The following is a 72089-nucleotide window of genomic DNA, read 5'->3' as shown; positions in this document are numbered from 1 at the left end:
TTAAAGCTTTTCTAAGAACCTTCATGCCTGTGATTTTAAAGAGTGTCACAACAGCCATGGAAGTAAATTGGGTAGTGACCCAACCAACAAGAAAACTGAGAAAAGAGAGGTCATGTAACCTACGCAAGGTTGCTCAGCAAAACTAAGACTGAATCCTAGAACCATTGACTAAAAAGCAGCTATTCTCTTCATCTGATGACTCTTATAAAAGCTCTATTAATAGATCCCCTTAAATAAGTAGGTTGGTCATCTGATCAGAATTCTGAACTGTTGAACATGTTGGGGTAGTTTCTCTTACTTGACCTTTTCAAAGGAGGGATTGTACCTGAAGAAATCCAATCAATATTCCCCAGGTCTATAATCAGTCCTTAGGTACATGGTTTATTTTGGTTTTTGGTTTCCCTCCACCTCTGTTTTCTCTTATAAAATATTTCAATAACCATGCTGTTGGTACATTGAACAAAAGAAAAAGAAACCTTCCCCACTTCACCAGCATCACCTAAGTTTGTTACCATGTGACACTTTTTGTAATTTCAAAACTAAAAAAAATGCAGTAAAAGTAGCAACACTAAAGTCTAATAACCACAAGATGGCAGAGTTTACCATTTCATTTTATTCTTGCTTATATCATTTATTCATTCGTTTATTCAAAAATTATTCTTTGAGTGTCTGTTATGTATCTAATGCTTTTCTAAGAGTCAAAAGGATTACAAAAGAGGTGTGTATGTGATATGGTTCCTGCCTTTGATGAGCTTGGGGTGGTGGGGTGTGGGGAGGAGTCTGTAGGGAAGAAAAGACATACCTGAGAACATTTAAATGAAAATACATGGTAATGTGTGATTATAGGCCAAATGAGTGATGTAGACATGTGTATGAATTTACAATGAGCCTTTATGGAGGAGGTAAGAACTGAGCTGGAGCTTGAGGGATGAATAAATAGATAAATTCAAAAAGAAAAAATAAATTCCAGGCAAAGGAACCACTGTGAACCATGCCACTGAGGTAGAAATGAGCAAAACATGAATCCAGGTCAGTGATGTGACTAACCTAATTATAGCAAACACATATTTGGTGAACAAGATGGAAATAAATGAGATCTCCATTGATTTTGCTAGAATGATGCCCTCCACAAAAGCTAAATTTATCTATTAAGTCTGCCACTAACTAAAGTCTGCTAAAGCCTTTGGGCAGGCAATTCGACTGGTCTAGTTTCAGTTTCCTCACCTGTAAAATGTGCTGGTTGGACAAGATGACCTCTAATAGCTCTTTTAGATCTTATGAGAGAAAGAAAGAAAGACAGAGGGATAGAAAGAAAAGTGAGAAAAGAAGGGAGTGAGGGAAGGGAAGACAAGGAAAAAGAAAATGGATTCTAAGTTGCTGAGCAATTACTGCAAGGATTTGGACATGGTTCAATTGCCAACAAGAATAGTGACAGTCTTGCATGATGGTTAGAACTTGGGCTGTACTGTAACTAGACTTAGTTCAAGTCTTGGATCAATCATTTAATAGTTATTCAACAGTAGAGAAGTTAACTTAGACTTTATAAGAGTCATCATTCATTCAACAAACATGTAACACATTACTCTATTAGTCAGGGTTCTCAGAGAAACAGACATAAGAGAGATGAGAGAGGGACAGAGAGAAAGAAATTTATTATAGAAATCAGCTCACACAATTATGAAGGCCAGGACGTATCTGCTGTCTGCAAGTGGGAGAACCAGAAAAGCCAGTGGTGTGTAATTCAGTTCACATGAGAACCAGGAGAGCAATGGTGTAAGTCCCATATGAATCTGAAATCCCAAGAACCAGGAGCACTGATGTCCAAGGACAGGAGAAGATGGATGTCCCAGTTCAAATAGAGAGAGTGAATTTACCCTTCATCCAAATTCATGCCCTCAATAGATCAGATGATGCCTACCCACATTGGTGAGGACATCTTCTTTATATAGCCCACCAATTCAGATGCTAATCTCTTCCAGAAACACCCTCGCAGACACACCCAGAAATACGTTTTACCAGCTACTGGGCATCCCTTAGCCCACTCAAGTTGACGCATAAAATGAACCATCACAGTTAATATATGCTAAGCTCTATTCTAGTCATTAGGAATAAAGAGAGATAAACAAGATAAAGATCCCTTAACTGAAGCTTTTGTAAAGGAGACAGTCTAAAAATAATCACACAAGAAACTAAATACAATTGTAATATATGCAAAAGTGCAGAGTGCTATGAGAGCAGATAACTTAAAGGCCTAAACTGGTGTAGTAGATCAGAGATTTCCCCAAGAAAAGATGAGTCAGGCAAAGAAGAGGAGAAAAGTATTTCAGATCAAGGGAACAGCATGTGAAAGGGCTCTAGAAGGATCTTGGCACATCAAGGAAATAGGAGTGCACTGTAGCTACAGCATGAAGAACTAGGGGGATAATGGCAGAGGGTAGACAAGGTTATGTCTGTCAACAGGGCCCAGATTACAGTGTCCTGGGGCCCTAAGAAGCCTGTAGACTTTATCCTAAAGCAATGAGAAGTCCCAGTTTCCTTATTTGTAAATGAGGGGAAATAGTCACACCTCCCTTGTACGGTGACTGTGAAGATTAAAGGACACCCATGTCCTCTCCTATCCTGCACCTCTTTATCAAATCCATCACCCATCTCTGAAAAATTTGTCGGTGCCATTTCTGAAAAATTTGTCACCTCTAAAATTCATCTCCAGGGGCCAGCCCATGGCTCACTCGGGAGAGTGTGGTGCTGATAACACCAAGGCCGTGGGTTCGGATCCCATATAGCGATGGCCAGTTGGCTCACTGGGTGAGCGTGGTGCTGACAACACCAAGTCAAGGGTTAAGATCCCCTTACCAGTCATCTTTTAAAAAAATAAATAAAATAAAATAAAATAAAATAATAAATAAATAAAATTCATCTCCATCTCCACTACCACCACCCTGGTCAACATCACCATTTCTAGCCTGGACTATTGCTAACTGGTCCCCTGACTTCCACTTTTGCTCCCTTCTAATCCACTATCCCTACAACAACTAGAGCAGTCATATTAAAATGTAAATCTGATCATAGCACACCTTTTGCTTAAAACCTTTCAGTGACTTCTCACTGCTCTTGGGATAGAGACCAAGTCCCTAGGACACATACTAATTCTGTTCCTCTCCCTAAAATGTGCATTTCATCTCCCAACTTCCAGCCCCTGCTCCTCTAGTTCATTCCAACACATCCTAACCTCCCTTCTTCAAAGAAGCCTTCTCTGATCCCACCCCACCATCCATTTCAGGTGCTTTTGTTACTTGCCCCACAGAGAACCATGTCCTTTCCCTTCTGATCACTTATCTCTATAACTGCATAGTCATTGGTATGATTATTTAATGTCTATTTCCTACAGTAAACTATAAGCACCAAGAAAGCAAGGAACACTTAAGTTTTTGTTTACATTTGTGTCCCCAGAACCTTGCTCAATGCTTGACACATAGGAAGCACTCCATGAATATTTGTTGATGGAGATATTAGCTACTGCTACAAACAAAAATAAGAACAAGAGTAATAATAATAATAATAAAATAATGATAATAAAATATGCTGTTTCACTGATAGATATCCCTCCAGAAACCAGCTCTAAGCAAAATGGTGGTATAGAACACATTGTTGGTCAGTAAATACTCTGTCACCTTTTTTCAGAGCCCCTATATCTATATTGAGATCAATTATCATTACCTAATTATAGCTACCACCAAGCATGGTTATGAGCACAGACTCTGAAGTCAAACTAGACCTAAATCCTGTTTCTGCTACTTTCTTTGTGACTTTGAACAAGTTAGCTTCTCTGGGACAAAGTTTGTTCTGAGACTCCTGAGAATTTAATGAGATCATGCATGAAAAGTGCTTAGTATAGTACCTGGAATATAATATGCATTCAATAATATTATTACATCTCACAAATGTTTGATTAATCTAAACAAGTGTCTGCTAAAATGTACACGAAAACCAGAATATCAAAGGGCTTGTTACAGCATGCTGTCTGGGCCTGCTGGGGAAAAGAAAAACTCCCTCATGATGTATGTTTGTGACTGAGTCTTCCTGTAATCTTGAGAAATAAAGGGAACTTTCAGGGAGGCAAGAAAGGCTACAGAAGATTGCAGTCAGGGACCTTTGAGAATTAAAACGCATTGTTTACCTTATGTGCTAGCAAGGTCATTCAGAACTCAAAAACAATGGAGAAGGTCCCAAAGGGTTGGCTTTCTCAATGGTAGCAAACCTGTGAGGGTACCAATATAAAATTTGTACTTGATCTAATCTATCCTGCTTTGGACCTTTGTGTCCCTGATTCTCCAAAACTGATTACCTTGAGGAAACAGAATTAATTATCCGTGTCCTTTATTTGGGGGACTTAGCTAAAAGCCCATTTTCCTCCACTCAAATGTTATCTAACGTGCTATCTGATGATAAGCCATTGCTGGTCCTTTGGATAGATTTATTTTAAAAAGGTATCTTCGGGTAGGAAAACCTTTCATGATCCAAGGGATTGAATCTCAAATGGTGGAATTTAAGAAATGAAGACATGCAATGCACAATATAGGTTCAGGAAGGGCACTTTGCCCTGTGTGCTTCAAATCAGGCAGTGGTTAGAAGCAGGTGTTTGGAATCAGACGGATGGGATTTCAAATCCAATTGTAAATCCTAGATCTGCAATGTACTAGCAAGGTGATCAAGGTAAGTTAATTAAGCCAGTTTCCTCAAAATGGAGATAATAAGGACTTATCTTACAAGGTTGTTATAAAGATTAAATGAGATGACATGAAGTCATTCAAGAAGAGTCTGGCATACTTTTTTGAGTGCTCACATATTTTTATTATTTAATCACATCTGGTGATTTAATCACACCTGGTGATTAAATAGAGCTGGCTGTCACCTATTCTTTTCTGAAACCATGTAGAGCTCCTCTGAGAGAGCCCTGGGGCATATGTGGTCGCCCGCCCTGTTTCTATTCCAGGCAGAGAGTGGCAGGAGCAGCAATGAGGGGAGTCCAGACCTCTGGCCACTGATCCCATTTAATTGGTAACAGCCACATACAGAACACAAAGGGGAAAACTTAAAAAGACAGATGAAACCTCAGGCCAGCCCTTGGCTCACTTGGGAGAGCGTGGTGCTGATGACACCAAGTCAAGCGTTAAGATCCCCTTACCAGTCATCTTTAAAAAAAAAACAGCAAAAAAAACCCCAGAAAGATGAAACCTGTATCTCCTCTCCTCCCAAATAAAAACTAAAAGCACGATTTAGCATAATCTTGCCTAGACTTCCACGGGGAGAAGTTTGCACACTAGATGTTTTTATGTAAAGACTGCCAGGTCAATTAAGATCCCCAGTGCTTAAAGGAGTGAGGTGGCAGGAAGTGGGGAGCCGGCAACAGTTTTCTTGTCTCCCACCTCTCCAACAACTACCCTGATGTCCCAGACACTGCCTCCCTTTCCAGCAAACTGGTGGAGTGGGCGAACTTCATAAGTGTCCTCTCTCTCCTCTTTTAGACCTCCTCAGTCTAGTCCCAGAAACCTCTGGTGGTTTCTATGTCCTACTTTAGAGCCTCCAGACTTTTCCCAGGTCCTTCCTCTATCAAAATGTACCTGTCCCATTCCCTCAAGGCCTTACTCTTTACTAAATGTTAGTGATATAATTCCAGATTAAAAAATACTAATATTTTGGTTATTTTGTTTCCCATCAGTCCCAGGTAGGAGTTTCAAAGAATACATTATGAAGAATATTAAATCAACAAAGATTTTGGAGGGCCTATGTTATACCCAACATTGTGCTAGATCCTATAATTATACAAAGGAACAGAAAAATTGCCACAGTGAGTCTGTCCAGCTTAGTTGCTAACATCAGCAACAAAGAATGTGCTCTGAAAAAAACTTAGGTGAAACATTTATACAAACTTTCTGGCAGGCGATTTAGCCAAATGTAGCAAAAGCCTTGAAAATTTATATGATCTTTGACCCTGTAATTTTGCTCCTAAGAATTTGTACGAAGGAAGTAATCAGAAATACACACAAAGATGTACGTACAATGATGTGTATTACAACATTATTTATAATACCAAAAACTTGAAAACAACCTAAGTATCCAAAATAAGGGATTAAGTAAATATTTAGTTCTGCATCCATATGACATAATACTGTATATACGTTTATGTTATATTAGTAAGTGATTATTTAAAGACAAGAAAAATGTATTTATTGCTGAGTGTGAGCATTTTTGTTTTAATTTTATGCATGGAAAAAAGACTGAAAAGATATACCCTAAATATTCAAAATAATGGTTATTGTAAAATGATAAGATTATTAATGACCTTTTTTGGGATACATGTTCTAAATTTTTCACACAAAAAAATTCCTTTTTAATTGGAAAAATAAACAATGAAACTTATCTATTTTTAAAATTTAATATCCCCTGAGAGGGACTGTTTGTCTTCCTTGGAACATCAAAGATTAACTATATTCCTAGCTTTTCCTAATGTTACTATTTATAATTTTGCATTTACAAATGTGTTTAACATTTTTAATCTTTTTGATTTATGGTTCGTAACTTCTCATACTATTATTTTTTTTGAACAACTTATAGACTCACAGAAGGTTGCAGGAAATATATAGAGAAGTCCCATGCACCCTTCCTCTGTATCTTCCAAAGTTACCATCTTATACAACTACAGTGCCATATTAAAACCAAGAAATTGACATTGTTACAATCCACAGTGTGTATTTAGATTTCACCAGTTATATGTGTAATAATTTGTATGCGGGTGTGTGGGAGGGTGACTGTTTAGCTGTATATAATTTTATCACATATACTGCCTTGTATAACCACCGCCACAATCAAGATTTCCATCACCACAAGGATCCCTCATGTTGCCCTTTCATGACCACAATTCCCTTTCTCCCTCTCCACTTCCCTAACCCCTAGCAGCCACTAATCATTATTCCATCTCTATAAATGTTTCATTTCAGGAAGGTTATGTAAATGGAATCATACAGAATATTACCTTTGGGATTGGCCTTTTTCATTCAGTTTAATTCAGTTTAATTCAGATTCAGAGAAATCTGGAGATTCCTCCAGGTTGTTGTGTGTATCAATAGTTCATCCCCTTTTCTTGCTGAGTATTATCCCAAGTTATAGATGTACCATAGTTTGTTTAACCATTCATCCACTGAAGGACATCTGGGCTGTTTTGGTTTGGGCTATTACAAAAAAATTTTCTATGGACATTCATGTACATCTTACTATTTTTTTTAAATCCTCATCCAAGTACCCAAGAAAGCTTCCTCCTATATACCAGGACTTGTTGAACAAACCCACATTTACCTTACCCATACTGGCATAGTTTTATGAGAAACAAGCTAGGTTAAGAAAAGAACAGAGAGAAAAAAAAAAAAGAAAAGAACAGAGAATTACACGACATTTTCTTGCTGAATTATGTTTTTTTATTTATCTGTTTCTGCCCATGACTGAATTGCCTCTGTACCTAGGGCAGGGCACAGGGCCTAGCATAGAGTATCTAGAAAATGTTAGGATCTCTAGGGGTAGGTGGGGCCCAGATATGGATGTCTTATAACAAGGTCCATAGATTATAATGGGCAGTCAGTGTTAAGAACTACTATTTAGCTGAATAAACAAATACATAAAGGGAAAGAGAGAAAGCTCATGTAGGAAAAGGTACACTCAGGACAGGGGGAATGTTGATGTTCTATGATTTTTCTTCACCTCAGAGACCAAGAGGGCTGTGTTCAGATAAACCTCTAGACTGCTTGATAAGCGATCAGTAATTTCCAGTGCTGTGTTTGAGAGCTATTATTAAATCCCTATAGCTGAGTGGGGCAAAGAAAAGACAGCTGTCATTTGCTCTGTGAGGCTTTACCTATTTGAAAGGCTGACCCGCATATCTTTTTTTCTTTTTTTTTTTTTAACAAGGGGATCTGAACCCTTGGCTTGGTGTTGTCAGCACCACGCTCTCCAAGTGAGCAAACCGGCCATCCCTATAAATGGATCCAAACCCACGGCCTTGGTGTTATCAGCACCGCACTCTCCCAAGTGAGGCATGGGGCTGGCCCAGACCCACGTATTTTTTAAGCCCCAGACAGCTTCTGGAGTTTGATGGAAAAAGCAATTGGTGATATGAATTACTTGGAGGTGCTCGTTTGTCTAGATGGCATAATTATATTTGGCAGAGCTTTGGAGGAGAGAAACAATGGCTCCTTATGTTACCGAATCACTGGGGAAACATAACCTGAAATTGTCCTTAGGCAAATACCAGTTCTGCCAGACCTCAATAAAATATGTTGGGCATATAAAATCGCAGCAGGGGCTGGGCACAGACCCTAGAAACACCATTGAATGACCAGGGCTCAACATTTAAAGACATTTGGGAGATTCAATAGGTACTACAGCAGCTGTTTTAAGAACTGTTCAAAGATGAAAAAACTCATCAGTGAGTTGACTCAGGGTGGTCAGAATTGGAGCACACATCAGAAATGCTGTGCAAAGAGCTGAGGAGTTGGAGACGGAGGGGAAGGCAGGCACAGAATGCCAGGCCTGGCAGTCAAGAAGAGTGTTTGGGGCATAACTATGTAACGTACTAAAACAAAGCTGTCTTTGCTGAGGGACCCCCCCCAAAAAAGTAAACAAACAACAAAAGAGTTTTCAAAACTTCTCTCACGCGCCTTTTCTCTTACTTGAACCTTTTGGAGATTGTCAAGCTTCTTGGCTCAGGGTTCTGTCCACCTCCAAGGCCTTTTAAAAATTGATGCCAGTTTTGATGACTTAGGAGCTGTACTATGTCATAAAGACACAGAGGAGAAGATAACCATTGATTTTTGCTAATTAGAATCTGTCAGCTGGTGAGATTTGGGATCTGATTCAAAAATTCAAGCTTGTAGCACAAAAGTAGACAATCATGGACAACATCCTTAGGCACTTGGTGCCCTGGAAGGCAGGGACCATAGGCCTGGGCTGATTGTTTGAGCGAAAGGCATCTCCTTTATGCTGGAAAGTTGAACTATTGGCCAGGTAAGGAGAGCGAGGAGGAAGGAGTAGAGGAAGTATAAGCTCAGTCTCTGGAATTGAGAAGGCATCTGTAAAATGCTTTCCCTAAACTTGCTTGGAGTCAAGTAAGTTCTAATCAAGAAGGCAAGCCCTGCGTCACACTTTTGTACAGACCCTCAGAATGCTTATTTCAGCCTCCTTCTGCCCTACTCAGAGGGGCAGGTTGAAATCTCATATTGAAACGTGGAAAGACTATGACCCAGAGGTCCTTTGTTCTCCTCCAAGCTAAGAAGTGAAGTAAGAACTGACAGGATCCAGGTGTGTGCCCTGGGGACAGCATCTATCTTTCTCCAGGAAAAAGTATAACCATGGCAGCCCAGGTGCTGTCCACCATCAATTAAATAGTTGAAAAAGGTAGTAGTGTTGCCAGATGCAGGACAGGTGACAGCAAGAAAGGAAGCACAGGGTTGCTTCAGTGGTAATGCAGTGCTGTGGGCCCTCAGTGGCAACTGTGAGTATGACCCTGAACAAGAGGCCAAAAAGTTCCTCAACTGGTCACATTCAGGTCTCCCCTCCATCAGGAACTCCACAATTGAACAGCCAAGATTGGCCTCAGAGGAAATAGAAGGGAGCAAAGGCATTGGCAGAATGCTGTCTCGGATTTGTAGAAAGAGGCATCTACGGCATTTGGTTTATCTTGGTGTTGTGCCAAAGTGTGTTGGGGAAGGACTTGATCCTCTGTGCACATCTCGGTCAGAAGAGGCACTATCCTCTTCTGTACTCATTTGGAGGTTGATGGAAGGAAACAATAAGTAGGTCTTCCTTTGTAATGACTCCAGGGTTTTTGCCCCAGGCAGTTTATAACATGCAGTTGTTGAGGCTTTAGACTTATTTAGACATGAATTCAAATCTTGCCTTTTACCACTTATTAGCTGTGTGAGCCTGAGCAATTTAATTCACTTCTCTGAACCTTAGTATTCCCATCTGTAAAATGAGAATGATAATACTTATATATAGTTATAGTGCAGTTTGAATCAAATAATGTTCAATGGCTGACATTTAATAAGTATTCAGTAGATTGCTATTATTACTATAATTTGGGTTGATTACTGTAAATTTTCATCTGCAACAAGACAATTTTGGATAATGAAGAAAACATAAGCTTTGAAGCTAGACAGGTTCAGGTTTGGATCCTGGCTCTACTGCTTTCTATGCTAGGTTGGGCAAGCCAGTGTCCTTATCTATACTATGGAACATTCCAAATGATCACCAATATTTACTTCATAGGCAGTGGCAGATCCAGGTTTTGTTGGGCCTGAAACTAATACCATTTGAGGTTAAAAAAAAAAAAAAAAAAAAAGTCTTTTAAGTATAAAATTAGGTACAATCCTGAGCCTTTATTTAGAATGAGAAAATAAATCATAAGAAACAACAAGTTTTTAAAACAGACAAATACCATTTCTATTCAGGAAATTACTAACGCAGGCACTGAGGACTACACACAATAGTGAGGAAAAGATGGAGGTCTCTTATTGGCTCTAGGAGTTAAATCATTGATGATCTAACATCAATGTAATTGTTGGGGAAAGTTTGAGTTTGGAGACACCAGTCCTACATTTCCGGTTCCATTAGCATCTGACCTTAACTTGCTCGGTGAACTTGGGAAAATAGTTGTACTATTTGGACCTATGTTTCTGTAGCTATAAAATAAGGAAGTTGCACTGGATTATTGATTCCCAAGTTTCTACCATTAAAGACAATCTCATAAAACCAAAAAAAAAAAAAAAAAAAAACCAAAAACAAAAAAACAGACAAATACCACAAACATCACAAAATCAAGAAAATAACATATTTTTATTATGTTAACTGACACACCTCTACACTACTTCTTTTTCTATATTTTTAGCTGCATGTCCTTTGATCAGCTCTTCATCCAATACCACTTTTGTAGTGTAATTTCTTTTTTTTTTTTTTTAAAGATGACTATGTGGTGTCAGCACCACGGTCTCCCAAGTGAGTTAACCGGCCATCCCTATATAGGGATCCAAACCCATGGCCTGTATGTTATCAGCACCACCACACTCTCCCAAGTGAGCCACGGGCCTGCCCCTTGAAGCGTAATTTCTATAGGGAGAATAGAAAAACAACGTAGTTTTAGTTTTAGAAAAGTCTCAGCATTGCAACTAATCACTGGTTAATATCACATGAATTTTCTGGATTGTCAAATTTGGGAAAACCTCTATCAAACCTCTGTCATTTCTTTTACATATGAGTTGTAAGACTTTAGGAAATGTCAAGTGTTATATATATAGTGGCTAATCTCCAATAAGCTTTGAATGGACTACTTTAGAAATGTTCTCGCAAGTCATTCCTGCACTGGTACAGCCAGCAATGACTTAACTATACACAGAGGAGACAGCAAGCCACATAAATATATCCCACTAACCCCAGATAAATGTATCTGCAACTCAATTTCTCCTCAGTTGGAGCCCCCAAATGCCTGTTCCCACTCCAGCAGCACTCAACCTGAAGAGAAGAATGATGGAGGGGAATAAAGAATGGAAAGAGATAACGGGGGCCAGTCTGTGGCTCACTTGGGAGAGTGTGGTGCTGATAACACCAAGGCCACGGGTTCGGATCCCTATATAGGGATGGCTGGTTAGCTCACTTAGGGAGAGCGTGGTGCTGACAACACCAAGTCAAGGGTTAAGATCCCCTTATTGGTCATCTTTTTAAAAAAATAAAAAATAAAAAGAGATATCGGGCTTAACTAATTCCATTTTGTCAACCTAAATAACAGAGAGAGGATATCTAACATAATGAGTTTAATTGGGAATAGTACATTGCAGTGGGAATACGTGTGCCATAGTAAACTATATGTGTATTCAGGGAGGTGAAGGAAGACAAAGGTTTTTAAAGGAAAATAGTGGAGAATTACATAATTTGTGGATAATTATCTTTGGCTACAAAGATCAATAACAAGAGTGACACCAGTTCAAGATTAGACAGGCAGTCTGGACAGATACCCTATCAGAAGTATTTTTTGTGTAAGGTTGTGATGACCTTTGTGTGAGGCTGTAGTTTTGCAGAGTCCTTTGTGATAGTTCTCATTATCAAGCATACCTGCACGAGAAACACTCCCTTTGTGGCTTTATATTGTCAGTGTTGTTTTTGTTTATTTGTTTGTTTGTTTTTTAACACAAGTGACTCCATTTTGATTCTGAAAACTCACAATTTATAACTTATTTTCACAAAATTTACAAAAATCTATGGCCATGTGAACTCATAGGGCCCTTCCCAGAGGTTTGAAAGAGTCCGTGCAAGGGAGAGGCCCTGGGGTTTAGGCTTCCTTAACTTCAAAGCAAATCCACCTTTGATCATGGGTTTGTTGATAGGATTAAATGAGATAGTTGAAATGAAAGTGCTTAGTACAGGGCCTAGCTCTTAGTAAATATTACCTTCTTCCTCCCTTCCCATGGTGAAAATAATGTCTATATTACTCTATGTGACCCAAATAAAAACCAGGCTCCCCCATGGCCAGGTCTGTGCGTGGAACTGCATATAAGAAAACGGTCCGATAACAAAGAGTAATTTAAAAGCTCTGGCTAAGTTCAACTCTCCCTGGTCTCAAATTTGGCTTCACGAAAGAGCAGCTCTGGTAAAGACAAATCTCTCATTAGAAAGCAAAGAAAAGCAGAAAGGGCAAAAGTGTTTTCCAGCTTGGATAAGTTAGACAACATTTAGTTTTAATACATCTTGTGCCTTCACATGTAGATTCAAAGTTTAAAATGTAGTCCCCTCAGATATACATTTAAAATACTGTAGTGTTGTGAACTCCACTAATCCAATTTGGAAAAAAAACATCCCAGAAGGACGACAACTCAGAGGAAACCTGGTAGAGCTAATCTAAGGCAGAAAAGCCTTCACCACCATTGAACTCTAGACCTGTTCTGTGGCAAACGATGTTCTAAAGGAGGACAGCAACAGAAATCCTAAAGGAAAAATGGACCGATATAACTGTATAAAACTTAAAATAGCTGTGTGGTTAAGGTAAACATCAAATGTCAAACAAAAAACAGGAGGAAAAAGTATTTGTTATTCATATTACAAAGGATTAATAGCCCCAATCCAGAAGTCAGTTAAAATTTTAAAAGCATGAGGAATCCAGTAGTAGAACTGTCAAAGAAAATGAACAAGTCATTCACAGAGGAAGAAATACAAAATGCAAAAATTAAAAGAATTTGGAAGGACTTAGGGAAACCAAGCCCTCTCACCATGCTGTTGGGAATGTAAATTATTTCAGTCTTTATGCAGGCCAATTTAACAACACGAAATAACACTATCATTTAAGGAGCTATTTGCCAAGCACTCTGTGAAGTGCTTTAAACTGATAGACTCATTCAATCCTAACTCAATTTTATTGACATTTAATGTGCATCATTTGTTATAATGAAACACTCAAGACCCTTTACATACCCAACAATAGGATTTTGGTTAAATGGAACATGGAACTTCTATACAATAGGATTGAAAATATCTATATTTACTACCATGGAAAGCTTTCTAAAATGTAATAAGTTTTTAAAAAAGAGCTGCAGAAGAAAAGTATAATACACCATTTCATAACATAAAAAATTTATAAATACATGTCTGTGTGTGTATACATATACAGAAAAATTTCTGGGATATACAGCAAAATGATAACAGTGGTTGTTTCTAGGTGGTGGGATTGTAGATAATCTTGATTTTCTATTTCATATTTTTCTTTCTTTTATTTGACTTTTTTCTACTTTACACTTTTCTATTATACTTTCTAAATTGTTGCCATCACTACTCCTGCTACCCAGGAAAAGCGTTGGCCTCATGGGCATACAGCCTGTGCAGTTGCAGAGTCCCATCCTTAAAAGAGCTGATGTTTGGTTTAATGCTCTACAGTCACTGATTTGAAATTCTTGCAAGAGCCCCCCACATTTTCATTTTGCACTGAGTCCTAAAAACTACATAGTTGGTCCTGTCAGAAGTATAACTCCCCTCTTCAGCTCTCACCCTGAAATGTGTTACTCTACAACCACCAACCACCACTGTGAGAATTTGACACTCTCATTTTCCTTCCTTCAAGTAGAAGCAGAAAAACCTTTCAACAAGGAGGCTTTTGACTTTTTTTTACCCTTTCCCTGGAAAGGGAGAGAAAACCTCTGAGGGCAGATTATTTTCCTTCCCCACTAGAGTTTAGCGTCACATTCTCCCAGCTCCTGAAAGGATGGATTGTGAGAGTCTGTATTAGGGTATCTGTCCATACCTACCGAGTTGCCAATTCCTGTAGCAGGAGAAAAATTTGTTCTGGGCTTCCACAATCAATTCCAGCCACTGCCTTAGCATCATTTGCATGTATGTAAATTTACATATGTAAATTGTCTTTAAGTCATTTAGTAATGAACTTTCATGCCTAGGGCCTTCCTATGCAAGGTCATCGTGATATCGCTGAGTAGTTTAGCAACAACACAGAGGAACAGCTAGAGCCGATCTTCATGCCCATGAGATTTCCTATAGTTTATTCCTGTCAACAAAGCTATTGTCAGGAACAGTTTAATGTAATCAATAACTTGAGCATTCCTTTCATTGTGCACTCCTTCCTTCAGATCTTTTGTAAAGATTTATTTTTTTAATTAGCCACACCCCAGCTTATCCCTAAGAAATCATGCTTTTGAAACATCAAAACAATTTTCTTAACCTCCTTTATCGTTATCTTTGTTTCCTATTTCTAAAACAATATCTACTCAGAGGAAAAGGGGTCACAATTTTATGGTGACTCAATTCTCTTAACAAGAGAGGTTGTGACATTTTGTCTAAAGCTTTTTATGGTTAAGTTATATTATATCCACCTAATGTTTTGTCTTCATGCTATTTATTCCTTTAAATAAACCCAGTTAACTAGATAAGCACTATAGAAATCACATTTCCTTTAACAAATTTTTTGGTTCAAATACCCTCTACTTTACTAGCTTTTCTGACATGACAGTCAGACTCCCCAGTTCTTGAGTGACCTCCATTGTCACATAAACAAAAACTTTTATTAAATTATGGATATTTTTGAACCACACAAAAGTATAGAGAATAGTACAATGAAGTTCCAGGTACCCATTACTCAGCTTCGACAACTATATCCTGTCAATCATAATCACCACATTTTAATTTTGTTTCCTGATTTAGAGGAAATTTTGATCATTAGATTCTAACTAAATTCAGCCATATTTATATTCTCACTTGAAATAAAGCTGTTACCTATGTAGTAGTTATCTAGTTAGAATCTAAAAGCATACCCATTTCCAGATTTTTCATCTGCTCTCCACTCCCTCTCCTCCTCACCCATGAACTGCTGAAGTCCTGCTTCAGCGAGGGGTGGGTACCCGGAAAAAGGGAGAGGGAGGGTCAGTGAAAATAACAAACACAGACAGAGACCTCAATGCATCAATATGCACGTTCTCTCTCTGCGGGCTGTCAGCCTGTTGCAGCTGGAGCCCAGTAGAGCATGAGACAATGCCTTTTATTTAGATTTTTCTCTGCAGGGGGGTTTTAGGTCCAGCTTAAATCAATAGTCCAAAAAGCAGGGAGGAAACTTTTTTAGAGGTCAGTATGTCTTAGGTGATCAACTTGTGCTTCTTTTTCCTGGAATCAGGTTATCAGATCGGCCATCCCTTCATTGTCTTGAAGTTACCTCGTGACTTTTTTCTGTTAGCAAGCTGTGGTTAATATCCACCCTGTTAACAGGGTGGGAGCCAAATGTAAAAAGAACAGTGGATATTTGAGCAGCATTATCATGCACATTTTTTTTTTTTTTTTTTTTTTTTAAAAGATGACCGGTAAGGGGATCTTAACCCTTGACTTGGTGTTGTGAGCACCACGCTCAGCCAGTGAGCGAACCGGCCATCCGTATATGGGATCCAAACCCGGGGCCTTGGTGTTCTCAGCACCGCACTCTCCCGAGTGAGCCACGGGCCGGCCCTATCATGCACATTTTAAGGTTATGCATTGGCGGTGGCCCTGTAATCTTGATCTAAATGTCAAAGTGTCATTGTGCACAGCACCATCCCTCACCAAACCAGTTACATTTACCTCTTGGGTCTAATTTTGCAGGTTTAATAATTTTACAGCATATATTTTTATCCCAATATCTAATTCTTAATGATTTATTTAAAACTGGATACCACCAAGTAAAGGAAATTCTACGGTTTTATTCCCATATACTTAATTTGTCCCAATAATTTCTCATTAATGCCAACCATTCTCTTGCCATTAATACAATCTCCAATAAATGATGTTTTCCAACTTACATCATATTTTGGACGTCCCCTGGGAGGATACCAAATTTTTCCCTTTATCATTTTATATCCCATGTAACCATATACCCAGATGGTGGGAAGAGGATGGGGACTTCTTTTATTTATTAATTTCTCTGGTAAAGGCAATTGCCCATGATTAATTGTGACCGATGTTTTTGAGACATCCATTGGCATAATTAATTGACTCAAAAGGGACAATTTGAAATTGTTCAATCTTCCCAGATCTTTGGTGGGACTATCTAATTTTATGACAACAACTGTTTGTGTGTCATTTTTTGCATCTTTTGGAAACTCATGAAACTGCCACGCTGACCAAAACATCAAGACAGAGTAAAAGCAGGACCACTATGCCGAGGCAGAGATCTTTACGGTTGCAGCAAGTGCTCGTAGCTGTGGCACTGCCAGCAGCTCTCCCTCCGGCGGCCTTGCCAACTCAGAGAGGGCAGCCCAAGACAATTCCTTTAGGATCCTGCCATGGCGTGGACCACGCCAATGAGCTGCAGCCAGCATTTGAACCAGCTAACTGATCTAATCCTCTCAACTATGTAAATATAAGACAGGAGTACTTTCAGAATAGATTTATTTGGCATTCTGCAGAAGAGGCAAAATTGCCTTCTGATTGATCTTTCCAGGGCAATTCCATTTCAATTCTTTACTTCCTGAAGAAGTGAACGATAAAAGCATTAGAATAAAACTCATTTTTTAGACCTTTAGTTCAAAGATCTGTTTAAAAGCATACCTCGTGTCTATGCATGTGAGAGTGGATGTTAGGTAAAAAAGGCAAGAAAAGCAAGGCTTGGAGGGAATACAGTGAAGGAGAATTAAGTTATGGATAATAGTTCTAGGCTCTCTCTGGAAGACTATATCTCTTTTAAACTTCCCAGCAACTTCAGGTATAATCTACTTCCCATTTTACATATGAGGAAACTGAGGAAACAAATCTCAGAAGTCCTGTGGCTCAAGACACCCAGCTTGTGAGAGTTGCAGGAGAGAATTGAATTTTATTTGTCTGATTCCAAAGCTTCACTCTTTCTATGTAAGTGGTAGGGTCAGGAGCACTGGGCACTGGCCTAAAAAATCGATTGGGGTCCCTAGGACAATCCCTTTTGAGGCCTGAGGCTACAAACGAATGCCACTGTATAATGAGACTTTCTTTCTCATCAGCTGGTCTCCTAAATTAGTTGAAGGCCTTCAATATAATACAGGCAGATGAATCTTGATTATAATACAGCAGTGTGGACTTTGTTGCAACTGCTATGCTTAAAAAGGTAGAATGTGGTTGACTTACAACATTTTCTTTTTAAAGAATAGGGTAGTTCTTTGTGCTTGGTCAGCTCAGCCACCGAATGCCTGGCTCCTCTCCATAACAGACAGCACTGCACCCAGCCAGGCCCTAAAAAGCAAGGGTTCCGTAGCCATTTGTCTGGGACAGCACTGGGTTACAAGACCTTCACCCAATCCATACTGCTGATGTTGCTCCTAGGAGACCCGCTGGTGGCAGTTGTTGCTGTTCCTCTCTTGAACAGACTAGGCAAGAAATATTTCCTCAGGAAGCCCCCAGCTTGCTGGAATAATGTCACCCACCACCTTCTTCGACATCAGCATTTACCCTACCTGCCTGGATCTAGAAACTGATCTCTCTAGACTAGAGATCATCCCTTTTCTTCCCCACTGAGTGGGAGGACAAGAAGCAACTTTAAAACTTGCTTATCTTTTACTCATACTTAGTATGTCTGTTTTGTCTGTATGTGAAGGCCCAGTCATCCAGAGCTAGGAAAAATTCTGCTCTTACATCTAACTTTGGAACCAAGAAATCAATTTTTATTCAAACACATTCTTCCTCCACAAAGCATAGCAGTTGGGGTGGATTAGAGGCAGCATGAGGTTGCAGGATCCAAGAGAGACAGGAAGGAAAGCACCACTGAAAGGAAATGAAGGGAAGTTTCTCTCAGGAAAGGGAGAAGATATCCTCAGAGGGTTAAGCAGGCAGCAGTGAGGACCATAAATTCATGGTTCAGGAGAAAAGGAGAAGGAGCTAAGTACCAAGTACGATGCTAAATGCTTTACATACACGAAGTGAGGAAGGACTAGAAATGGGGAGAAATTTATGTATGTTATTACAGTAGTTCAGGCGAGAAGTGATGAGCGGCTTAATAGAGCGGTGGCAGTTTAAATGGAAAAGAAAGGTTAATGCAAGATTCATTATAAAAAGGAGACTTGACCTGACTTAGCAACTGACTAGGTGTAGAGGTCAGGGAGAAGGAGAAAACCAAGAGAGCTTTGCATTTTCACAGTGACTGGGAAGATAAGGGGACATTAATGGGAAAACAATTGTCAGAATATGGATGTAGACGAGGTTGATCAATTTGATTTTGAACATATTTAATCTTTTAAAAATTTTATTACGCAAATTTTTGAACATAGAGAAAAATAGAGTAGAATATTGAAGCCTCATATACCTAGCTTAATGATTATCACCTCATGACCAATCTTGTTTCATCAATACCCTTACCAGTTCCTCCCCTCCCTGAATCAGATTATTTTGAGGTAAATCCCATACATCATCTGATATCACCCACAAACACATCAGTATGTATTTCTTTTTTTTTTTTTTTTTTTTTTTTAAAGATGACCAGTAAGGGGATCTCAACCCTTGGCTTGGTGTTGTCAGCACCACGCTCAGCCAGTGAGCAAACCGGCCATCCCTATATAGGATCCGAACCCGTGGCCTTGGTGTTATCAGCACCGCACTCTACCGAGTGAGCCACGGGCCGGCCTAGGGCCCGAGTATTTCTAAAAGATACTTTTGGGCTGGCCTGTTAGATCAGTTGGGGAGAATGCAGTGTTATAACACCAAAGTCGAGGGTTCGGATCCCTGTACCAGCCAGCCACCCCCCCAAAATAATAATTAATTAATCAAAAATAAATAAAAGATGCTCTTAATATAACCACATACAATTATCGCACCTAAAAAATTAACATTAAGCCTTTAATGTCATCGACTATCTCATAAGTATTCAAATCTCCTCAATCGTTTCCTTGTTGTTTGTATTTGATTGGTTGAAATCAGGATCCAAATAAGCAGACTCATTGAATGTTCAATTCTGTCTGAAACAGTCATACGAAAATATCAGCAGGAAATTGAAATTTGGGGTCCAAAACTCAAGGAAGAAGTAGAATCCAGAAATATAGATTTTGAAATCATTTTCCTACAGGGAGTAAGTGGAGCTATTTGAATAGATAAAACTATTGAGCAGCTATCATAGGGAGAGAATATAGCAATAAAAATGGCCCAAGGATAGAACCTTGAGGAACAATTACATTTGGGAAGAGGAGGAAGAGACACCAAGGATGAGTATGGGGGTCAGGAGAGAGGGAGTAGTTTGAGAAAGAAAAAAGTTGAAAAGTTGAAAAAGTAAACAAGATAGTGTAACTGAAACCAAGAAATGAAAGTATTGTGTGGAGAGAGGACCTGTTTTCTATCAAAAGAGCCTTGGCAGAGAGTAGAACAGCAGTTACCAGAGACTAGACAGGGGCGGGAGGAAGGGAAAACAAGAACAGGCTGGCCAACAGGTACAAAATGACAATTAGATAGGAAGAATAAGTTCTGATGTTCTATAGCCCCCCCAAAATGATAAATGCATGAGGTAATGGATATACTAACTACCCTGACCTCATCGTTATACAATATATATATGTATCAAAGAATCATATTGTACTCCATAAATATGTACAATTACGATGTCTCAATTAAAATTTTTTTAAAAAAATTAAAAGAGCCTTGGGCTAGGATTTAGTCCCTGCTCTGTTGTATGACTTTCCACTTGTGTTAGGTTGAGCTAGTTGTCTCCCTAAGCCCAAGATTCTTCAGATATAAAAAATGAACAAAATCAGTTTCTCTGGTTAAAAGGCAGCTATGTGGATCAAATGAGAATGCATGTGAAAATGGCCTTTGTTGACTGTAAAGCACTGGACAAACATGAGAGGCTGTTCATTCAGAAAACCTTCATAATTATTTTAATAAATAATGTGAAAATGTAACAACTGTTGAATGGAGGATTTAATGTTTTTAATATTGGAAAATCCTGAATTTGAAAGGCTTATATTTGTATAGATAAATATTTTTAATATGAGTATTAGAAATTCTGTGAATTTCCTAGAAATTTGTTGTCCTTACTGTCCATATAATTGGATATAATTCCAGTTATCTTAAATATAATAAACTCCCATCAGATTAAAAAAAAAAGTCTCATTAAATATGATGGCTAGCTTTTATTGAGCATTTCCTGTGTGCTGGACATTTTTCTAAACCCTCTACATACCTTAACTCACTTAATCTTCACAAAAACCTTATGAGATAGGTACTATTATTAGCCTCATTTTACAGATGAGGAAACTAAGGCTGAGAGAATAAGCTAACTTGTCCCAGGTCACACAGCTAGGAAGTGACAGAACCACATCTCAAAACCAGAGCCTGAGGCCGAGCCCGTGGCACACTCGGGAGAGTGCGGCGCTGGGAGCGCGGCTCCAGCCGCGGGTTCGGATCCTATATGGGAATGGCCGGTGCACTCACTGGCTGAGTGCCGGTCACGAAAAAGACAAAAAAAAAAAAAAAAAAAAAAAAAAACCCAGAGCCTGACCGCTTGCTACACTGAACTTCCTCTTAAAAATATGCCTTGGAAAATTAGAAGATCACTATATTGTAACCCTAATAAATTACCTATCAACATTGAGCATCAAAGGCAGCTATCATCACAAAGAGAGACAACCAGACATTATGTGGCTCCTGAGAGAAGCATACAGCATCATGCATGAATCAGTTTTGCCTTAAAAAAAAAAAAAAATTGAACCTGAATGCAACAAAGCCATTTTAAGGTTAGAGTTTCCAGATAAAATTAAGGATGCATAGATAAAACTGAATTTCAGATAAACTTTTTTTTTTTTTTTTTTAGTGTAAGCATGTCTCATGGAATATTTAGTATAACCCGTATTTGGGACATACTTATACTAAAAAGTATCTGTTGTTTATCTGAGTTTCAATTTAATTGGGAGCCCTATGTCTAGCTAGGGCTGGGTCTGGAGCTCACAGACCCCTCAAGCCTGTTCAAAGACTGGGTGGCAAATACTTCATATGCCAGGCTGGTCCCCAGACTCCTCCCACACAGGTCTATGAGCTAGGTAACTGGCAAAAAGGTCCTTGGAGCTGTAAGTTCTAGAGCATGTCTGAGCGCAGTGGATGCCCAAGGCAGTTGATGCCAGCCAAGGTGGTGGCCCCACGTATGTGCACTAACTCCACCCACACACACCTCATTTACAAAGAATGCTCTGCACCACCCCCAACCAGACCTAAGGTGAGGGGGCCTGATTAAATTATTCTATTTTCCCACCACCCTACTTTTTATTTATTTATAATAGACATGTAGTAATTGTACATAGTTATGAGGTACAGAGTTCTATTATTGTCTAGCACTACTGTAGACCACCAGAACTTATTTTTTCTATCTAGCTGTAATTTTGTATTCATTAACCAACCTCTCCCTATCCCTCCTAACCCTACCCTTCCTAACCTCTAATAACCATGATTCTATTCTCTACTTCTATGAGCTCAACATTTTTTAGCTCCTATATATGAGTGAGAACATGCAATATTTAATTTTCAGTGCCTGATTTACTTCACTTAACATAATGTTTTCAAGGCTCATCCATGTTTCTTTCTTTCTTTCTTCATTTATTTATTTATTTTTATATCACCTTTCAGGTTCGTCCATGTCACTGCAAATGACAGTATTTCATTCTTTTTTACAGCTGAATATTATGCCATTCTGTATGTATACACCACATTTTCTTTATCCATTCATCTGTTTCTGGACACCTAGGTTGATTCCATATAGTGGCTATTGTGAATAGTGCTGCAATAAACATGAGGGTGTGGATAGCTCTTTGGTATGCTAATTTCCTTTGCTTTGGATAAATACCCAGCGGTGGGATTGCTGGATCATGTGGAAGTTCTACTTTTAGTTTTTTGAGGAACTTCCATACTGTTTTCCATAATGGCTGTATTAATTTGTATTCCCACCAACAGTGTACGAGTGTACTTCAAAAAGTTCGTGGAAAAGTAGAATTAAAAGATAATATGAAGGTCAGAGGTTTGGATCCCCATACAGGCCAACCACCAAAAAAACAAATAGCCAAAAATAAAAGATAATATGAATCTTTTCATGAACTTTTTGAAGTACCCTTGTATGAGTTCCCTTTTCTCCGTATCTTCACCAGTATTTGTTTATTTTTTTGTCTTTTTGATACTAGCCATTCTAACTGGGGTGAAATGATATTTCAATGGGGTTTTGATTTGCATTTCCCTGATGATTAGTGATGTTGGGCAATTTTTCATATGCCTGTTGGCCATTTTTATGTCTTCTTCTGAGAAATGTCTATTCAGGTCATTTGCCCATTTTTTTAATTGGATTTTTTTCCCCCTGCTGTCGACTTCTTTAAGCTCCTTGTACATTCTGGATATTAATCCCGTGTCAGAAGAATACTTTGCAAATATTTTCTCCCATTTTGCATGTTGCCTCTCCGTTCTGTTGATTGTTCCTTTTGCTGTGCAGCCCTGCATTTTTTATTTGCTAAATCTGGCAACCCTACTTTAGACCCAACTACTCGTTTACGAGAAACACAAAAGACAGAATAAAATATTAAAGGAACTGTGATGAGACAATCAGCACCAGACTATGGGTAAATGTACAAGACAAATAACCACATTTCTTCAATAAAGAAATGTCAAGGGGAAAGAGAGAGAAAAATCTATAGACTACAAAGAGAATTAAGAGACACAAAACCCAATCACAATGTGAAGACTTTACTTGGAGTCTGATTTAGACTATTAAAAAATCACGACATTTGTGATAATATTGGCAATTTGAACACTGACTGGATGTTTTATTATATTAAGGAATTATTTTTTTAGTTGTGCTAGTGGTATTGCAACTTTTTAAAAAGAAGTCCTTACTCTTTTAGACACATATTGAAAGGTTTATGGGTGAAATTATATGATGTACGGGAGGTGTTTACCAATAATCTGGAAGGGAGGGAAGAAAGAGAGGTATAGATGCTTGTGATGCTTAAACTTGCTAAAAATTACATGTCATTTCATTACACTTTTCTCTCTACTTCTGGATATGTTTGAAATCCGCCATAATAAAAAAGTTTTAAATAATGCTTAGCATAGTGCCTGACAGACTGTAAACACTTAATATATATTTGTTGGAGGGCAAATGAGTTTATTATTTTTAAAAAGAAAACTCTTATATAGCCATCAAATAGAAAAACACGTCCCACATTGGAGGGAAAGAAGAAAAAAAACAGAAAAACATTTTTGAAATGAATTGCAAGTATGAATATGCCTGAATGCACAAATGAGATTCATTTAGAGACCACACTATACTCAAATGGAAACGATAATGAATTTATTCAGAAAAGGGAGTTTGTTTTTTGAATATAAACAGTTGAGAAACTCTGGGCAGAAGAGGTACATATATTATAAGTAATTTATTTAGGTAAACATACAAGACATTTTTAACTCTCCAATAAGATATTACGCAGAAAACAATTCACTTTAGATTTTTTTCAACATTTATTATTCCAGTGAACTGTTGTGGAAAGCCATGTTAATTTCCTAAAGGCCTTTGGACAGATTTGAGTGCTCACTTGCAAGTGAATTGCCAATTACTAGAAATTAATGACCTCTTGTGCTGAATAATGCACGCGCTTGGCAGAAATAACTTACCAAAATGCAGTGTTGTCAGTTTTGAATGCAATCTTGCCTCACCTGCTGTGTACACAAAGGCAAACAAATTCTTAAGTAACCCTCCCATACAAGGTACAGCTTAATGTGTTTAGGGAAGTGTGTAGTGCAGGTTAGTGAAATAAGCTCTCTGCTTATTTTATGCTTAATATTCTACTATATAGATGTACCATAATGAATTCAACCACTCTCTTATTTTATTTATTTATTTATTTATTTTTTTTAAAGATGACTGGTAAGGGGATCTTAACCCTTGACTTGGTGTTGTCAGCACCACGCTCAGCCAGTGAGCGAACCGGCCATCCGTATATGGGATCCGAACCCGTGGCCTTGGTGTTATCAGCACCGCACTCTCCCGAGTGAGCCACGGGCCGGCCCCAACCACTCTCTTATTAATGGATATTTACTATGCTTGCTATTATAAACAATAATGTATTTTTCCTTATACATTTAGGCTTACATTCAGGTGTTTTAATTTCTGTGGAAGAGATTACTAGAAGTGGGTTCGCTGGACCAAAGAATGTGAATATTCCTAATTTTAATAGATACTAATTACATATACTTTAAAATTAGGGCTACAGGGCCAGCCCGTGGCTCACTTGGGAGAGTGTGGTGCTGATAACACCAAGGCCACAGGTTCGGATCCTATATAAGGATGGCTGGTTTGCTCACTGGCTGAGTGTGATGATGACAACACCAAGTCAAGGATTGAGATCCCCTTACCGGTCATCTTTTTAAAATAAATAAATAAATAAAATAAAATTAGGGCTACAATATGGAATGTTGTCTAAAAAATGCAATCATCTAACTTAATTTCAAATGCTAAGTATATTTAAGCTCTGCTTTAGGTAGAAAACTGGGTTCTTAGACAATCTCTCATTAAGAGTTCTTTTGGTATTGAAAATCTCGTGGTTTATTCTGTTTCGGAGCATCCTGTATCATTACTTCCAGTTTGATATATCTTTCTCTTTTTTTTTTTTTTTTTGGCTGCTGCCCAGTACAGGGCTCTGAACCCTTGACCTTGCTCTAACCAGCTGAGCTAACCAGCCAGCCCTAGTTTGGTATACCTTCCTGTACTAAAATAAGAAAAGAAACATTTTATTTTTTCCCAGCTTTATTGAGGTATATTTGACAAAAAAAAAATTGTAAATATTTAAGGAGTACAGTGCAATGATTTGATATATGTATACATTGTGTAATGATTACCACAATCAAGCTAATTAACATATCCATCACCTAACATAATTACCTTCTTTTTAGAAGAAATATTTTAAATTGTGTCCTTATTACTGTCTCTGAATTCTGAGTGCCATTTCTATCTGTCCTTTCTTGGTCCCTTTTTGCTAGGATAGACCGGTACTTTGCACTCTTTAAAAGGTATTTTTATTGGTATGTGCTATGGTTTGAATATTCATCCTCTCTAGAGCTCATGTTGAAGCTTAATCCCCAATGCAGCAGTGTTAAGAAGTGGGGTCTTTAGGAGGTTACTGGATCGAAAGGGCTCTGTCCTCATGCATAAATTAATCCATTAATGGATTAATGGGTGTATTAGTCCGTTTTCCTTGCTTATAACAAAATACTTGGAACTGGGTAATTTATAAAGAAAACGAAATTTATTGCTTACAGTTTGTGAGGGTGGAAAGTCCAAAGTCTATCTGGTGATGGCGACAGTGACCCAAGGGTCTCACATTGCAAGATGGTGGAAGCAGAGAGAGCAGAGAGAGGGAAAGACAGACTTTCCTCTCTCTTCTTTTAAAGCCTTCAGAACCACACTCCTGACCACCGTTTTTAATCCATTCACTACTGCACAGTCCTATAATCCAATAACCTCTTCAAGGCTCCACCTTTCAATTACCGTAATAGGATTTCCCACCTTCTTAACATTCACAGTGGGAGCTAAATTTCTAATACATGAAACTTGGGGGACACAATTCAAGCTTCAATGAGTTTTGGGGGGATATAATTCAATCCACTACAATGGGTTAACAGATTAATGAGTTATCATGGTAGTGAAACTGATGACTTTATAAGAAGAGGAAGAGAGAACATGTGAGCACGCTCTTGCCCTGCTGCCATGAGATGCTCTGCATTGCCTCGGGACTCTGCAGAGGTCCCCCACCAGGAAGAAGGCCCTCACCAGATGGCACCCCCTTGACCAAAACTGTAAGAAATAAATTTTATTTCTTTATAAATTACCCGGTTTCAGGTATTCTGAATGATAGAAAATGTACTGATAGTATTTGTTCGTCTTTTTTTGTTTAATTTTAAAGATCCCTTTATTTGCTGTTCTTCAAATTCAAAAGTAATAAATGCTTGTATAACCAGTGAAACAATGCAATACAACGATTTATAAAGACAAAGCTAATCATCCCCCAACCTCTTGATTTAATCAATATTAACATCCTACTGAGTAGCCCTCTACAACTCAAAACAGATCAGACATATGTGCTCATATATAACATGTTTGTTTTCACCAAAACATAATCTTATTATATATATTATTCTGCAATTTGTTTCACTTAACTATACATATGTACATATACATACATACAAGAGTACTTCAAAAGGTTCAGGTAAAAATGTTATTAAAAGATAATATGATCTTTCCATGAACTTTTTGAAGATCCGTTGTATATATTTATATATAATATGTGATAATAAACAATATATATTACTTAACAAAATATAACGGAAATATCATGCAGTCTAAGCTCCTTTCCAATTCTAAAATGCATTTCTGTATTCCTTTAGAGAACATACCACCGTTATAATGAATTGTTTAATGTCTCTCTTCCCTCCTACACTGAGAGCTCCGTGAAGGCAGGGGACTTATTTTATTCACCACTATATCCCCAGAATTTAGGGTAGTGCTGTCAGGATAGTTATTGCCTTAAATCTATTTATTCATTGTTTCAGTGCTCCCTGAAACCTTCAGTCTGCCAATACTCAAATATACGTGTCTTTAGGAACTCAGGCCTAAGTCACCGCTTAATGTTATTTCAATGAAACCTAGTTAAAGTACTTGTACATTTTATTTTATTTTATTTTATTTTATTTATTTATTTATTTATTTATTTTTACATTTTAAATATTTGTAAGAATTTGTACTTTTTTGGGCCGGACTGTGGCTCACTTGCGGGAGTTTGGTGCTGATAACACCAAGGCCGTGGATTCGAATCCCTATGTAGGGATGGCCGGTTAGCTCACTTGGGAGAGCGTGGTGCTAACAACACCAAGTTAAGGGTTAAGATCCCCTTACCGGTCATCTTTTAAAAAAAAAAAAAAAAGAATTTGTACTTTTTTGCAAAAGCCCCTCTGCCACAATAATGAATTTTAAGACAGATCATAAATTTAGTAGAAAGAGAGCTCTGAACTCATAATTAGGATTATAGTCCCACCTCTACCATTAATTCACTGTGTGACCTTTCGAAAGTTCCTTATCCTTTCTGGGCCTGGTTCCTCATCTGTAGCTCTAACATTCATTAATTCCACACACATTTATTGTCTACTGCGTGCTGGCACTAGGTTAAGTGCTAGAGATACATGGGTGAGTAATAACAGCTAGTATCTAATAAATGCTTACTCTATGCTTAATCTTTTGCTAAGCGAGTCACGTGCACCATCTCATTTTTTACTTTTTATTTTTTGGGCGGCTGGCCTGCGCAGGGATCCGAACCCTTGACGTTGGTGTTAGAACACCGCAATCTAACCAAATGAGTAACTGGCCAGCCCCTATCTCATTTAATCTTCTATGAGATAGGCACTAAAGTGATACTTTTCTATACTTTACAAAAGAGGGAACTGAGGCTTAGCGAGATAAAATAACTTTCCCAGGTTATCCAAGGACGAGGTGAAGACAGGATTGAATTTCACGCTGTGGAGCTTCAGATCCCATTCCAGTAACCATAGCGAATCCTTGCCCTCATAATTCGATGCCTATTTCAGTGGCTTGCATTTTGGTCCCAGCCCAGGAGTACCGGCCAACATGAGGGTGCTAAGACGCAGGGGTACGTTAGAAAAGCCACTGAGAGATCTGACACAAGCGATGCAGGGAGCAAGGTTCTTCTTCCCTCTCAGTTTCCAAGCAGGGAAGGTAGAGAGGTGGGAGGTGTCAGCGAGTGGCCCTCCCGCCCGCTTCTCCGGGCGTCCCACCCGGTATAGGCGAGCGTGAGGCTCACACCAGCCACCTGCTCTGCTCCGAACTCGGCGGGGGCGGGGAGAAAGGGTACGCAGCGTGCGCGCGAGCCCGGCGGACGTTTGCGCGGGCGCGCGGGCGAGCGGTCAGGGCTCGTTTGCCCCGCCCCGCTCCCCTCCTTCTCGGTGTCAGCTTCCTGGCCCCTCCACCTTTAGCGAGACCAACGAGAGGACACCGCCTGAGTCTAGAGCAGCCCGGCGTAACCGAGTGGCGCGCGAATGTGACGGGAAAGCTGTACACGGCTGCACTTTCCTGACCCCCAGACGTTCTAAACGCGGGTGAGTGCCGGGGTCTGGACCCCAACCCGGTGCGCACCCCAGAGCGGCTAGACCCGTCCCCTCCCCTCCCCTGGGAAAGGCTTGGGCCCTAGCCCTCTCCCGGCATGCTCTACGTGGGATTCTGGGGCAGGTGCAGGGGGAGAACTAGTGGGAGCGGGAGACGGAGAGCCGCCCTCCTGGAGGCGCTCCCTGGGCCCTTCAGTGGAGTCTGGAAGTGACCCTATCCTCCATCTCACTTCTCTTCTCCATTTCGTTCTGCCTTTTCCATACTCCACCCCAACCACCTTCACCTTCTAAAAAGCTTCATCTCAAAAGCCATTTGGATGGTTGCTGCCGTATTTGTGCCTGTGTTCAGTTTTAAGTTTCCCCCACCACTGCAGAAAAATATCCTCTCATGTGCAGCCCCAGTGTTAGATTTTTGTCTCTCCTGATGGGAAAACTCAGAATCACTTGTGCAAATGATTTCGTTTAAAATTTGTAGACTTCTTGAGTTTTGATCAATATTTTTGCAGCCAGGAGTAGTATCCCCATCAGGAAGAATTCTGATACATACATGAGCTATAATCGAGCGAAGAGATCTGTGTGAATTATCATATATTGGTCAGAAGTAGGGAAAATAGTGTAATGTGAAATGCCAAAATCTTATATAAATTAATTTTAGAGTGACTTCAGCTTGTTTCCTGTTACTTCTCTTTTCCTTCTCGGAGCAGTGTTTAATGACCAAGTTATGTGAGTGACACTGGAAAACCATCCTGCCTCTTTCCCCACTCCCTACTCAGGAATTACAGCCACACCTTGTCCTTATGGTAGAAGTCAAAGTCCATTTCCTCTAGAAGAAAACCATAGGGATAGTTTCCTTGTAGCAGTAGGTTGCAAATCATCAATTATGGTCAGCAGGTTCCACAGTTTTATTTGTGGGAAAACAAGGTTATTAAATAGCTCGTTTATTAAACTCAATAATATGGTACGAGCACTGTGAAGATTATTATTCTGTAGTGGAAAAAGCATTAAACTGATGTCAGGAGGTCTGGTTTCTAGTCCACTTCTACCACTGACTAGCTGTGTGACTTTGGGTTATTTACTTAACCTCTGTGGACTTTCATTTCCATATCTGTAAAATGAGAGAAATGATATTAATGAGCTTCTAAGTCCCCTTTCAACTTTAAGAGACAGAGGGAAAATTTAAGTAGCTCAGTAGAACATTCTTTGTGGAGATAGAGGAGAGATTGGGAAAATTTCAGCCTTTACTTAGCATAAATGTGTAGCATACTTTTTTTTCAAGTTATGTTTAACGTTGGCTTTTCTTTTAATCTCTAATTGAAATAAAAGTGTAGACTTTTTCCCTTTTATTTCTCCAAAGAAGAAGAAAATGCCTTTTGAGAAAATAAAAATGTTCATTAATGGTTCCCAGATATGCCTATATTGACTCATTTTTCATCCAAATTATTTTCATTATGGTCTCATTACATCAATAGTTGAGATATTATATTGGAAACTATTTAGTCTTAGGAAAAGAAGGGTAAATATTAACATTTTGGTATCAATCTCAAGTGACTTTTTTTAGATGTGTTCAACACACCTAAGGACAGAAGCCATCAGTTAAATAAAGCACTACGTTGAGAACAAAAATGTCAGCACAGATACCATTGGTGATTTGCCAATTATAGGTGGTTTTATCTGTTCAATTTAAGGTTTTAGTGTAAAAGTCCATTTATATCTGCAGAGGTATTTAAATAACATAATGCAAGCTTGTGATGCGAAATTCTTTAAAGATCATAGTGGAAGAACACCTCTGTAGCTAGCATTGGTTTCTAGGGTTAATGCGTTGACTTGGTACTCAGTTAATTAAGTCCCCATAGGTGAAGTATAAAAATAGCCTTGCCACAGCAAATTCTCTCCATAGAGGAGTTTCTACAAAGTTCCAGTTTATAATGAACAGTAATCAGATACCACTGGAAGCTAAAGATTCTGAGAGTCCGTGGTACTACAAGGGTACTTTAAAAAGTTTGTGGAAAACTAGAATTAAAAGAATACAAATCTTTCCATGAACTTTAAGTATATGCAACTTAACTTGATTTCAAGCTTGGGAACCTCTTATTAATGTTAAGAGAAAAAATGTAAGTATATAAGGAAGACCAAATCAAATTACTAGAGTAATCCTTTTCTATTAAGTATTTTAAGGGTCTTTTTCTTCTTTATAGGAAAAATGCTTTCCGAAAGCAGCTCCTTTTTGAAGGGTGTGATGCTTGGAAGCATTTCCTGTGCTTTGATCACTATGCTAGGACACGTTAGGATTGGTCATGGAAATAGAATGCACCACCATGAGCATCATCACCTCCAAGCTCCTAACAAAGAAGATATCTTGAAAATTTCAGAGGATGAACGCATGGAGCTCAGTAAGAATTTTCGGGTATACTGCATCATCCTTGTAAAACCCAAAGATGTGAGTCTTTGGGCTGCAGTGAAGGAGACTTGGACCAAACACTGTGACAAAGCAGAGTTCTTCAGTTCTGAAAATGTTAAAGTGTTTGAGTCAGTTAATATGGAAACAAATGACATGTGGTTAATGATGCGAAAAGCTTATAAATATGCCTTTGATAGGTATAGAGACCAGTACAACTGGTTCTTCCTCGCACGCCCCACTACGTTTGCTATTATTGAAAACCTAAAATATTTTTTATTAAAAAAGGACCCATCACAGCCTTTCTATCTAGGTCACACTATAAAATCTGGAGACCTTGAATACGTGAGTGTGGAAGGAGGAATTGTCTTAAGTATAGAATCAATGAAAAGACTTGACAGCCTTCTCGATATCCCTGAAAAGTGTCCTGAACAAGGAGGGATGATTTGGAAGATATCTGAAGATAAGCAGCTAGCGGTCTGCCTGAAATATGCTGGAGTGTTTGCAGAAAATGCAGAAGATGCTGATGGAAAAGATGTATTTAATACCAAATCTGTTGGGCTTTTTATTAAAGAGGCAATGACTAATCACCCCAACCAGGTAGTAGAAGGATGTTGTTCAGATATGGCTGTTACTTTTAATGGACTGACTCCTAATCAGATGCATGTGATGATGTATGGGGTATACCGTCTCAGGGCCTTTGGGCATATTTTCAATGATGCATTTGTTTTCTTACCTCCAAATGGTTCTGACAATGACTGAGAGGTAAAACAAGAGCATGTATATGATCACCATGTAGTGCATGTGTTGTCATTATTTGTAGTAATGACTACATAGCCAACATAATGGTATGTTTTTTGTTTGTTTTTCTTTTCTAATTTGGTGGCACTGGTATAATCACACATTAAAGTTTAGTAATACAGTTTTTAATGGGGTGGTATTTTTTTCCTTCAAACATTAAAATTTTAAATGTGTTGGAAAGAAATGTTTTAAGAATAATACTTTTGCAAATAAAGGATATACTTATAAATACTATATTTATGTGATAAATTCCAAGTTATGAACATTAGAAATTTGGCACATATTTTTACTGATTGGTTAAAAAATTTAACATGTCCTTTTAGCTTTCTAAGATATTCAAATTAAATATCTAGTTGTGAATTTGTGATTAAAGTAGAACTTTTAACCATGTGTTTCTTTACTTCTAATGTTGGTTTATGTTCTAAGCCTCCCCAAGTGCCAATGGATGTCTTCTCAAAATATACAACCAAGTAACTGAGGAAATGACCCTAACCAATGTTAAAGTTGAAATCTCTCCCTGAGAGAAAAAGTGAAAATTACTTATACAGGCTAAGTAATTTTCCTGGGAGCTGATTTAGTGGCGTTCTACACCATACACAATTTCAGTGTAACTCTGTGCTTCCATATGCAGATACTGAAATTGGAGGGGTGACTATGAAGAATGTAATGTCATTTAACTGTTGTTTCCCAGTTAATCAAGCTCCCAGCTGCAACTTGAGTAAAAATGTATCAGTTGAGATTTATTTACTCCTGCTGGGCAAATGAGTTAGGTGGAAATCTCCTTTGAAGAATTTGTTTTAGCCAGCTGGCAGTATTCACTTACCTGAGTTGTCTGTCCTGGTTTTTGTTTACTTGTTCAACTTCTGATATTTTTTCCATGTTCATGGTTGCACCACATCCAACTGTTTTTGGTGTGGAAGCCCTAACTTCACCATCCACCGTGGATTACCATACTATTTGCTTAGTTTTAGCGGCTACCCCAAAACTTTACCCAGTGGTGGATGCAATAATTCCTGTGGTTATAAACGTGTGAAATACTTAGAGCTGACTTGTCCTATAATCTGGCCAGTACCTGCTGTATTAAGTCAGATCCATAAGCCCCCATAGGGTGTGAGACCATGATATTTTAGAGACCAGCGTTTCCTGTAACTGGCCTCATGATGTTAATGGTCTCCCACAGCTTCAGCAAGCCAGAAAGATAATTTGCTCAAGAGGGCCTTGTGCTTCAACTTACTGATACTCAGAGTAGTATGTAAAACCCTCTGTCTTAATTTCTCTGATTTTCTTCATTGGGGCTTTTGGTTAAGATGAAAGTTGTTAATTTTGAAGAAATTAGGGTTATTAGTGTGCAGTCTATGCACTATAATTTTCCGTGTATATACTGAGTATCTATGAGCCCAACACTAGGCCTGGTGCCTTGTGGAAAGCAAAAGGAGGCCAAACTCATGTTTCATTACAGGGAGACAAATAATCATTTCATAAGCTTTGCATGAGCAATAAGACCAACCATAGTTTATTATTAGAATATGGTGGTCCTTTTGCCTTAAAATTCCTGGATTTGATAAATGCTATTTCTTTTAACCTACATAATTATCATTTCTTTGGTAGTTTTCATTGATTCCACACAAGAACAGCCACACTGCTTATGCCATTCCCTTGACAATTTGGCAAAAGCCCTGGTAGAAAGAGGACTTAATAAGACTGATTTTAGACCCCCCCTCCCACCCACAACCAGGCACACCACCAGGGCCAAGGAACATGCTAAAAACATCACCTCCATGTGGGTGGCCCACCACAACCACCGCAGTAACCACGATGGCTGTGAAAGTGGCTAGACATCACAACCACCACACAGATGGTCCGCCAGCCACTGAGTAGTGCATTGACACAAGGAGAGTCACCAGCAGAGACCAAAGAAAAGAAGAGGATGTCTCTCTCCACGAAGCCCATTCCAGAGTGACAGAAGAAGCATCTGCTCTATGATAATATTGGGGGACCAGAACACACCTTTCACCATTGGGCAGATCATCTAGGCAACAAATCAACAGAGCAACCATTACTCTTTCAGAGGGAGAGAAGAAATCTAGGGTGGTGGGAGAGGGGGATAGGGAGAGATTGAACAAGGGGCATAAAGAATAAGTACAATTTGTAACAATATACATACTAGTAGTATTGATTTGATCAACATATGTCAACATTGAATCCCAAAATATGTATAATCAATTATGATTCAATAAAATAAAGTTGTAAACATAAAAAGACTGATTTTTTTTTTTTTTTTTTTGTCATTTTCGTGACTGGTAAGGGGATCGCAACCCTCGGTGTGGTGTCACCCACACCGCACTCAGCCAGTGAGCACACGGGCCAGCCCTATATAGGATCTGAACCTGCGGCGGAAGCGGCGCAGCGCTCCCAGCACCGCACTCTCCTGAGTGCGCAATGGGGTCGGCCCGAAAAAGACTGATTTTAAAGAGAAAGATAGGAAGGACAACTGCCCTTAATGTGTGGCAGCCTTGCATTAGGGAAAAAAAATGCTTTGATCTAGTGAGTGGACTGATAGAGACATCCACCTACATACCCACAGTGATGAATAAAGGGGAATGTTCTAATAATCAAAATGCCAGCCCTGTACCATCTGAGGGAAGAGGGAAAATTAGTCCCTGGCTTGATGGGAAGCAGAATACTGACACTGAGAATCTTTTCCATATTTACCATCCTAAAGCACTTGCCTTAGAAGCTTCAGGGAATACTGCCTATTCTCCAACCCAGTGTCATACAACAGAAATATGAGTCACATGTAATTTTAAATTTTCTAGTAGCCACATTAAAAAAATAAAATGACACAGGTGAAATTACTTTTAGTAATTTATTTAACCCAATATATCCAAAATATTGTCATTCCAACATGTAATCAACAGAAAAAAAGTAGTTCACATTCTATTTTTATCTCCTTTAAAATCCAGTGTATATTTTACAGTTACAGCACATCTCAATTCAGACTAGTCACATTTCAAGTGCTCAGTAGCCACATATGCCTAGTGGCTACCATATTGGGCAGCACAAGTCTAACCAATTCCAGAACTATGAGACCCCCAGAGTAAGGTGGTTCAGTCATGCACGATGTAACAACATTTCGGTCAATGACCGCATATTTGACAGTGGTTGGAGCAATAGGCTGGGTGTGTAGTAGACTATACCACAGGTTTGTGTAAGTACACTACGATGTTCACACGACATTGCCTAATGACGCATTTCTCATGAAGTATCCCTGTCATTAAGTGATGCATGACAGTATCTTTTCCGGTTTTCTGTAATGCAATGGAAAGTAAACTGCAACCCTACTTTTAGCAAGCCCCAGGCCATCTCCTTGTATGAATTCAATCACCGGATCTTCCTTCTCAAAATTAAGTCATCGGATCTAGAATAAAATATGATTAGATCCCTCAACTTTTTCCATTAAATTATAACAACCAAAACTGCTCCTGTCATTTTTAATATTCACTAGTCTTTTTCCCCAACTACCTTCAAAGCAACTGATAGTCCTGCCTTTGCACATTACATTCTACACTCATTGCCCCACTTCCTAAGTAACCATCCCCCTTGTGTCCTCTTCTAAAGATACAGCAAAGGCTTCTAAATGGCATAACCTTTAAATAGTCACTTGGCTTGTAGGTGACTATAATAGGAAAAGTTCAGGCCTCAGGACTGAGTTCAATTTCAAAAGATTCTCCTACTATACCCTGCTATTGAGGAAAACAGAAACTAACATTCCCTAAGTAACACAAATAAGACACTGTGCAAGCATCCCACTCTTACCTCATTAAAATCCTACCTGTATTTCCCCACTGTGGAACAGAGGCTTGCCAATTTATACCTCTCTCCAATAACCCATATCTAATAACCAATAAAGATGGTGATTCGACTTGTGGGGCAAGATGAATATTTTATAAGAAACAAGGTGAGAGTTTTCTGCAAAACAGACTTTGCAGTCAGGCGGACCTAGGTTCGAATTCCAGTTCTGCCATTTATTAGCTAGGTATCTTCAGGAAAGTTACATAACCTCACTGAGACTTAGTTTCCTCATTTGTAAAATGAGGATTAAAATCTACCTCATGGAGTCACTGTAAAGATTCGGCAAGACACAGAAGTAGAGTTTGTGCACATAGTAGGCACTCGGGGAATTTCATTTCCTTTTCCTGAACAAGTTTAGCACTCTAAACAGCTAAATATGTTAAATCCTTTTTATTACATATTTATTTATTTGTTTGTTTTGGTGGCTGGCCAGTGCAGGGATCCGAACCTTTGACCTTGGTGTTACAACACTGCGCTTTAACCAACTGAGCCAACTGGCCAACCGTGTATTAAATATCTTGGTGGTAGTATATTAAAATAGTGATGTGAATAACAGCTGGTACTTAATATTCAAATTCACAAAGGAACTCCTTAATTAGCAGATTTAAGGTAACATCTGTACATTTAATCTGTGCCATGCAATAAAACAGCTTTTCAATAAATATTTTTAAGGAGAAATTCATATGTTGCTTTTAAGAACATTAACTTAGAACATGTTCCCCATTTACAGCAAATTAGACGTTATTGGTGCCAAAACTGCCCAAATTGGTATGGTTTCTATTTCCCCATACTTTAATCAATATGGTCTCTTTATACTGGCAAAAACCACTGCTTAAGTGAGACTCCTGCATCCCTGTAAATGCATTTGTGCATTTGGTACTTGAGAGACTTGGGTTTCGTAACAACTAGAAATGAATGAAGCTGTGTGCCTTCTTTCAGACCTTTGCATTTGGGAGCAAGAAAGCAGATTACTCTGGACTCCTTTTTAGACATTTTACAAAATATAAAATTTTAACCTTGTGAAACACAACATAAAATAAGTGCAGTATAAGAATCCAAGTTTTTAATAACATTTTAGCCTTTACTATTTTAAAAACAGAATAAAGCAATATCAGTGAAAAATATTTTTCAGTCATGTGCTTTTTGAAAGCTGTTTAGTAGATATTAATTTGATGGGTTAGAGATTGCTATTAATCCCACTAAAAGCTGTTTCTACTCTATATTGAAATATATTTCAAGTTGGACTTTCTTAATCGAAAATGCTTACACAAGCAAACTTTAGGAAGAACTTAGTCATGCAAAAGCATATTTTTTCCTAATCCTGGATAAGTCAACTCTCTAAGAAAGCTGTCCAGAGCCTCCAGGGCAAAAAGGACTCTCCTCCCAGCCTCCTCACCCTGCCAATCTAGTCCAGATGTTTAAGTGAAGAGTGAATTTTGACTTTAAAAAAATGCATTCTGAATGGAGCAACATTAGAACTGATGAAAACAGTATCCAAACTAAGAAGTGCATACAAAATCTTTCCAATCATGAGAAACTAAAAATTTGTGAAAACATCAGAATGCAGAGACAGACATGCAAGCCCCACTGATAGGGAAGCAAAACTAAAAGTACATGCTACTTTTAGAAGTTGTCTCAAATTTAAGCTCACCCAAGGACTATTAATAGACAGTGTCAAACTACCATGCAGTTTCACCACGAGATCATCTTATTGGTTTGCAAGTTTCCAAGCCTCCGGCTTCATCATGCAACAGCAAGGACAACCCCAGAATTTGGGGACAAAGACAGAAAACATCCCCTTTTAAAATAAATGTTGGTAAGAAAAATGGGTTGCCTGATCAGAAGTCTCCCTGATACAGATCCCCCTAAGGCAAAGGGGGAACTGAATTTGTTTTCAAGGCATATGTTTGGAGAAATAGCACTTTCTCCAAGCAAGTGCTTAGTCAGAACAAAGATTTATTGTTTGAAAACTCAGTCTTTTGCTCACATGCTTATGACAATCAGAAGAAATTATTTTACCATAAGAGATTAAGTGAAAATTAACAGTTAACACTGACAATCAAGTCTTGTGATTAAAAAAAATTAAAATAAAATTACAAAAAGTAAATCTTTTTATCTTTTAAATCTAGGTTTTTCTCCCCCTGTGGTAGTTCTGAGAACACTTACAATGAACTTGAAGGAAATGAAGTTAATTTGAAGTCCTTTATATTCACATATTGGGTGAAATTAAAGTATTTCAAAATTGGAGAATGAAACAAGAAGAGCAATAAAAATTATGATATGGAAATTACGGTTTGTTTTACTTTAAAAATGAGACTTTTTAAAATGTATGGGTGGTTTAATGAATTCGATTTTTTCCTTTTTGTTTTTGCCTAAAATACAAACCAATTTATGTTGATATTGTTTGCTATACTCTGGACATCATAGCCTGTTGAATTACAGTCTTCTATGTAAGACTAGTGCCTGCAACTCAATTTTATTTATTTATTTATTTAGAAAGGTGACAGGTAAGGGGATCTTAACCTTTGACTTGGTGTTGCCAACACCACGCTCTCCCAAGTGAGCTAACCGGCCATTCCTACATAGGGATCCGAACCCGTGGCCTTGGTGTTATCAGCACCACTCTCCCAAGTGAGCCACGGGCTGGCCCTGTAACTCAATTTTGATTAACTAATTCTGATGGTTACACATCTTTTCCTTCCTTCCTCTAATCTAAGTTTTTTTAGTTACTTGAAGCATCAGTTTTCCCTTGTTAGTACTACTATGTTTGCTATATTTCGCAAACACATTAATTTCCAAAACAATCCATTTAATTAGAATTGTGAGGCATGTCATTCTCTGTAACAACTAAGTTTACATAGAAATTATTTCACTAATTTTTATTCTCAGTGCTCAAGGATAAAATTTGGAGTTCTTTAATTTTCACTTCAAGAGGCAAATATTAATTGTACTTACAAGTTTTGATGTTTTTACTTATTTTTCCTCCCCATGACCTGTTCTTAATGAACCTGGTACTATTAGAAATTCCAGTGAATCATCTCCTGTATTTCCTTCCATACATAAATCATATTCTTAGAAGGCCAGCCTCTTAAACAAACAAATCTGTCTAATGGTCTCAACAATGATTTAAAAACTGGCCCTCGTTTTGTTCATTCATTCCTAATCTAATGGAGTTGTGGTCCTTTACTAGTAGTACTTAATTAGTTTTAATACAACTTTAAACAAATTGATATTAAAGTTAGTAATATCTACTCATTCTTTTACCTGCCCTAATAAAGTATAATAAAAGTATACAAAGTATAAAATACATACAAAGTATAATACATTTACATTCATTAGTCTCCATGTTGACAGGTATGATTTCTTTAGGAATTGCTGCTGAAAGACTGATATTTAAGAGTACAATTATACTTAGTCTAATTTTTACTGCCTTAATATGATTGATAACATATTAAACATAAGTGTTCTGCAGGACTCCAAAATATATTTTAGTGGCCTAATTCTTATAGATTACTGAATAACTTGAGTAAGTTTCTGATTGCTTGAAACCTCAGAAGTGATGGTTATATTGACATAGGATGCATACATTTTCATTGTTTTTCTTTCATTACAAATCAGTTTAGTGGATACTCCGTTAGAAATTGGAATCATTAAGTTTCTTGAAGAGCCTTGAGAGAGATATTCTCAAAATTAAGGAACCTAGATAAACAAAGTTAAAATATTTACTACATTTTGTTTGGGCATACATTCATTTCATATTTCCATTAATATATAATTGCTACACTATTAATATTCTCATGAACAACAAAAAAGTGAAATATTTATTATAATGAAATACCTCTGCAAATTAAGTGAATTGCCATTCTTATGTCTTCTTCTGAAGTCTACACCTATAAATACTGTATCCTTGGTTGCTGAATTGTATATGGATGGGGAACTTGTTTGGATATAATCATTATTTGACAAGTGCCATATGACCTTCTATTTGGGGAAGATCAAATCCCTCAAATTGCAAATGCTCATGACTATCCCTGGCATAAATCCCGCTACTTTTGTTTGGGGTCCAAACATTAAAAAAAAAGGAAAAATGCAGCTGCCAACACACCACCACCAAACCACTGTAACAGTCTGCTGGAAGAGGATTGATCAGGCCTTTATGCTACTGGACAACAAGACAACCATCTGAGTTGGAATGCTGAATTGCAGCAACTCCAAAACATCTGGATTTTTTTAAACCTTACATTGGATACAATCTAAGGAACATTTTTATTTTTGGTTCATGTGTAATTTCAAAATTTTGATGAACGAAACTGGAAAAGTATTAGTGAATTCCTACTGACAATAAATTAGTATTAGGCTGTCACCATTACACAGATTTTTTTTTTAATGTAAATTTTCTTTACTCACTAGACTAGAAGCTCCTTAAGGGCAAAGGCTACTTGTATATTATTCATCTTTGTGCTACATCATCTAGAATCTAGTAGATACTCAATAAATACCAATTGAGGTGAACTGAGCTTGGCTGAGTAAAAGTGAGTCAGATAAACAAAAATGACCAGACTGTAGGTTGGTTTGATGCAAAATTAATTTTGAAACTAAAAATGAACTAGAGATACATTGCCTGAGAGAAAACAACCTATCCCTGTATTCTACTCTGAGGAATATGGGTAAACTAAAAATTTCCTTCAAGCATAGTGCCTAAAGAGGCTGATATATCTAATTTAACCTCTTTGAATTGGCTTCCATGTACGGTGTAATGTTTACAAAATGACAAGGCTCACACATGTACAGTGACACCCCTGATTAACACTGATGGCTGAGGCCTTAGACCCAGGGGAGGCAGGGAACATACGTATTTAGTCCACATCACCAAGGCAACACAGTCAGTGTACCTTAGCATAGTAGAAAAACAAGCACAGATGTTGATGTTGAATATTTAAAAAGTGTTCCCTACACCCACTGTAACAGTGGTTAGATATACGAATAAATTATTTCAAAAACTAGGCAATTAAAGTTTTAACTTCTCTAATGTGTGGTTATGTGCTTTGTTTTTCATTGCTAACTCTCCATAGGCAATCTTGGTCAGTTAACATTATCTTAGCACCAAAAATAAAGGTCCAACGTTTGGTGTTGACATAAATGACTTGTATACTCTCTTTTTAAGAATACAAGGAACTACAGGACTCACATAGGATGTCTCCTCCCCGAAATGGGGAGACATCTGATTTGAAGCCAATAAATCAGCATAAAATGAGACTGTCTGTTGAAGAAACCTGCCCTGAGACCTGATTTACAAATATGTCACCAATGAGACTATTTACACTTTTATCTACCAAGAATAAATAATAAAATATAACAATACTGTAAGTTGTAGAATATAAATGTCATAACAAAAGGAAAATATTCTACATGAAACTTGAAAAGGATATAGGAAGTAAAATATCAGGGCACCTCTATGGACTAGGAGACAAGATTATGACAGAGATAAGCATTCTAATTAATGATGAAGCGGGAAAAATTCTCCAAGCCTTATCCTAGTCCAGATGAAATATTACCCCAAGTTATCAACCCTCCTTTGCTCTTATCCATGTTCACCAAGAAACTTCCTGTTTACTAATTGTTTACCCTAGGTAGACCTCTCACTATAAACTAATATTTACATTCTAACTGGGGAATCTCCAAGTTTTACAAGTTTCATCAGTGGGAAATGGTTCCTCAATCTGAGGGGCAGACACTGGATCTATGTTCACCTATGTTATATCCTAGGAGGCCCAGATGGAACAGCCACCTGCATGATCTCTCTCTTCTCACTATCCACCCTCACCTTTCTCACCAACTTCTAACTGTAACACAGGTCACCACAATCTTGTAAATGTCTGTATCCATCTGAAAAATAAAATCACATGTCATATATTGGTAAACAACCAAATGAAGATGGCTGAGATACTAGAATAATAGCAAAGTTATTAGGAAGAAAGGGCTTTATCACTAAATAAATTCATAACTGTTCTTTTAACTCTCCAAACAGATTCCTGTTCTTACTAAAGTAGGTCCATGGCCCTCATACCCCACTTATGATAGGAGATACATTCTTTGGGGAATACAGCGGAGCCCCGAATCTGGAAGTTCTGGGCATCTGTGTGGTATGATTTTACTCAAGAGAGAGCACTAAAATAATTGAACCTGAATCTGATCAAGCCTGTCTGTTTACAGTATATACAGGGGGCATAAAAGCAAATTAAATGACTTCACAGTGGTAAAATCAACAAAATCCAGAATGTTTGTGGAAAATTTACAAAACAACTAGATTTCTTTTTTTTTCAAAAAAGATGACTGGTAAAGGGATCTTAACCCTTGACTTGGTGTTGTCAGCACCATGCTCTCGCAAGTGAGCTAACCAGCCATCCCCATATAGGGATCCGAACCCATGGCCTTGGTGTTATCAGAACCACATTCTCCCGAGTGAGCCATGGGCCAGCCTTTTTTTTTTTTTTTTTTAGATTTTTTAAATAATTAATTTAAAGGGGAAAAGGAGGGGAACTTAAAAGAAACTTAAATAGCAACCAAATATGCAATGTGTAGACTTTCTCCTGTGCCTAATTCAAGCAAACCAACACTGAAAAAAAATTTAAAAGAGTAAATCAAGGGCATTTGAATACAGTCTAGATAGTTGATCATATTAAGAAACAGTTAAACTTTTTAGGTGTAATAATGATATTGTGGTTATGCTTTTTTAAGACCACTTATCTTTTAGGGCCGGCCCATGGCTCACTCAGGAGAGTGTGGTGCTGATAACACCAAGGCTACGGGTTCAGATCCCTATATGGGGATGGCCGGTTGGCTCACTTCGGAGAGCGTGGTGGTGACAACAACAAGTCAAGGGTTGAGATCCCCTTACTGGTCATCTTTTTAAAAAAAAAAAAAAAAAAAAGACCACTTATCTTTTAAATATACATACTAAAGTAGTTATGGATGAAATGATAGAGTATCTGGGATTTGCTTCAAAATAATTGGGGGAGTGGGTGGGAGGAGTAAGTGAGGTATAGATGAAATAACATTAACCATAAAGTGAAGCTGGGTAATGGACATAGAAAGGTCCATTATACTATTCCCCATACTTTTGAGTATGTTAGGAGTTTTCCATAATGAAAACTTAATAAAATTCCCAGTCTAGCTTCCAACCCCATTAACTAGATAGATTGTTTGGGTGTCTGCCATAAATTGGCAAGTCCATTTACCAAGTCCTGCCCTTCATCTTATATCACTAGCCTAAGAAAGGACATTAGGTTGTCTGAGTTTGGTTACTTACCAGATACCTTTTAATGTCCAAATTTGCTACCCCTTTTAACTTGAGTTTAAGAAAAATTAAAATAATTTCTGAAGCTAACAGAATTTTAGCATCTGTTGAATTTATTCAGCATAACCACAGAGGCATCATTGCTCTTCATGCTGTCACACACAGACACAAACACAGATACAGCACAACATCCATATTTAGCTCAAGTGCATTCCTTCTGAGGCTCATTTATACGTCTTCATATGCCACAGCCCATCATTTAAATAATGGATATTTTCAATGCCAATTCCTTTGTTGACTTTCTCACTGTAAGAAGGGAAGAAACAATAAACATATTTTTATGCATTTTTATAGGCTTAGTCATGGTAAATACAATTCAAAGTGCATTGCTATTTTGTAATTGTTGAGCCATATGTAGAGAATTTATTGCTATTACACTTATATTATTGTCTATATTAAACTACATTACTCTGCTGTAGTTCATGTCTTAAAGTGATTTTAGTAATCTATCTAGTGGGTCTATAGAAGCAGAGTAATAAAGTCGTAAGATCAGGAGAATATCAAAGTGTTATATTAACCCTGAAATAAAATTAATAGGACTAATTTGGTCATCAAAGTTCTTAAATATACTGCCTATATTTTAGTAACACAGCATATCTTTAATAGGTCCCTAATATTCTACATTTCTTATACCACTAGGTCAGAATATAAGATAAATAGTGTGTGGTGCTGAACTATGTCACTGTTTCAAAAACTAGCAGCAAAACATCTTTTTCCCCCCAATTTAAATCATGCTAAATAAGAATTCCTAAAGTACCACATATACACATATAAAAGAGCTATGTTAGCACATGGATTCTTTTCAGAGTGCTTAAGAAAGAATGCAATCCTGAAAACAAAATAGGTTTCAATGGCTTCCTAAGTGTTAGCAAAAATCAGAAGTGAAGCTTCTGGGCCGAGCCCGTGGTGCACTCGGGAGAGTGCAGCGCTGGGAGCGCAGTGACGCTTCCGCCGCGGGTTCGGATCCTATGTAGGAATGGCCGGTGCACTCACTGGCTGAGTGCCGGTCACGAAAAAGACAAAAAAAAAAAAAAAAAAAAAAGAAGTGAAGCTTCTGTCTTTAGATACTTGTAAGATGTGGTATGAATGAGACCAGATTTCACCTATAATTCTGATGCTTCCTGGGTTGGTTACCCATATCTCAAAATCTAAGAGGGCCTAAGGCGAGACTTACATATCTTCTGCAGACATCTTCATGACTCCAACACATAAAGCATGCTGTTTTCCTTCTGCCATAATTGCCTGAAAACACACAGCTAAGAAAACTATCTATCAAAATGCCTTGGAGGAAAGGAAGCATGTCAAATAATGATTATGTCACTAGTTAAGCCACTTTGAACCCAGCTATGTCCTTTCCTAGACTGTTAACTCCTTAAAGCAGGGACTTAGCAGAGTCTGTGGATACATAGTAAATAATAAATGCTAAGTGAGTGAATCTAATAATCATTTCTGTTTCAAGTCAAATGTTAATACTATAACCTCATGCCAACAAAACCAGAATAAGTCGTGCAAAAAATGAGATAAAATTTCTTGCACAAAGATACTAAAAACTATGAAATAAATATCAATTGTTCTAGTGTTTTGGTCACTGAATGGTGCTTTTATGTAAAAGACACATTAAAAGTTCAAGGGTGGGGCTGGCTCGTTAGCTCAGTCAGGTAAAGTGTGGTGCTGAGAACACCAAAGTCCAGGGTTTGATCCCTGTCCTGGCCAGCTGCCCCGCCTTGCCCCCAATAAAGTTCAAGGGTACACAGGACCTCTCCATACTATTTTTTGCAACTTTCTGTAAATCTACAATTATTTCAAAATAAAAATTATTTTATTTTAAAAAGGTAAATGCTAGGTACTAGGAAATTTTTCCACTTAAGGAAAACTCTACAACTGTAAACTTACCAACACTTAGAGGAATCATAAACATAAAAAAGTCACCTGTCCTCACTGAATATTTTTCTCCATTGGTTTTCAATTCAATCATTTATTCAGTGTTCCACCAATATTTGAACACCTATTATGTGACCAGTATCTATTTCAGCACAAGGTATTCTTAAAATATAAACATACAACTTATACTACTCCCTTGGCTATAATTGCCACAACAGAGGATATCCAACTTTTGAGCACAGGACACACTCTTAAACCCACTCCAGTGGCCTTCCCACTCCACAGTGATTTCCCTATTCCCACCAAATACCATTCCTTTTCTCAACCTGAGGCAAATGGCCATTTTGGCTATGACAAAGGAAAAGATGGCTTCCTGTCCAGACCAGTTGACAATAACCTATTTGAGAATATAGCTCAAACAGCACTGTAGAAATGAAAATAATGCAGAATTATTCAGCTATGTCATGAGCTGAACTGATTCTTAAGGACTATTTGGAATTTTGACATTTCTCTGAGAAAACGTGTTCTGAGACCCAAACAACCAACTTAAAAATGAATTTTTAAAGTAAAAGTTGGGGATTGCCAATATTTCCCACTAACCACTCCTAACAAAATTGTTGCTTGGGAAAAGAGATACTATAACTGGTGCCTAAATTCTTTTTCTTTTTGAGTGCTTTTATTCCAGTGTGTCTGGGTAAGTCAAACTAAAAATTAAAGTGGCAAGTTGATGTCCAAAAAGCTGATCCCATCATATCACATATATCTTTTCCATTACTGATCGACAGTTTCGTATTGTATCCTGAGTCTGATAACAATAGGCCTTAACTGGGCTGAAAGGCAGCTGGGACTTTTGTAAATTGTTCTCATTTAACTTTTTTTTTTTGTAAAAAGATGACCGGTAAGGGGATCTTAACCCTTGGCTTGGTGTTGTCAGCACCACGCTCACCCAGTGAGCTAACTGGCCATCCCTATATAGGGTCCGAACCCGTGGCCTTGCTGTTATCCACACTGCATTCTTCCAAGTAAGCCAAGGCCGGCCCTCATTAACTTCTAAGAAACCACCTAAGACGGGATATAACTTACTATCAAGAAATAAACAAGTTGCTTTCCATAACTTCAAATTTAACCAGAAAGGCACGAGACAACAGTAATAGTAACCTCCAAAAAAGTACATCTGATGTTCTCTTGGATGATAGATCTTTCAGTAATGACAAGAACACAATGAATACATTTTTCAGCAGTTACAGCCTGGGAAGGATACAACAATGGTATCTACTGCAGCAGGGTAAAGCTTAGCTCCAGGAGAAGTTAAGCCTGGACACATGATATTTGCTCCACTGAGTACAAATTTGATGGCTCCTTTATCAACCTGCTGGTGTGGCAGGATAAAAGGATCTAGAAGAAAAGAAATACATTACATAAATGAATAAGAGTAATGACTCGACAGAAAAAGACAAAGACTTGAACAAATATTTCCCAAAATTACAGTACTCTGAAAGGTGCAAAATAAAACTGAAACATTATTTTCACTTATCAAATTGGTAAATTTTTTTTTTTTTTTAATTTTATTTTGTCGATATACATTGTGGCTGATTATTGCTCCCCATCACCAAAACCTCCCTCCCTTCTCCCTCCCCCCTCCCTTGGTAAATATTTTTTAAGAAAAGTAATTCCCAGTACTAGCAAGAGTATAGCAACACTGGCATTCCCATGTACTGCTAAAAGGCTTGTAAATGGGTACAACGTTTCTTTAGGACTACTTGGCAGCATGCATCAACAACCGTGAAAAGGTTTAAACTCTTTGACTCAGTAATTCTACTTCTAGGACTTTATCTTAAGGAAAAATAAGGGATATAAAATATATTTAGGTAGAAAGATATTCATTGCAATACTAATATTTATAAATAAACTGGAATCAACCCAAATGTCTGACAATAATGTAATGAATAATGTAATGATAAATGACTTAAGGTATGTCTATAATATCTATATAATAAAATCATGTTTCTGGAGAATACTTAATGCCCTAGGAAACATTTATGATATAATGTTAAGTAAAAAAAGCAAAATAAAAAACTGTCAAGAAGATCAGTGGTTACTAGGAGTTGGGGATTATGGGGAGAAGGAACAATGAATAGGTAGAACATGGGGTGTTTAGGGCAGTAAAACTAATCTATATATGATACCGTAACAGTGGATACTTGATGTTATACATTTGGCAAAACCCATAGAACTGTACAACACAGAGTGAACATTAATGTAAACAATGGACTTTCATTAATAATAATGATGTGTCAGTATATGTTCATCAATTGTAACAAATGCATCACACCAACAGAAGATGTTAATAAGGGAAACTAAGTTGGGGAGGGGGAGTATATGGGAACTCTGTACTTTCTGTTCATTTATTCTGTAAACATAAAACTGCTTTAACAAATAAAGTCTATTAAATAAATAAATAAAACAACTATGTAACAGAGCCCCATTTAAAAAGTAAAAACATTAGCATTTACATACATCACAGGAAATAAAATTGGATGGAAGTATACCAATACACTAATGGGTAACTCTAGGTCATGAGAATATAGCTGATTATTAATCAGTTACATATATTTCTGTATTTTCCAAATTTATAGTGCTTATGTTCCTTTTGTAATCTTAAAAAAAAAATGTGTGTATATATGTGTGTCTACTAATAATTCATAACCTAACAATTAAAGGGGCCCTGGATGATTTCAAACAATGACGGGGGGGAAACTTTTTAAGCCTCTCAGGGCTCTCTAGGAATAACAATGGCAATGACAGGTAAAATTTATTCACTTTAATGCCTTACCACTAGCCCTCTCACCAGTCAGAGAACAGGTAAGACTTTTTCCTACCAAGACCACAAATTAATTTAAATATGGTCCCAAATTAACTTAAACATCTTACTGACAAAAAGGAACCTAATTGAATAAATGCATTTACTATTCACAAGCCATAATTTGTTTACTAGATCTTCATCCACATCAATATCTGCCTCTTAATAATAATGATTATGACCATAATCATGACGATGATAAGTAGTAGTAAACATTTATTGAACAATTAATGACTATATCATTATTGCTATCATATATTGAACATTTACTATGTTCCAGGCATTGTGTTAGGAACACTGCGTGCACTCTCTCATTTAATCTCCGCAACCCCAGAAGATATGTACAATTATCATGTCCATTTTTAAAGATAAAGGAATAAAGCTTAACAAGGTTAAGTGACTTGCCAAAAGTGACATATACTGGGAATTGAACCCAGGTCCGCCTAACTCCAAGTTCACATTTTAAACCACCATATGATTGTGCTTCTTGCACAATAATAATTTTAAGATGTTCTAAAAGGTTGATCCCCAGCAAAATATTAAATAGGAACATCCTTTCCTCTCCATTTGTTATGAAAATGCTTAGCATACAGAAAAACTAGAAGAATAGTTCAGTAAACACCTGGACACTATTCACTTACATTCAACAATTGTTTATTAACACTTTGCCATATTATTTTATCTCCTATTTACAAACACATTTTTTTCCTCTACCATTTGAAAGTTAGTTCAGACATAATGCTTCATCATAAATAAACACACATCAGGGCCGGCCGGTGGCTCACTCGGGAGAGTGCGGTGCTGATAACACCAAGGCCATGGGTTTGGATCCCTACATAGGGGCGTCTGGTTCGCTCACCAGCTGACTGTGGTGCTGACAACACCAACTCAAGGGTTAAGATCCCGTTACCGGTCATCTTTATAAATAAATAAATAAATAAACAAACAAACAAACAAACAAACATCTAAGAATAAAGTCATTCTCCTTATACAACCACATACAACCCTCACACCAAAAAATTTAACAGTAATTCTACTATATCATTTAATAGCCAAATCATATTCAAATTTCCCCCAACTGTCCTAGAAAAGTCTTTTATATCTTTTGCGGGGAGGGAGGGCTTGAATTTTGTTTGTTTTTCAACAACAACAAAGTTGCCTGTGCCTCTACAGTTTCACATTTCATAAGGACAGGGACCTAGTCCATTTTTGCTTCTTATTGTATTCCCAGTACCTAGTTCAGTGCCTGGCACATAGTAAGTTCAATAAATAATTGTTGAATGAATGAATGAATACTCTTCCTTGGACTTTCTGGAATGCATAATGAGAGAATTTGCATTTTTCAGATTTACCACAAGACAGGCATTCATTTTTAGTTTTATATTCCTTATTACCTAGTACTAATAAATAACAAGTTAACTATCAGAAGTCGTTTTCAATTCCTTTTGTGTCTTTCCATATCCCGAAACGCACATTTCTAACAAGACTTACATTTGTGAAGTAACCTTAGGGTTGGATAAAAAGGCCCCTCTCTTTGCCTAAAAAATAGTAATTCTCCATTTACTGTAAGGATTTCTATATGTTCATGGCTGTAAGACAAATGTCACAAAGTACCAAGTTAGATATTTTCTCTCAAAAATTATAAGTCAAACATCCTTTAAATTTTATAACATGAAATATGCATATACAGAGATACAGAAAACTTTTTTAAAAATTTCAGTAAAAATCCTGGCCAAAAAAACCCCATTATTTACATTGTTTTTCCTATCATACCAGCCCAGTAGAGAAAAATATGACCTGCTACAACTGATTTTTTTCACATTTTATTATTTTAATTCCATCATTAGATAATTCAAATAAACAAATCTCTAAAGAACAAACTGAAATAAATCCAATTGTGAATGAAAACATTTAACTCTTTAATAAAAGAATCAATACACAAAGCCATATTTTTCATGGACATAGAAAATATTTGGAAATACAAATATTGTTAAGTTTTAGGGTTATTCTTTACCTATTCCCATCATTAATCTATCAATAATTAATGTGAAAATAATTTCATTTAGTATGAATACAATCTAATTATTAACTATTCAGCTACTCTGAGCTTTACATAAAGGAAAAACAAAGACTTACCATCGGACTATTTTGACAGGATCTTTCTTAGGCATGATTTGATTAAGCCATGGTTCAATACCTGGAAATTGCTCTATCAATTGGTTCTTAATACCCTTAATAACTGAGGTTTTCAACTGGATGCAGTTAGACACATTTTCTTTTTCATCAAATCTGCCAAGTGATTTTTGCAAGGGGGAAAAAAAAAGGCATTTCTAAGCAGAATATCAAAATACCTAAAGGTATTGTTCTAATTAGTCATCTATTCCCAAGCAAGTATTCAGATACCTCAAATAATTATGAAATAAGTCATTTCTTAAAATACCATTTCCCTTTTATTCTGCCTAGCACAAAACCAATGTCTTAATACAATAGTAAAATAAACTATCATGTATACAGCAAATAGCTGGGGTGGGGGAGGGGGAGAGATATGAGAGATGTTTTGCACTACAATCTGTAATCAGCTACACAAATGACTTTCCTGGAAAATCTTACTCAATTCTACCCAGGAAGAAGCTCAGACTTCCACCAACAATAAAATCTGTGTTTAAAACAAAAACAAAAACAAAACCCCTCAAGGATTAAGATACAGAAGACCAACCTAAGCCTAACACAGAAAATTGGCCCCTGCTAGGCTATGTAATTTGCTGAGATTTTTTAAAAATGTGATGAGGATGATGATGATTTCTAAGATTCCTATTTATTTTTGCTCAAAATGTCATGCACAAAACCCACCTTCCTTTGCCCATGTTCCCCCTTTGCTTTTTGCGTCTACCAAATCTGGAAGGAAAACCCACTAGGTAGGTTTCCAAGGAATTTTTGTCTTCCTTACACTGAATAGTCTATGTGGCAATCACGGTATTTTCAAGGCAAGGTTAATCTGGCAGCTAGGCAATAGGCATGACAGGCCGCTTGCTTCCTGTCACCCAGACTCCTTCACTCCCATGACCCAGGAAGTCAAGCCTTCCCTTATTCGGTTCATAACTAATAAACATATGGCAGTGAGTGCAGGGCTCCCCTCTCAGCTAAAGAAGATATGCCCCTAAATCACAGTGCAAGGATGTGATTGGTAGAACCCTAGGAAGGGAGACAGAATTGGGGGAGGGGGCAAAAGAGGGGTAAGAAGAAAGAAAATGGGAGTAGAGGGACCAAACCCCTATTGAGGATTAGGAATGGAAAGCTTAAAGAAGTGTTGCAAGTTGCGAGTGAGAGAGCATAGTACTATAGAAAACCTTAGGGAGTCAGGATGGCAGGGGCGGGGGAGAGAGAAAGAGGTTCGTTGCTCTCGCCCTCTTCCCCACCCCCACCCCCACCGCCTTTGTGAGCAGCCGATGGAGACCATAGCATGTCCTTACTTCTTGAACATGATCCAAGGTGAAGGGGGCGACGGTAGGGAAGGGCCCGGAATGGGATAGAAATTGAATTAGCAAGGGTCCGGCAGATCCCCTTACACGAGGAAGGCCGGCACTGAGAGTCGGAGCTGTTGTCGTTATCCGGAAAGCGAGAAAGCTTACGGCTCAGTGAAATGTTACTACTTCCGCTTCTCTGAACTCCACGTCGGCGCTTTTGCCAGCTCCTTTTGGGCAGCCGATTCCTCTCTAGTGGAGGTAGCTAAAAGGGCGGGTCTTGTGAAGGAAGAAGTGATAGAGCAATTCTTTCCAGTTACAGGAAGAGAAGAATGGAGGGGGCGGGATATCAAAGCAGCATTTATGGCAATTGCGTCAGTTACGGGTTCCTCAAAGGGTCAAGACTCTTCCGTGTTTCGTTGCTACCTGTTAACCTAAACAATCTTAGTGGGGATGGTTTTTGTTCCTTGCCTGAGGCAACTGAATGGAATGGTGCTTACCGACAAGCATGAACTCAGGAAAGCTTCCTGGCTTCATGTTAATGTACTGGTAGGATGGCTAGGTTTAGCAAATAAAAATACGGGACGCCTAGTTAAATCTGAATTTCAGATAAAAAAATGAATACTTTTTTAAGTGTAACTATGTCTCAATAGTTTGGACGTACACACGAAAAATATATAATTTCGGTTTATCGATTTTATTGCGCGTCCTGTTTTTTATCTGGTAACCCTATTCACTAGCTACAATTAGGTGCCCCCATAGAATTATGAAATAAAAGTTACTAGGTGGCAGTCCCCAGCCTCACCCCCCTACCTACAAACTGAATGTCAAGAGGTAATTTCCTTGAAGGATAGAATGGCCTCTAGGCGAGCAATGCTAGACTATAATCTGATTGAAGAGATAAAGGCTAAAGAAATGTTTTACTTACGTAATTTTTAAAAAGAGAGTTGATAGAAAAATATATATATTCCAATCAACATAGAAAGCATAGAGAGAAAAAAACAAAAACAAAAAAAACCCTGAACAGGCACTACTCAGGAGGTGGGGTGGGTGTGCACTGATATGTAAAACAAATAAATCAGTCTCCCCAGGAAACAAATACTCTAGTCCATATTGGGGAGATGGACCATTAGAGCAATCATAACCAACTGTACTATGCATTTGAATTGTCCAACTAGCTCACCTTGTCTTGATTCTATGATACCAACAATCTTCTAATTATAATTTGGCTTCCCATTAAGATCTGCCCACAGGGAAAGAATCTGCTATTTTCAAATCAAATCTGCATGAACAATTATGTTTGTCTTTGTGAATCAATAAATTGGCATTCTGGTTTATACATCAGTCTCTTGTAAATGTCCTTAGCATGAATCTGCATTCTCAGCATCAATCAACTATGCAAAATTCAGAATATTAAGTTTACGAACATGCAAAACTGAAGCCCAGACCCCAAGCTGTGGTTAGTGCTACATTGTCAGGCTTCTTGCCAAATAGCTTTCCTCTCCTGGCAACTTTCACATCACCCTGGGAGGCTGCCATTTAATAACAAATACATTATAAAACAACAACAAACAGCTATTATTAAGCAGTTTGAGATGAGTGGAAATAGATCATTTGTATTAGATCTTATATATGATAATACCATATGTAACAAGTATATATTCCACTAGCAAATAAAAGTTAACTTGATGGACCCAGAAATTAATAATACCTAGATAGACTTCCTAATTTCTTGAACTTTTTGTTTGAGAAACCTACTAATTATAGACTTATCAAAAGTATTATGCTGAAAACTTAATGCTAGAAATAATAGCTAACTTTTAATTCTATAAAACTTTTACATACCCTATCTAAATTACAACAAATCCTATATTGATATATAGCTACATTATATATATCACATATATGATACATATATAGCAGGAATTGATATACAGCTACGTGTACATATATATTTTAATCTACTTTCATATACTTGATAATCACAGAAACCAAATCTGAATTATGACAAATGCCAAATTAGGTCATTAGCCTTAATGAGATACTCAGATCTGAACGTGTACATAAGTACCTTCATTCATAACCTACCTACACAGATATATGAGCAGGGCCCACTTTATACTGCAATGCATTTTTGGATATTGTGTTGTAAATGGTATCATCATAAATTGGATACTGTTTTTCCAAGGTTATAATTGGGGGAGGGGGGAGTTGCTCCTGACAAAGGACTTACCTTCAAATAAATCATAGCTACGACAAACCATATGTCGTAAAAGAAGAAATACCTCAAAATAAACCTCTTCAAAAATTAAAATAATGAACTTTATTTATTCATGTGATAAACAGTTATAAAGGACCTTTATGTTTTAGACATACATTCTCTTTGTCCTGTATTTGTGCATAAATATTCTGTGCAGTTTATTTTACAAGGGTCCTCAAAGTACATGTAGCACAGGACACAGAAAACCCAAGTCTCTCATTTATGTTACTAAAATAAATAACTTAGCCATACTAAGCATTAAATGTTTAACAATTGTTAAATTAGAATTTTGAAAGGATTTTATAGGGTCATTTTGACATGAGACTCTAAAATACTGCTCAAGGAAGTTTGTATAAGGCCTCCTTTTCTTTTTCATAAACTTCCTTGAACACTAATAAGCATAGCACCCAAAGCCTTCAGTGTCCAAGAAAGAAAGGTTTCTTTAGAAGCTAGGCCACAGCTTTGAACACTGGAGTAGCTACTTTCACTGCAAGAAAGAATTGGGCCACTGCCAGACCCCTTCTGGGCCTCACATCTCTCAGAATCTACAGTCTGTGAAGTCTTCCAAAAGGGTCATATTTCCCACAACGTGCCTCTCAGCCTTACACCTTAGAGCCAGCTGTAGCCTGGCTTTATATCCCCCAGTAGGGCCAGACACATCTAAGAATCACACCACTACCCCACCACCAATCACTCTGCAGAGCACAGATGAGAAAATGCATTGGTCCTGCCACTGCTTGGATCCTCCCATACCAAGCAATTTAAGATACACTAACAAAACAACAGCTCCCACCTCCAGTCTCAAATACAGCCAAATTTGGAGAGGCCTGAGAGCCCCCTGTTTATCAAAAGACCATCAGGGCTAACCGTCTAGCCAAACTTGTGATGAGCCAAACACACCATGCCCCTGTCATCACCCAATATATAAGCACCCTGTTCCACTTACCTGCTATGTGACCTTGGGCAAGTCACTTAAACTCTGTGCCTGTGTTCTCATCTGTAAAATGAAAGCTCTACTTCATGAGGTTGTTATGGGGATAAAATGAGATGATCCATGCAAAGCACTGTAAAATTGTTATTGTTACTATTAAGTTATTATTATTGTTGTTGTTGTTGTTTCTCTCCTCTAACCACATTCCCATATTGCCCTGTGCTTCTTCTTCCTGGACCTGACCTCCCACTTCTAACTTCACTTCCAGGTGCTTCTGCTGTGCCTCCTGGAACACCATTCCATGATTAACAAATTCTTCTACCATCCTCATACTCATCCCTGAATAACCACTGACATTCCTGGCTTTCCCAAGAGGATGGAGCATCCTTACAGCCCTTTCCAGTGAAAGTGATTTATACCAACACACCATATGTACTGCAAAGTCAGGAGGTGAGGAGGGTATCCTCTTCTAGCCACACTGCAACTTCCAGACCATTCTTCCTCCACCCTCGGGTAAAACCCCCTGATCCTTCTTCTTCTGAGTTTCATGAATGTGGTCAGACCTTGACTCCCACCCTTTGCTGTCCTCTACTCATTCATTGAAGATCCTGGCATCTGGTTCACGGCCCCCCCCACTCCCAAGTTGTTAAGCACTGCAAGAGAAAATCACAGAGTCGAATAAATTGGTATCACTCTGAATTTGTGTTTGCTGACCTCAAGTGGACCTTTGGTATTTCTGGAGATTCCTGTCATGTTTTCAGCTTACTCTCTCATTCTCCCCAATGATACTTCCCAAGCTTCTCCATTTTCCTCAAAACTCCAACTCCTCAGCAGCCCCGAATAATTTACCTCCTAAAGATAAGATAAAAGACTCCAGATGGAAAATCAGCTTCCTACTACCAAACTAGAAATATATTCACAGCCATCCTTTCCTACTGTTAAAATGAAAGATATGCCTCTTCCAATCTAGGTCTAATTCCTCCATCTGTGTTCCAGATCCCATTCATGTATGGGTCTCAATAACCTAACTCAACCTATTATTACCTCTCCCCTATATTTTCAACCTCTTCCTCTCTACTGGCTCTTTCCTCTCAGTGTTTTCAAAGGAAATGAATGAATATTCTCACATTATATAACATTCAAACACAGACGACTGTAATAATAGCTAATGTTTATTGAGTTAGTAAGTAGTTACCATTAGTACAAGGGTACTGCAAAAAGTTCATGGAAAGACTGAATGAAAAGATAATACGAGGGCTAAGTGGTTAGCTCAGTTGGTTAGAGCATGGTGTTACAACACCGACACCGGGTCAATGGTTCAGATCCCTGTACTGGCCAGCTGCCAAAAAACTAAACTCACAAAAAATTAAATTAAATCAAATTAAAAAAATAAATAAAGGATAATATGAATCTTTCCATGAACTTTTTGAAGACCCTTTGTATTTCAATTTTATTGATGAAGAAACTGAGGGAAAAGGAGGTTAAGTAGCTTGCTCAAGATTACCCAGCTATGAAGTACCAGAATCTGCATTTGAAAGCAAGTACAGTAGTTACAACTTTGTGCTCTCCAAATCACAACACTTAAAATCCCCCTGTCCTTCCTTCCTCAGCTCTTCCCTTCCCTCTCCATAGGTAACAACTAGTGATAGCACCAAAAAAATTTTGGTGTATTTACATATACATTGTACATACGTACTTTTAAAAAACATTAATGGGATCATACTTTGCATGCTATTTTGCTTTTTTCACTTCATGGGTGAAATTCATCTTGGAGATTTTTCCATCTCAGATGAGAGATAGAGAGGGAGAGAGAGAGAGAGGAAGAGGGAGAGGGAGATTTCACTGCTTGTGATGGCTGCAGGGCATTCCATAGTACGTATGTACCGCAATTTATTTAACCAGTCCCCTTCTGACAGTCATCCAGGCATCTGAAAGAGAAGATTGAAGATGGGATGAAGCCACAGAACTCCATTGTTCCTCAGACCTTCTATTGCCCACACTTCATCAGGAGTCAGGGCCCTATGTTATACCTATCCTACTTCAGAAGTCCTCAACTGCATCAACAGGGGGTCAGTGGAGACCCCATATACAGCCCTGTCTCTGGTGGAAGTCAACAACAAACTCATACACTGGAACTAAAACCACACCTCCTTGAGGTTTTCACACTCCACCAACATTGGTCAAGAGAAGGCCCATGTACTCCAAGTAAGGGCTCAGAGTGAAGCAAATGTCAAGCTTCCCCAAACTTCCTCTATCAATAGGAATCAAGGAGGAGCTCCAGACACCCACTCCTTCCTATAGCCTCACCATCATTACCTACTGTGAGTCTCTCAGGGACTGTTCTCATTAGAACATCTGTCTCTATTTATGACGGTCACCATAAGAAGCCCCAGACTCCCAGGCGGCCCCTCATCTAACCTGCTCTCATATCCATTTGGCTCTTTACATCCTCCGTTCTGTCTCCATCTCCCAAGTTTCCCCAACAACTGAAATCTTTCCACTATACATTCTGGAACTCATATCCATCATCAGGAAAACCTGTATTCTCAGCCTCCTTTCTGTGTGCTCCCTTCATCTTACTCTAAAGGAAACCTACATCTTCTCTGCAGTCATTGCTTCCCTGCAGCCCTCAAATGGTGAATGTTTATTCTCCCACAGGGTGGGGTAGGTGTCCTCCTTATACTCTATTGACACTTCCAGACCATTTCCCTCCCTCAGACTTCCTGCTATGAATTTCATGTCAGCAGATTATATTATCCATCCACTGCCCACTCATTGTTGCTGTCATCTGCTGACCTCTGGATTATTCCTCTTCATTCCTCAGTTTTAATTCCTGGGATACTGTCACCCTAACACTAGTCCTATTGTAAATATTGAGTGTGTCAAAATGCACTTAATTGATCCTTCCAACATCCTTTCCTCTCAACTCCTTGAACTCTACTCTTCCAATGATCTTGCTTGCTCTCCACCTTATCCCAGCACTCTCTCATGGTTATACCCTACATTTTGTCTTTAGTAGTAACTGAAACCCCATCATAATCTCATTTTCATGTGTCCCATTCTGACCACCACCTCCTCTCTTTACACTCACTCACTCTAGTACTGACTCCCACAATCCTTTGACCCCCACACAAAACTCCAATCCACTGATCCTATCAACTGCTCCCTGTCCCTCACCCTCCTCACCCCTCAGTTCCCTCCTTACCCAGCTTGCATTCCCTGGCCAATCATTACAAACACTCCATTTCGTATACCCTCAAGTCCCTTTCCTCCTCTCACTTTCATGTACTCACTTGGCAAATCTCCAACCTGATTTAAATACAACCCTGTCCACTCTGTGCCTAGATCCAGAGAGCTGAATGTGGCTGGAGAATAATACACAACCATGCTGACTGGCTTCATTTTAAATTCATGATTATTGATCTTAAGTGGGCCCTTAATTCTTCCTGACAATCATATTATATATTCTTAGACCAGTGTTGTCCAATTCACTTTTTTCAATGATGGAAATATTCTATAATCTGTGCCATCCATAATGGTGCCACTAGCACATATAGCTACTTATATTTACATTTAAATAATTAAGTGGAACTTTAAAATCAGCTTCTTAGTCATATTAGCTACATTTCAAGTGCTCAATAGTCACATAGCTAGTGGCTAATTATTGGACAGTGCAGCATAGACCAGTCACTCTCCCACTCCCCTAGATAGCTATTTCTCTCTTCCAACCCCCAACGCCTTCCACAGACTCCATCTATCCACTTATAGCAACATCTGTACCCATACATTGTCTTTTCTCATGTTGCTATAGATCAGTGGTTCTCTCTTGATACAACTTCTCTCTCCTGCTCCATTTATGTACTCCCATTATAGCAAAACACCTGTAAAGACTTGAATATCTCACTGTTTCCAATTTCCCTCCTATTCTCTCTTGAACTCACTTCAATTAGGCTTTTGCCCCAACCATTCACCAAAATTGCTCTTGTCAAAAGTAATCAATGAGTTCCACATTGTTAAATCCAATGGTGCATTCTCAGTTCTATTCTTACTTCACCTATCTGCAACACTTTACACAGTTGATCACTCCTTCTTTCTGAAAACACTTTCTGGGCCAGCCCGTGGCTCACTCGGGAGAGTGCAGTGCTGATAACACCAAGGCCCCGGGTTCGGATCCCATATACGGATGGCCGGTTCGCTCACTGGCTGAGTGTGGTGCTGACAACACCAAGTCAAGGGTTAAGATCCCCTTACCGGTCATCTTTAAAAAAAAAAAAAAAAAAAATGAAAACACTTTCTTCAATTGGCTTCTTTTGGACTTCCTCCTACTTCAGTGGCTGCTACTTCTTGGACTCCATCACTGATTCCTTCTTCTCTCCCAGAACCCGATCCTTGGTCTTCTCTTCCCTGTCTACACACCCTCCCTTGGTGATCTCATCTAGTCTCACAGCTTTGAATACCATTTATATTTCCAGCCTAGATCTCTCCCTTAAACTCCAGACTTGTATATCCAACTGCCTATTTGAGTTCTCCACTTGAATATCTAAAAGATATCTCAAAGCACATGTCTGAAACTGTACTTCTGTTCTCTCCCCATTCTGCCTCCCACACACATCCCCAAACCTATTTCACCTACTGCTATGGTTTAAACGTCCTCTCCAAATCTCATGTTGCAACTTAATCTCCATTGTAACAGTATTAAGAGGCTGGGAAATCCAACTATGGTATTTGAAAGGTGAGGCCCTCATGAATGGATTAATCCATTCATGGATTAATGGGTTATCATGGGAGTAGATTTGTTGGCTTTATAAGGAGAGGAAGAGAGCAGTGAACAGGCTTTTGTCCTCTTGCCATGTGATGTCCTATGCTGCCCTGTGCTGCCTTGGGACTCTGCAGAGAATCTCCACCAGGAAGAAGACCCTCACCCGATGTGCCCCCTTGACCTTGGACTTCCCAGCCTCCAAAACTGTAAGAAATAAACTTATTTTCTTTATAAATTACCCAGTTTCAGGTATTCTGTTATAAGATACAGAAAATGGACTAAGATAACTCCAGTCTTCAGTTGACAACTCCATCCTTTCATGTTCAGACCCAAAATCTTGAGGATTTCTTCGATTCCTCTCTTTCTCTCATATTACACATTCAAGTCATCAGCAAATCACACTGATTATTCAAAATTCAACCACTTCTCATAGCCCCCACAGCGACCATTCTGGTTTAAGCCATCATTATCTCTTGCCTTAATTATTTCAATAGCCTCCTATCTGGTCTTCTACTTCTATCCCCTATCACGATCTACTCTCAACACAAATCAGATTTTCCTATTAAAAATGAAAGTTAAAGGGCCAGACTGTGGCTCACTTGGGAGAGTGTGGTGCTGATAACACCAAGGCTATGGGTTCAGATCCCTACATAGGAATGGCCAGTTAGAAAAAAAAATTTAAAAAGTTAAAGTCTCTTCTAGAGCACAGCCTTGTAACACCAAGATCAAGGGTTCAGATTCCCATAACGGCCAGCTGCAAAAAAAAAAAAAAAAAAAAAAAAATTAAATCTCTGCTCAAACCTCTCCAATGGCTTTCTGTCTCATTTAGAGTAAAAACAGTATCTGTACAATACCTTACAAGGTCTTTAATTGTCTGGATTCCTGTTACCTCTTTGATTTCATTTCCTTCTACTGTCCCCCCACCCCTTCTCTTAATCTTCTTCAGTCACATTGACGTCCTTGCTATTTTTCTAACACACTTGGCATGCTTATATCTCAGGGTCTTTGCACTGACTCTTCCTTCTACCTGGAAAATTCTACCCCATATCTCCAAATGACTAATTCCCTCACCTCTTTCAGGTCTTTGCTCAAATATCACCTTCTCAATGAGGCAATGCCTTATTCACCCCATTTAAAAATGCCATCTGCCCTCCTATCCCTTTTACTCAGTTCAAATTTTTCATAGCATGTATCACCTTCTAACATATTATGAAATTTATTTGTTGATTTTGTTATTATTTATTGTCTCTCTTCTCAACTAGATTGTAAGCTTTGTGAAGGCAGGGAGTTACCTGTTTTTGCTCACTGTTGTATCCAAGTTCTTGGCACATGGTAGACGTTCAAGAAATATTTGTTGAATGAATAAATGAAATACTACTTCAGCTACCATCAAAATTCCCTTTTCTCTGTAATAGCAACAATCCTGGAAACAGTTGTCCATACTTACAATCAAGTTTAACACCATCAGTGACAGGTCATATTGATAGCATGCACCCTTGATACGATGTGATGATAATGGCACTTTACTTTTTTGATCTTCCTCCCAGAAATCCACAACCCCTGTCTAACTAAGAAAAAAGCATCAGGCAAGCCCAAATTCTACAAAATATCTCAACAGACTGAAAATTGTTGAGGTAATCAAAAACAAGGAAGGTCTGAGAAACTGTCACAGTCGAGAAACCTAAGAAGACACAATTTCTAAATATAGTGTGGTATCCTGAATGGAATCCTGGAAGAGAAAAAAGAACATTAGGTAAAAAAAAAAAAAAAAAAAACCAAAACTAAGGACATCTGAATAAAATATGGACTTTAGTTAATAATAATCAATATTGGTTCATTAGTTGAGACAAATGTACCATGGTAATGTTAACAATAGGAGAAACTGGGTATGGGGTATATAGGAAGTCTATAATATTCTTTTTTTAAAAAAACATTTTGAAGAACTGATAGACTGTAATATTCTCGTATGTTTTCTGTAAATCTAAAACTATTCTAAAGAACTTTATTAAATGTTGGAAAAATACCCTATCAGAATGGCTATAATCAAAAAGACAAATAATAACATGTGTTGACACATCCCAGGATGTGGAGACACTGGAACCTTCATTCATTACTGGTGGGAAAATAAAATGGTGCAACCTTTTTGGATATCCAAAAGAAATGAAAACATATGCTCACACAAAAACATGCACAAATGTTCGTAGCAGCATTATTCATAATAGCTAGAAAGTAGAAACTACCCAAATATCTTAAAATTGGCAAATGGATAAACAAATATGGCATATTCATACAATGGAATATTATTTGGCCGTAAAAAGGAATGAAGTGGGCTGGCTGGTTAGCTCAGTTGGTTAGAGCATGGTACTGATAACACCAAGGTCCAGGGTTCAATCCCCTACCAGCCAGCCACAAAAAGAAAAAAAAAAAGGAATGAAGTACTACAACAAGGATGAGCCTTAAAAATATTAGGCAAGTGAAAGAAGTTGGTCACAAAAGACCACATATTGTATCCATTTATATGAAATATCCACAACAGGCAAATTCATAGAGGAAGAAAGTAGATTAGTCATTGCTAGGGTATGTAGAAAGGAGGGAATGGGGTGTGCTGGTTAATGGGTACAGGGTTTCTCTTGGGGGTGATGAAAATGTTCTAAAATTAGAATGTGGCAATGGTTGCACAACTTTGTGAATATACGAAAACCATTGAATTGTACACTTTTAAAGGGTAAATTTTATGGTGTGTAAATTATATCTCAAGAAAGCTGTTATTTATTTGTGTTTGTTTGTTTGCATATGGCAACTGGCCAGTACAGGGATCAAACCCTGGACTTTGGTGTTATCAGCACCATGCTCTAACCAACTGAGCTAACAGGCCAGCAAGAAAGCTGTTATTTTATTTTATTTTATTTATTTATTAAAATGATGACCGGTAAGGGGATCTTAACTCTTGACTTGGTGTTGTTAGCACCACGCTCTCCCAAGTGAGCTAACTGGCCATCCCTATATAGGGATCCGAACCCATGGCCTTGGTGTTATCAGCACCACACTCTCCCAAGTGAGCCACGGGCTGGCCCAGAAAGCTTTTATTTTAAAAATACCCTCTCTAAGGGACTTTAACCAGAAAAAAATTCTAAGGATATCGATTTCTTGGGTTCTTTTTCTATTGTTAATTTCTAATGTTACTAGACTGTGATCAGAGAATATTTCTTGTATGATTTCTACATTTTTGCAGAGGAATAAATGATTCATTTTTGAAAATGTTCTATGGGTATTTACAAAGAAAATACATTCTATGTTTGTATAAGGTAATCTCTCGAATATATATAACCCATATTATATGTTATGATCAACCTTGGTAAGTAGTGTTATGAACTTTTCTATTTCCTTACTTACTCACGTGATCTATTGTTTTCTAGAGAAATATTTTACCTCAAATGTGTCTGAAAGTCTGCCCAGCAATCCTAGTACATATCTTGTCAAGTCATTCTGAATTGTTTCAAACGTTTTCCACTTTTCTCAAACTCTTCCCACCCTACACTGCATCCTACTTTATACGTAAAATAGAAGGGAAAATGAGATTGCCCTCATCTGCTTGCTACCAACCATATAACTATTGCTATGTTTTAAATGTTTGTCTCCTATAAAACTCATATTGAAACTTAATCCCCATTGTAATAGTATTAAGAAGATGGAAAATATGACTATGGTATTTGAAAGGTGGGGCCTTTAAGAGGTGATTGTGTCATTAGGGCTCTGCTTTCATGAATGGATTAATCCATTCATGGATTAATGGGTTGTCATGGGAGTAGGACTGGTGGCTTTATAAGAAGAGGAAGGGAGACCTGAGCTAGCATGCTCAGCCCCCTCTCCATGTGATGCCCTGCCCCACCTTGGGACTCTACAGAGAGTCCCCACCAGCAAGAATGACCTTACCAGATTTGCTCCCTCAACCTTGGACTTCCCAGCCTCCAGAACTGTAAGAAATAAATTTTGTTTCTTTATAAATTACCCAGTTTCAGGTATTCAGTTGTAAGCAACTGAATGGACTGAGACAACTGTCTACTTCCATACCATTCCATTTAACTTTTCTCATTCATAAGGCTAGGTCATAAGGAAACCTTGTAGCTTCCACCTGGGCATCTTAGAACACTCACTCTTGGACCATTGAGGTACCATGTAACAAGTCTGTCTACCCTGAGTCTGTCATTCTGTGAGGAGACTCTAATTGGCCATGTAGAGAGGCTGTTTGGAGAGATACATGACCAACCCACTCCCAACTATTCTAGTTCCTATCCATTCAAGTCATCCCAGCTGAGGCTCCAGACATCATGAAGCAAAAATGAGCCATCCCTGATGTGCCCTGTCTGAATTCCTGACCTAAATAATCATGAGACATAATAATAAATTATTGTTTTAAGCCACTCTGTTTTGGGGTTGTGTGTTATGCAGAACTAGATTACAGGAATAGTCAAAAATGACCCTTATTTTGCTAAATCTAATAGACATGCTTTCATCCTCATTTACTTGACCTGTCAGCAGCCTTTGTCACAGGTAGCCATTCCCTCTTTTTGAAACATTCTCTTCCCTTGGTGTATCTGACACATCACTCTCCTAACTTTCCTCAGCCTTCTCTGGTAATTCCTTGTCCTCCTTTACTCAACAGTTAATGTTAACATTCAACTTGGTTACAGACTCTCTTCTCACTTTATAATCTCTGTTTGGGTAATCTCTTACATATCTGGGACTTCAATTACCACCTGTTCATATATCTCACAAATTTATACCTCCAGATTTTCTCTGAGCTTCAGACGTTTTTATACAAATGCCTACTATACTGCTCTTTTTGGATGTCTCAAAAGCACCTCAAACTCAACACATTCAAAAGCAAACTCTTCTCTTCCTCCTCTCCCCAAAACTAAAACCAAAAACAATCATGTGGTCCTCTTGTAGTGTTCCTTAACGCAGTAAATGGCACCATGATCCACCCATTCTAAAAGCCAGAAACTAGGGAGTCATCCTTGCTATGTCCTCTCCCTCATCTTCATGTGCAACCCACCCTGAAGCCCTTTCAATTTTGCCCAAATATCTCTTAAAGCTTACTTGTTCATGATGTCTACCACTCCCACCACCCCTGTCTAAGGTATCTTCTTTTCTTGTCAGGAGTCCAGTAATAGCCTTCTAATTCATTTCCCTGCTTTCACTTTTGCCCCTCGTACAATACTATTTACAGACAGCTTGGTCTTTTTCACTTTGAAACTTTTCAGTGATTCCTATTGTTCTTAGGATAAGGACAAAATAATTAATATAGCCTCTGAGCCCCTGCATAGCCTCAGCCTCATAAAATTTTCCACTTGCTGTCTGAGCTCCAGCCACAGTGGGTCTCTTTTGTCCTTCATATGCACTGGGCTTTCTCCTGCCACAGGGCTTTTGCACATGCTTTCCCCCTTCTGCTTGGAATGCTATTTTTCCCTCTTCACTTGGTTAACTCCAATGTACTCTTCAGATCTCTGAGCAAGTTTTGCTTGCTCAGGGAATCTCCCCTGACCTCATAGCTCTGTGTACCTCTCCTAGAGAGCACTCATCACAATTGTAATTTTACATGTATTTGAATAAATTTTTGAGTAATATCTATCTCCCTGACTAGACTGTAAGCTTCATGTGGTAGGTACCAAGGTTGTTTTGCTTTCTACTGTGCCCGTAGTACCTAACACAATGCCTGATACATAGTGGGTGCTAAATATATATTTGTTGGAGAATGGGAGAGGAGAAAGCAGGAAAGGGATAAGGACAGAAGGGGGAAGGAGGGAATGGAGAACTAGAGAGGGGGATTTCCCCCCTATGATGGGTTATTTGTAAATTTTTATTCTCATTGTATTTCTAACAGACTTTGCTTTATATATCTCTAATTCACGCTGTCATGTGCATAAAGGTCCACAACTCCTACATGTTCTTGTTAGAGTGAACCTTTTATCAATATTAAATATCCCTTTGTCTCTTAATATCATTTGCTCTGAATTCTATTTTTGTCTGATTCAAATATCACTTCTTTTTGCTAGCATTTGTACAATTCAAAGTTTCATCATTTCTTTGTATGTTCTTTTTCGGACTCATTTTTCATTTTGCTGTAACACACGCTTGACTAATTAACAGAGGTTCTGAATAAGTCTGAAATGTGTTTTGAATATTCTCTGAATAGGTCTGAAAATTAGAAATGTGTTTTGAATATTCTCTGAATAGGTCTGAAAATTAGAATCTGAAAATGGGAATTTTGTTGCTTGTATTATTTCACTCCCCCTCTCCCTGCCCTTTCCATGCAGGGTCAATTGTTCCATTTATCCATTATTCATTTGGTCCTTCTCTTTTATGCTGTAGATTTTCTCCAAATATTTCTGGTAATCCTTCGTTGTCTGTGCATATTGGTGAATAAGAGACAAATCAATTACCAACGATAGCTTGCCTGGGGTTCCTCTGCCTGTGTCCCCTGACTGAACTGTCTCCTGAGGGTGAGGGCTCTGTTTAAGTGGGTTGAGTGTGTTGACCTGTCAGGCTTCTCTTTAAGGTGAGTGGGTACAGGAGACAGAAAGCCCAGTCCCCTCTCCCTGCAAATTGCCAAAACGATTTTACAATGGCAGTAGAGGACTTCAGTGTTTTCCTCTCCTAGTCAAAGCTGCTTCTTTTGTTTTGTTTCCCCCTATATTTTCTGTAAGTCCAGATTACATCAAGGTCTGTTCTGTTTTGTTTTTGTGTTGTTGGGTTTTTTCCCCTATAATCCTACCCCCACACTAGCAAACTTTTGGAAGCAAATATTTCTTTTTCTTTAGTGTGAAATTCTAGGTTTTAACCTTGGAATAAATTGGAGGAAGGAGGAGCAGGGCCTGTAACAGAGGTGCCCAACTGGCTCTTCTTTCTGAATGTCGTTCCTTAATTAACTGGAGGGGCCCCTGCTCTTTGCATTTGTTCATTCTGAAATTTGATTTTCTCTGGATTTACTCCAGTAATTTTCTCTTGTAGGTTTTGTTTAGGCTGGGTTCCTCCTTCTAGCTTATCAATATGATTCCATCTGATTTCTGTCCTCAAGGGATTGTTCACAATTTCTGGACTGCTGATTGTATGCTTTCCTTTAATTACACCACTCTTGTTCCTTTTGCCATTGTAATAATCTAAGGGATTTGGTGAGGGGAGGATGGGGACAAAGTTACAAGTACTTAGGCTGCCATCTTGATCTAATCTACCCAAAGTCATTTTCTTATGTGAATTTGCCTGAGGCAAGGAGAGCAGCCAGGGCTCACTTGTAGAGGCAAGGGGAAAGGGCTTCTTCCAGTATTGCCTTCTGATTACTCAGGACTTCTGATTAAGACCCCTTTAAGACTTGGAAATGTAGTATGTGCATATCAATGCTTCTGAGACAGCCAAGGCTGTAGCTAGCACATAAGGCCCCTTAGGAGTGGGGCCGGCCCGTGGCTCACTCGGTAGAGTGCGGTGCTGATAGCGCCAAGGCCCCGGGTTCGGATCCCATATACGGATGGCCGGTTCGCTCACTGGCTGAGCGTGGTGCTGACAACACCAAGTCAAGGGTTAAGATCCCCTTACCGGTCATCTTTTAAAAAAAAAAAAAAAAAAAAAAAAAAAGGCCCCTTAGGAGAAATTAAAAACCGGCATGACCTTCAGAGCAGAAACATTGCAAAATCAGTGCCCCCTTGGGGTAGATTAATTAGAAAAAGGCACCCCTTTGGATAGGCCAATTATAAAAAAGCTTGTTTTCCTCTGCTCACAGTGGCATCCCTCCATTAACGCATAAGGCTTCATTGATTAGCAGAGTATAGGCTAGATTTTGTTCCCCCACACATAGTCCCTGTACCAGGCACAGACTGCAGAACCATATTATAGAGAATAATAGCCTCTGCCAGTGCCGATGACAATGCCCATACAAGTCCTCTGTCCTTTGGGGCTTCTCTCAACTTTACGCACAGGGCTGAGAGATCAGGTTGAAGCTCAGAGAGACTTTGCTAAAGTAGGCTTCTTATAACAGCAGACTTTGTCCCCCACCATCCACTGCACCAAGAGACAGGCCTCTGACCTCCCTGAGCCCTTGCTGAGCCAACATTATCAGAGCAGCCCAGAGACCATCCTTCCAACAACCATGGAACTCTGGTTTCAAAGACTAGGCTCTCCTCACTCGGGCTTCTAATAGAGTCACCCTCAGTACCAAGAGGAGAAGTCTTTAGTACAAATGCCACCAACAGCTCTCAGAGACCATCAACCACCACTAGGCCTCTCCAGATGTTATCTTCAGGAACTAGAGACAAAGCCTCATTGACTATGCCAGAACCCTCCCCCCAGTCCCCACAACTTACCCCATTAACCCTCCTGAGCCATCAGCAAATCCACCAGAAGGAAAATACATCTATTTATATTTTTAAAATAAAAATGGGATTATCAGTAGATACTGTGCTACAACTTGTTTTATTTCCCACTTAATGCATCACAGACAACTTTCAGATGTGTACATACAGTTCTATCACTTTCTTTTTAATGGCTGCATAATATTCCATTGCATGGATGTACCACGCTTTATTTAGGCTTCCTTACCTTCCACCCAATTCATTGCTCCTCATCCCCTCAACAGACTCATAGCAAATTTTGGATAAACTATTATGTTTACAACATTATGATTATGTATAAATAATTAACTGATAAGCCAAGTAGTATATTATGATTACATTTCCTTTCTTAAACAACTTTTCCTTTTCCTGAATTTAATAATTGTCTGTCCTCTTCATTTGTTTAGTTTTCAGTAGTGTTCTGTGGTGTTGTGCAGTGTAAGGCCTATATATTTATACATTGCAGTCCTGTTTGTACCTTTGGCTAAGTCATCCCAAACTATCTATCAGACTATTAATATAATTTTATACACAGTTAAATTAATAGATAAAATATCAGTTACATTAAATTTTTTCTCAGAGCCCTCTGTTTTCCTACTTCAATCTCCTGTGTAAGATCTTCTGATTCCCAAGGCTGGCTGATTAGGTAAGTTGGTTACAGCATGGTCTTGATAACACCAAGGTCAAGGGTTTGGATCCCCATACTAGCCAACCACCAAAAAAAGAAAAAAGACCTGTTTCCTGGATGCCATATCTTTCTCTTTCTTGGTTTACTCTCTAGTTTTAGTGGAGCATGTCCTTTAGATACTTCTTGAGAGTGTGTGTGCATGGGAGGAAAAATTTTTGAGCATTGTATGTCTGAAAATGTATTTATTCTATTCTAATACTCAGTTGATTGGTTAGCTGAATATAGAATTCTATGTTGAAAAATATATTCACTAAAAATTTGCAAAGCATGGCTCAATTGTCATTTAGCTTTACTGATTTCTGTTGAGAAGCCCAATGTCATTCTTATTCATCCTTTTTATGAAACCTTTTACTTTTTCCAACCTCTGGAACCTTTTAAGGTCTGCTCTTTAACTCTAGCATTCTGAAATTTCACAATGGTGTGAGTCTATGCAGGTATTTTTCTCACTCATGTTTCATGATTTATGAATTAAACATTCTTTCTTATTTCTCTGAGTATACTAATTGGAGTGGAAACATAGTGGTGGTTTTTATGTTTTTGTCTGGTCCCTCCATTGTCTTTATTTTCTTTGAGCTCCCCTTTTCTGTTTTTTAGGTTTGGCCTCTGGCTTTCACATTGAATCTTTCCTTGAACTGTCTGAAATCCTTGGTAATTTGTTCATATTTGAGAGTAAGGCACTAAAAAGCTGACTGGAAGCCCTTGTGGACAATGAGCCCAGTGTGGGGAGTGGCTAAGAGGCCACATGACTATACTTTTCCATAGGTGAAGTACATGCTGAGTGTTGCTTTGCCTCCCACAGATTTGTCACCCCTTTTCCCCTGGGTGACGGAGCTGCCAAAGATTACTCAAAGCCCATCTCTTTTGAGCAGTGAGAAGCCCCAAAAAAGTGGTTAATATCCCAGAACTTCCTCAAGCATGAGGCATTTCTTCCATTTGGGAAATTAATCACGAATGGGGGTTCTCTTCCTGCATTTATTCTCCAGACCAAGAAGTTACAGGAAGAGACATAGCTGGGATTTTGCTAAGTACAGTTTAACAAGTTTTACAACAGAAGCTGGTAACATTCAGTAAAAACAAGTCAGATGATATTCTGTTAGGCAATTAAGTGATCCACTAACAAAGGCTTGATTTAGCCAACATTCCTTTTCCTTCCAGCAGCTTTTTAGTAACTTTACATATCAATTAGTAACTTGTCTGTCTTTGAGCCAGCAACCTTGCTGTGTTAAAATTCTTATCTTGCAACAGAGATTCAATAGCCTGGGGAAAATTTCCTGTCCTTTGCAAGGTCAATATTTGAAACTGCAAGGCTTTGGAAAACCAGGCCCTGTGAGGTACGTTTGTTTTATGAATCCTCTGCACTGAGTCTCCCCCATACTCCTCAATCTCAGGCTGCTGCTGGACATTGCCATTTTGGGATAGGAGCCAGAGGAGCCCAGAGTCCCACTGACCCAGTGGTCCTACCTCCCAGTGGAGAGAGTGGGGGGAGCATGTCAGCTTCCTGGATCCATGCCCTCCTTCCCCCAGGAGCTCAGAGCCCATCTGACTCAGTGCCCCCTGAAAGGACGAGTCGACACCAGTTGACGATCCACTGGAGAGGGCTCATTTATTAGGCAGCACACACACATATATATAGGGCTTTAAGGGAAAGCTGATTGGCTTAAAATACAATCCCTACTTAGCTTGGGGGGTGAGCTGATTGGTGTGCGATTCACGCCAGTGGGAAGGAGAATGCGGAAGAGAAAGGCAACAAGCGCCATGATGGGGTGTGGCCGAGAAGGGCTTATGTGATCAGGGTGTGATCCCTTGGGGCATTTGGGTTCTTACATTCCTCCCTTTTTCTTGTTTTAGGAAAGGGGACGTTGAAGTCATCGAGCTACTTCCTGCTGAACTGGGGCATTGTGGGGGGGGCAAAGGGAGGAAAGTACATAAAACCCATTATGAAACCCCAAAGGAGGGTGGAGAAACAAGTAATTTCAAAAGGGGAAAAGTCCATAAACGTTCCTTGAAGCCACAAGTCGAATATGCACTGGTTCCATTCTTCATAGTTGGAGACTGGAGGGAGCAGCCAGGCGTCGGTGGCGAGGGCATGTAGGAATGCGTTCCCTCTGTAAGGTGGTACCTCTTCAGCATCGGCTGAGGCACTCACGAAATGAGGCGGGGTGGGGGGGTTCATCGATATCTAGGAGCTGGTAGTTTCTAAGCAAAAGCTGGTTAAAAGCCCGATTAGAAATTTTTCCCACTTGGGCTTGAAGAAACCTAATGATACAGGGCAAGAAAAGGCAGGTTACGAGGATAATGATTAGAGGTCCCAAAATGGGCCAAATCTTAAGATAAAGGATAGGGCTTAAGATAAAGGAGGAAAAGGGGTTAGAACTGGATGTGGTTCGTAGGCTGGAAGCTAAGTCAGTGAGTTTGATGATGTTTGTTTCTACTAGACCGGATTCATTGATATAATAACAGCATTCTTCCACAAGGAAGATGCAAGTACCTCCTTTTTCTGCGGTGAGGAGGTCTAGTGCTCTACGGTTTTGGAGGGTGACCTGAGCTAAAGAGGTGATTTGTCTTTGTAGAGGGGAAAGAAAGTCGGCAGTGGAGGTTAGAGCCCCTTCAAGTTTAGCACTGATGTCTTTGACCGCCCATAAACTGTGTCCTAAGGCTCCTCCCGACAGGCCGGCTCCAACAGCTGATGTTGTTAGGGAAATACCAACCATGATTGGGAGGAAGGTGGCCCCTTTTTGTTTTGAGGGTGGATGAAGAAGATAGAACAGTTCTGAATTGGAGTACAGAGTGAGTTGAGGGACGATGGTGACAAGAAGGCATGGGACAGTAAGATTAGACTGGATGGAGGTAGAGAGGGTCCCCTTGCACCAGAAGAAAGAGCCTGGTGGGGCGAAGGTGTGGTTATAAATGGTTGAGGAAGGGAAGCGTTTAAGGGGACAGCCGCCAGGAGCGGTTGCATGAGAGAAAACAATTTCCGGGAGAGACAGAGAAAGATGAGTGTTTCAGAAATGATCTGTTGTTGGGCCGGCCCGTGGCTCACTCGGGAGAGTGCGGTGTTGAGAACACCAAGGCCCCGGGTTCGGATCCCATATAGGGATGGCCGGTTAGCTCGCTGGCTGAGCGTGGTGCTGACAACACCAAGTCAAGGGTTAAGATCCCCTTACCGGTCATCTTTTTAAAAAAAAAAAAAAAAGAAATGATCTGTTGCCAGGTGTAAAGGGGTGACCTAGCAGAGGGGCCTGAAAGCTCCCTGGGTGAAATGAAAAGAACAGGAGAAGGCCAAGGAGAAGGTTCATGTCTCCGGAATTGGGGGTAAGGCTGAGGTCCAGGATAGGCGGAGTTTGAAAGGGTCGGTAGGATGAGAGATACACTTAAAAGAATGGTGTGTTAAGTTCTTTTGCAGCTAGTTATTGGAGTTCTCAGTGGCCGAGGGTGGATCCTGAGTGTAAGGCTTCAGCCTGGAAATATGAATCCATGGAGTAACATGATTACCTGGCAGGGCAAGTTTAGCAGCAGTTGGAGTGCAAAGGATGACAGGACATGGGCCTTCCCACTTAGGGGTTAGGGGGGTTTTGGGTTCTGGGGAAGTGTAGAATACTAATTGGCCTGGGCTGAGTGAAAGGTTATTTTTGGAAAGTGACGGATCTGGAAGTAGCCAGTCCTGGTACTTCCATAATTCGGTGAGAAGGTGGGAGAGCAAGGGTAAGGCCATGGTGGGTGGTATGGGTCCTTCAGTTGCTGTGATCCCCGGGGGTAGGAGGGGTCTACCATACATGACTTCAAAAGGGGAAAGATTGGAGGGCCTTTTGG

The 72089-nt window shown here is 38.7% G+C and overlaps 2 protein-coding genes across 5 annotated transcripts; one reads left to right on the top strand and one right to left on the bottom strand.

Annotated features, from left to right (window-relative positions):
• Window positions 1–28520: 28520 nt before the first annotated feature.
• Window positions 28521–31980, top strand: C1GALT1C1 (C1GALT1 specific chaperone 1). The gene is made up of 2 exons (XM_063084127.1): window positions 28521–28647; window positions 30849–31980. Exon 2 carries the CDS (start codon window positions 30854–30856, stop codon window positions 31808–31810), a length of 957 nt encoding a protein of 318 aa, XP_062940197.1. The 5' UTR covers window positions 28521–28647; window positions 30849–30853; the 3' UTR covers window positions 31811–31980.
• Window positions 31981–43090: 11110 nt separating this feature from the next.
• On the bottom strand, window positions 43091–51579 carry MCTS1 (MCTS1 re-initiation and release factor). 4 transcript variants are annotated; one of them, XM_063083642.1, is made up of 6 exons: window positions 51270–51579; window positions 49936–50088; window positions 49291–49388; window positions 46201–46334; window positions 44233–44300; window positions 43091–43304 (listed from the first exon to the last, which is right to left on the bottom strand). In XM_063083642.1, the coding sequence occupies exons 1-6, from the start codon at window positions 51278–51280 to the stop codon at window positions 43223–43225; spliced, it is 546 nt and encodes a 181-aa protein (XP_062939712.1). In that variant the 5' UTR covers window positions 51281–51579; the 3' UTR covers window positions 43091–43222. The 4 variants fall into 4 exon arrangements, with proteins under 4 accessions (XP_062939712.1, XP_062939713.1, XP_062939714.1 ...); XM_063083643.1 differs by having other exon boundaries at window positions 51366–51579; XM_063083644.1 differs by having other exon boundaries at window positions 51429–51579.
• Between the last annotated feature and the right edge of the window lie 20510 nt (window positions 51580–72089).

This window comes from Cynocephalus volans, chromosome X, assembly GCF_027409185.1.
Source record: "Cynocephalus volans isolate mCynVol1 chromosome X, mCynVol1.pri, whole genome shotgun sequence".
NCBI classification, from domain to species: domain Eukaryota; kingdom Metazoa; phylum Chordata; class Mammalia; order Dermoptera; family Cynocephalidae; genus Cynocephalus; species Cynocephalus volans.
The sequence above is the reverse complement of the archived record's forward strand: the minus strand, read 5'-3'. Positions and strand labels throughout refer to the sequence as shown.

What these genes read in the sequence shown, in the direction of transcription:
- C1GALT1C1 (XM_063084127.1), top strand. Translation starts at nt 30,854, where the DNA reads ATGCTTTCCGAAAGCAGCTCCTTTTTGAAGGGTGTGATGCTTGGAAGC.
- MCTS1 (XM_063083641.1), bottom strand. An exon ending in CCTGTCAAAATAGTCCGATG is followed by an intron (nt 49,389 to 49,935) that starts GTAAGTCTTTGT and finishes TTTGTCTTACAG; the next exon opens with CCATGAACATATAGAAATCC. An exon ending in CTGCAGTAGATACCATTGTT is followed by an intron (nt 44,301 to 46,200) that starts GTATCCTTCCCA and finishes GTGTGTTTTCAG; the next exon opens with GCAATTATGGCAGAAGGAAA.